Below are 72,089 nucleotides of genomic sequence, written 5' to 3'. Positions count from 1 at the left end.
GTTTAATACATAGATATATATTACTACTGTATATCCATATGATGTTATATTATATTTTATTTAAATTCACATTCCCAAATGTTAGGTCAATTTTTTTTGCCATTTGGCACGCTTACAAATCAATAGACTATTTCTGCTATGTGTCTAAGGCTTTAATGTGAACGTACTCTTCACAAGCGATACAGCAATGTTCTGCACTTTAGCTGCGAGATTGCTGGTGGTTCAAATGTAGTCTTTAACCGCCCAGTCTTTGGCAGCCTCTTTGCAAAGCGAGCATTACGTTGTGACAGGTTCATCCAGTAAGAGCCGACTAAAAACTAAGCTTTCTTACAGCTTGCTTTAAAAAAAACATTTTTCCCACTCTTAGGTTTTTAAAGTTACAGTGCAGTTTATAGTACAATAAACTCTTTAATGTGAAAAGATCTAGGAAGACTTGGTACCTTATGATACGACCCTTTAAAAGAGGGTTAACCATTCTGAATCCTCTTTTTTAAATCATCAGTAATTTCCTATTGCCTTCAAACACAAGAACCCCAGGGCCAGAGAATTCTCTTGGCACCACTATCTTGGCAGTACTGCCCACACACACACACAGATATCTTGCCATGTTGTCTTTGTAAAGTTATGCGCTCATCAGGGACACAATATCCTTATGCCACACAAAGACCGAAATAGCCCACTGGCATAACACTTCAGAGCTTGCTCATGGGAAGGTCAGTCATGTGTTGCTAATTTGGGCTTTTAATATGAGGCCTTGCTGATGATGCTATAGAGTAGGTTGGAGGACGTGTTACAAACTCAACATTTCCAACTCCGTTTGCAGCTTTCTAAAAAAATATGTTCAGGCATTAGCGTTGAGTTTGTTGAGAAGACAGTTGGTGAATGGTTAAAAATGAATGTCTCATGATGGATGAAAATGTGACACAGCCTCACATTTGTTCCGGCGAAACGAAACTGTACGCTCACACCTACATACATTCACATACTGAGAGTGAATCAGTGCATAGCTTTCACTGAATCGGTTGCTATGTGTACAAAGGTTTTAAATCAATAAGTCATTGGGGATTTACGGTGGGAACAGGTGTCTTTCTCAGTTTTACAGATTTCCTTGGCAGGATCAGTATACATTTCTGGATTACAGTAAATGCTGGCCCTTTTCTAATCCTGAAGCAATCAAAGGTATTTTGTTACAGCGGTAAAAGCTCATAAATCACCTCCTCTGAGCTTTGAAACGACATCCTTTGTGTTACAGTACCAGCCCTGATCTAAAGGCTACAATAGGTCTTGTGCTAAAGGGATATAAAATTTACATTTTTTAATTCTGTCATGAATTACTCAACTTGAGGTAGTTTCAAATCTGTACATTTCTTTGTTTTGTTAAACACTTTTAAAATTCAAATTCAACTTTCAAAAATGGGTTGTTTGAACTCCGTGTTGGGTCAAACATAAAAACATTCTGGGTTATTTCAACCCACAGTTGGGTCATATATGGACAAACCAAACTGTTGGGTTAAATTAACCCAGAATGTTTTTATGTTTAACCCAACACGGAGTTCAAACAACCCATTTTTGGATGAAACAACCTATCATAGGTTAAATTATAACCCAATGGTTGTGTTTTGACCAAACGTTGGGTTGAAATAATCCAACATTTCTTAGAGTGAAAGATCAGAATGTTAGCATGTTTGTTTTCGTAAATTCTTCTAAATATTTTATTTTGTGTTCAACAGAACTATGGTAGTCAATGGTGCCCCAGAAATCTCAGTTGTTAACATTCTTCAGAATATCTTTCTTCGTGTTCAACCAAACAAAGACATGTATACAGGTTTGGAACAACTTGAGAGTGAGTAATACATGACAGAATTTTCCTTTTTGGGTGAACTAACCCTTTAAACAAGTTCACACAATAGCACACGTGAGCTGCATTGGCCTGACATTGTGATTAAAATACACCATTAACTGAGCACAACTTCTTCATAAACCTTACAGTGTAAAGTAAATGCAGTCTTTCTGAACAATCAATTGGCCCTATCTTCATTCTCCAGCCCGCTCTCCTCTCACAGGCCCCTTTGTGTGTTTCCTATGATAGAGTTTTGTTTGAAAGCCGCCCAAATATAAAATATACAAAATTGGCTTTGCTTAAAGTATAAATATCAATATTAAAGCTAGATTAGGGAAGTCTATGAAAGAGAATTAAGCATACTCAACGATGTTCTGTGATTTTAAACAGATTGCTATAGTTTCATTAATCATGCTGAGCTGAATATTATTTGGGTTAAAAACAGCAAAGTGCAGGGGCAGCACATGCTTAGCAATAAATCTTACCCATAATGCATTTGGTTCAAATCCAAAAGCTGCCTTCATCGTTTCACATACAATCTGTTAACAGGCGTTATTTTTAAAAAGAAATGGCTGTCTGAGGCAGTTCGCGGTCTTTAACTAGAGAATGTGTTTATCTAAGACACTTAATGCTTTTTAAGTGCTGTGGGGGTCGGTTGAAATTTAGTATTTTAAAATTATGTGACAAAACAATTCTTATAAATTAAAAAAATATTTTAATTTGAAGGTGTATGTTTTAATGTTTGAAATTACTTTTGAAGACCAAAATATAACATAATAATTTCATTCTTTTCTTTTTTATATTAATACTTAAATGGATTACTTAGACCAAATAATATAAAATAAAAAAACATTACAAATGGAATTTCCTTCAATACTGTTTAAAAAGCTTCTCAGGTCGAGACCTCAAGGAGCTGGATGATAAAATGCCATGTGTAGAATTTTACTAATTTTATGGTGAAAGGCTAAAGGCAAACGTGGAACTTTGAATTTGTGATTTATAGTTTATTTTGGACGCTTTTTGTCACAACATAGTGTAATTCCCACAGTTACAGAGGGTGGTGTTATTTCATGGTAGTGGGTTCATTATTATTCTCAAATGTGGAAAAGAATGAATAAGGCATGGGTAAGTGATAATGAATTTTAGACCGGTAGTGTTTACATAGGCCTATATGTAAAGATAGTCTATTGTGCCCATAGATAGAATGTAAATACACAGAAAGATAGGCCATGGTTAACCCAATAAATTGGCAAAATAATCAATTTAATATTGAAATGTTAAATTGGTTATTATCAACACTATTTCAACATTTAGTCAATTATCTTTGCACTCTGGGAATGATGTAAATGATGTTTTTTATCATATAAGCAGGGTTTGCTACACTTTTTCTTTCAAATAATGTAATTCCTCTTTGTTATTTCTCCTTTTGTAATAGATTTTTATGGAATTTGAAGCAGATTGATGCAGAGTTTTAGGTTAAAGAAGAGATATAATTGAAATTTATTCCAAAAATCCGAGCCTTTCTATGCAGTTTATTTTCCAGATACATAGAGCTAATTGAAATGAAAAATGTGTCCGCTTGTACTGTACTGTATTCTGTAAACATTCACATCAGTTACAGGGCAGAAAAACAAGATAACACCACAGTCTGATGTCAATATAACTGCCTCTGGGCAACAACATGACCACTGATTCGCTCTTTAGTAACTATATTTACTAAACCGCATTTCTATCTTTTAACTTTTCAGTCGGGTCAAAGTTGATTTGCTGAATCTGCCTGTGCATAAATACAGAGAAACAGCTTTCTCTGCGTACAAAAAGATCACATTTTCTAGGCTGCTCCACATTGCAAACAACATTCAGAAGCTGTAAAGTGCATCATCTCATGTAGAACCCCAAACGTCTCTGTAAATATATGATAAAGCTTGCAACAACTATAATGATGGTTTTGAGTCAAAGTGGTCTGGAGTGCCTCTGGATAATAGCAGCCGATTGCATACTACTGGGAACAAAGACGATCGTTACGTTCTTTTCCTAGTCCAACTATATGTTATTTACAGACAATGGAGCAACTTTTAAAAGTAAACCTGCAATCCATAAACAACTTTTAATATGAAGAACAGCCAAGTTGACACTTCACGACTTAATACAGAAAGTTGATGAAGGAATGTAGTGGAACAATAGTTCGCTTAATGGAATTTATAAACAGCTTTCTGAACGCTAGAACAAACATTTAATCACATTCATAATCCTATTTTGCACATTAATAATTCTCGGTTTCATACACTTTGATAAGTGGATCTGTAGACAGCTATATTTGCATCATGATGAGGCAAAAGCTACATTGAGCACACCGGCCGTCTAAAATGGACTTTCATTTCGAGTCATTAGGCACAGTACAGTCATTGCATTCATTTGAGATCAATACACAAACCAGACCACAGGAACGCAGATTTATCCTGGGGTGGAAAACTCCCTGGCCGAACCATTTCGTTGATCCCTAGGGATTAATTAAGATGTTGCTAATTTCCTTTGCATCTCAACACCTTGTGTTTGCTGTTTAAGCATTCTGGAAGCTGTTATTCAACCACTTTATAAAACTTTCACGATTTAATGATTTATTCATTTGACGGAAGTGGCTTGGAAAAGTACAGTACACTTTCATAAATAATTGTGGTGGTTATTCCGGTAATTTTACATTCAGATCATCGAGAGAAAGTTCTGGATAATTCAACTTTGTGGAAACGGTTTATAAAAGTCCCTTTTCTGACCAAGAATAACAAAGCTCCTGTGCACAAAGACAGGTTTATATAGAAACGGTTTGCTGAGTCTGTTGTGAGGGAAATTGATTGGCCTACACAAAGCCCAGATCTGAACCCGCTGAATTCCTTTGGGATGAATTGGAACGTCAAGTGTGAGACAGACCATCGCCCAACATCAGTGTCTGACCTAACTGATGCTCTTGTGTCTGAACGGAGCAAATCCCTGGATCCATGTCACAAAATAGAGTAGAAAAGCTTTTAGAGAAGAATGAAAGCAAAGGCTGGGATTAATTATCAATAAACATTAATGTTTTGCATATCATTTATGTGTAAAGTTTCTAAAATTTAAACACAACTTTTTTGAAAATGCAGTAAATATATACATAAAGAGTTTGGTTCCAAAATATTTTTATTGTGTTAGTTAGCTGCATTTTTTGACTTATTATGGCTTAAAACCAATTGCAGTTTGATTTATATTAATTGGAATGCACAATAAAAAAACATGATTTTATGACATGAGTTATCTCATTTATATATCTGTGTGTGTGTGCATGTGTATAAAAAAAACTAATACAATATACATATATATATATATATATACACACACATACATTTTATTTTATTTTTACATTTCTTTAAGAAGTTAAAAAGGCCGTTTGTTTTAATTCATTTTAACTTGGGCTTTTAAATTATTAATGTTAATGTTAATTAATATCCTTGTGCTGAATTTAAGTTATTTTTATTTTGGCAGTGATGGTGCTTAGTTTGTGCTTGTTAAGCTGTCCCCAGGTGCCTTCTGAGTCTTGAATTTTAAATGAAAAAATGCATTGTGAGAGTCTTCTGCATACTTCATTGTCAAAGGTCCTTTCAGGGCGGCATAATGTGACACGGTCTGAACAGTCGTTCGACGGAGTACAGGAAAATGATTGTGGATGTGGCTTGCGTGTAACCAGCTTGTAACCATAATGACCTTGTTGTTCCTCATCGTGATTTCACAACGTGATATGATTAAAATGACATTATCTCCGATCTGCTTCTTTGAGATATGTTGTGATGTGTTGGCACTCTAAGACATTTTTCTCATGTATGGATTCCTGTGCCATAAAATTGTTGAATGGATTGGTTTTAAAAGTATTTAAAGTACAGTTAGAGATTATTGTTTGCATTCCAATTCTTTTTAATAGGCTGGAATAAATACACAACCTGCCTGCTACCCTTCATGGATACTCGGTTCTGCAAACGTTTTTAAGCTGGTCATTTGAGCTGTGTGAACCATTTGACGGATGGAATTAACTCCCGGCAGCGGACAGGGAAAGTTATTTTTTCCAAACATGTTTTGTTACCTTTTTAATGCACGACTACTTTTGAATGATGGTTTGCTCATATTAAAGTTTACTCATGGCATCTTCCTAACCGGCCAAACTTTGACCCCCTTACAGCATAAAAACCTTCAGGCATTTCTAAAGAGGTGACGTGACGTGTCTGATCTGTCAAAAATGCCATTAGTATGATGGTTAGGAAGAACTCCACTATTAAATAAAGGTGCATCATGATGCCATAGAATAACTTTTTTTGTCTAAATGGTTCCGTAAAGAACCTTTAACGTATGAAGAACCTTTCTGTTACACCGAGTCTACACCGCACGTGGCAAATCCAGTGCAGTAATTATAGCTTTGATTTTAGCTTCATTAAGTTGTAGTAATATTGTGAATTAGCTTTCATTTTTTAAATTTTTAGTTATTGTCTTAATTTTAGTTAAAGTTTGAGCCGTTTTTATATATTATTTTGTCATTTTATATTTATTAGTTTATTTTTAATGTTGCTTTATAAGATTAATTATTTTTTTAGTTTTTGTTTGCTATTATAATTTTACTGCTAGAAACTTCAGGTTATCTTTGAGGCAACATTCAAAATTAAGTTAAGTTTTCCAATAATTTTAAGGTCAATATTGTATTTGATTTCAACTGACGGGAATGTTTTCAGTTTTTAATTTTAGTAAAATAAAATAACCTTGATCCAGTGTTCGGAAAAAAGTTAAAGAACCTTTGACTAAATGCTTCTTTTGGAACCAAAAATTGGTTCTTCTATGGCATCACTGTGAAAATCTTCTAAGCACATTTATTTTGATGAGTGTATTGACTCCCTTTCACTAAGCCAAGCCCAGAACGTATGAATTAAATGTTCCACTTTTGGCCATACAGACTTATTGGCACAACATCCACAGATCTCTACTAAGAGTTGAATAATTGCTGAGCCAAAGCATTGCTCTCCATCACATTAAATATGAAGCAGAAATGTGAATGCTGAAAAGTCGAAATCTATGACTGCCATTTAAATACAAAGATTGTTTGTTTTCCCATCTAGCTCTGTAATTAATGTTACGCTCTGTGAATGTGTAATTGCTGTGATTTTCTCTTGCAGGGAGCAGAGAATACACCCTGACAACGACTGACACATGCCAGTTGAAAAAACATGGAGTTCTGTCACACAGCCACAGAAAATATAATATACTGAGAGTGATTTTTAATTCCATGTGTAATTTGTAGAGCATGCAGTTTGCTTGTGTGTTGTGAAAGGTTTGATTTGATGGAGCTGTATTGACTGCTAAATGAGCTGCTAAATTGCGTGCGGATTAGCCGTATTATCCAAAAGACTAGCAAGATATCTCAGGTATTGAACATAATGACTTACATGGTGCAATACATCTATAAATCTTGAAGAAATAATGAGGCGTATTCTTGTGCTGTATATTAATCTCATCGTAATCTGAATTATTTTACAAATCGTTTATATAGTTTACCAAAACATGTGAAACTTCTGCAATTTTTTGCTTATGTGTTTTCAAGCCTGTTCTGTATTTGTTTTTTCTGGGAAACTCAAAAATAGAAATGTCTGTCAAAATGTCACAAGAATAGATGTACATTTACAAACTTGTCAGTCCATGGGGATTTTTAGTTTCGAAAGACACTAAAGTTAAAATAAAGTTAATAACTTGATTAACGTCTTTTGGGAAAGTTCATTTGATTCGGACTGAATCTGGTTGAGTTCTTATTTAGCTCATTTTCTATTTCAATGGCCTGAACTTTCCAGCTTTATTTCTTTCTTTTTTTTCTTAAGTGCACAATATTGGGGTTCCACATATAATGGGAATGTAAATTGGCTGATAAAATCTGATATAAATTTTCTTAGCCAATATATATGGCTTATATGGCTATATGGAAATGTAATTATGTAATTTATTTATTTTTAATATGTAATTTTTGTTTTGCATCGATACATCTTATCGTTAGTTATCAGATTCCAGCATTGGTCCATATCGACAAAGACGGATTTGGCGACAATGTCCATATTGTATTATATTAGATAGTGTATATATATATATATATATATATATATATATATATGTTTTTATTTGCATTGATGCATCATATCTGATTGTGGTATTGATCCATAACAATAAATTAATAGGAACATCACTTTGAAATGTAATGTTCAATCATGAAGTCATGTAACGGGTATACAGTTTATACTGCTTAGTATGAGGTAAGTATGTAGTATTGAGTCTAGTTACCTAAACAGACTGAACAATTATAAGGCCCAACCTAAGATTATTTTCCATCTAACATTTTTCTTACCTTCTCCGCAGGTAATAAACCCGACAAATAGTCTCTTTAATCAGAAGACGGTGCATGACCTACTTCTGCGAGTGAATCCTTATTAAAGTTAGAGATGTGAACAGGAACCGGATCAAAACATCTAATGAGAAGCAGCGTTTGTTTATGCCGCCAATTGTTCTCCATCAATTCACCTGCAGTTTCTCCTGCCATTACAGGTCATTAATCTTCAGCAGGCAGCATGGTGATCTCGAGCTAAATATAGCCTGGAGTCTGTGGCTTGTGCAGAGTTTCTGAATGAGTGATCACTGCGAGAGCATCGTTCCTTCGGATTGCTCGAACCAGTGGATCAACACCTTATTTCATAGCACATAGGATGTGATCCTCTCATGGGGGTGATCAAATTAACATGGTTGGACGTGTGAATGCTTGGGACATGCTTTTTATGGCTATCTTCTAATAATAGTCAGGAACTAGTCTTTGGGAAGATCATCTCTTGTTTCTATCACAGTGGCTTGTGAATTTCTTCATCTTTGTACTGAATTCAATTATTTTATATAAGCGTCTGCACCATAAGACAAATGATCTAGTTAAATATCACTATTTTGTGGCTTTCATGGTAATATATAATGATAAGATTTCTTAGTTTCACCAGTAAATTAATATTCTTTGTGCACTCAAGTCAGCAACCGCACAGTAGTGACCTAGAAACCACATATTTAAATCTCTCATATGCTTTGTATTCTAAACTGAAAATGCCAGATTAGTGTGCATTTTATTAAAGTGATAGTTCACCCAAAAATGAAAATTGCGTCATCATTTACTAACCATCAAGTTGGTCCAAACCCTTGTACATTGCATTTTTCTGCTGAATACAAAGAAAGATTTTTTGGAAGAATGTTTGTAACCAGACCCTTCTGGGGCAGTATAGACTTTCATAGTCTTCCCAACCTTCCCCATACTTAAAAAATCTGCCCTCTCTCTCTCTTTATCTCTCTCTTTGTCGTTCTGTCAAGGTCACTCCTGTAGTTTGACACCTCTGAAGAGCTTCCCGTCAACCACATGCAGCCGTACACCGTATTAGACTACTGCCAGGCAGAAGCGACTAACATTACACTGAACAGGAAAACGTTTTTTTTTAAATGACAGAACAATAAATCGGGAATATACGGAGAGACCATTTCAAATTATGTTATTTAACAATTACCATTTTACATAATTAGTTCCTTTACTTTTAATAGTGTTTAGGTAAAATGATCATTCTTGTTTCATTCTGTTAACTTCTAACAATATTTCAATCAAATTTTAAATAAAATTTTTGTTTCTATTTTCACATTTATTTGCAGACAATGAAAACAGGAGAAACAGGTCGAAATAACAAAAAAGATGCCATGTATTTTTTCCGACCACAAATATTGCAAAGAAAATATTATAAGAAGTTTATATTCACTTCTAAGCAATACAACTGTAATATTTGTACATGTATTTAGAAAAAGGTTAAAAAAATAACCTCATGTGCCTTGTCATGTCGTCAGTCTTTCACGTTGCTGTAGGTTTGATTTTGTTGAAATTGAACGGACAATAAACATCCAGAAATGCTGATTACATGAAAAATGTCTCTTCATTTTTTTCACGGTTGTACAAAAGGATATGTAAACCAGAAAGATATAATTTAGAGAGACAGAGTAGGCGCCAGACCACGACTTACGGGAGGGCAAGTGGCTCCAAGTTGGGGCACACAATCAGCATCATCAATACAAAAAAAGTAAGCCTTCCACTACCACATCTGTGCATGTGCACACTCGTGCAGGATGCTATTTTCTGTAATAGTGAACAAGAATAAAACACATTAAACAATATTACCACACACAGTAACAAATAAAATAACATGTTGACAATTATAACCTACGCTGTGATATAATGCTCATTCGCACCAAGGTTTGCTAAAAGTAAATGAAACACATGTAACGTTACCTTTTAAAAAAGCTGAAGGCGCCGCGTGTGAACATCAAACCTCCTTAAAACTGTCTCCTTACATTCGGTTGTAAATTTTTACTTTTTTCAAAGCTGAACAAACTGAGCCTTCCTTTTATCAGAGCATCGAGCGTCTTTAACTTTTCTAATTGCTAGCGGCTTCCCCTCCACACGTATACGTACATTAATACGCTGCGTAATGACGCATCATCACAACAACCGGAGTAGACTCATCTTTTTTAACACAGTAAACAAATAGGCAACCATTGTCATTTCCACTTTGTTTAAAATTATTTAAAAGTTAAAACTTTTTAAAAATTATTTTCAGTATGTATTAAATTAATTAAAACTGTGCCTTGATGCCGGCCTTGGAGAGAGATCTGCATATTATTATATGGCACTGACTAAACTATAAACAAATAGTTTGCTCACGTTTTGTATTTTGTAATTTCTTTCCCCATTTCCACATATTACTTTTCTTCCTGAAATGCAAACGTGCTCTACATTTTATTGCACTTCAGTTGTCAGCATTCTGCATTAAACAGGTGCTTGCATCAGAAATTGTGATCAACTTATTAATCATGGAGCATTTTGTGGTTATTTAAGTATTTGAGGAAAAGGCCAATCCTGTACTTAATTCCTCAAGCTCACATCAAAAATCATTTTACACTCGATCAAGAGTGTCAGAAAGAGGACGAAACTCAAAGGTAGAGTTAAAGGTGACTTAAGTTTATTTTTAAGCAAACACAAGCTGGTCTGCTGATAGGCCAAACCCTCTTTCACACTTCATTAATCTACTCTCATATGCACATCCATCCTTGAAACCAATCTCAGGAGCAGATCAGAGAAAGGCGATTTCTTTGAAGGCCCGCGCACATTCTGAAAGTCAATGCTCAAATCTCTGTGCTCCAGTGCGGCTGAATTAAATTTCACAATCAGATATTTTTTATTTGAAATAAGCCTGTGCCCTCTTTAGATAAGAAGAGTTTCCTGACTTTCTATTTCATTTCTCATGTTAATAGAAGATTAAGTGTGTGTGTAGCATCTTGTGAAAAGTTTGTTGTATTTAAAAATATCAGTTACTTATTAAACAAGTCGGTCATGCGAATAAAGCTTTGAGAATGTTTATTAAATGTGGAGTAGTAACATACAATGATAAAGAAAGAAAACATTCAGTCTATAAGCAAAGTAAATCAAGTAAACCGAATCGGGTTTATTGATTGTCTTTAATATCTTAATGTTTGTAGAAGCTTCAAGGGAAATGAGTTGCAATTAGTTGATATGATATTTATGTTATTTGACATTATGTTGGTAAGCCATCACCAACCTTATGTAATGAACTCCAAATGGCTGACCTTTCTCTGTTTCATTTTTTGTGATTTCTCCAGCTGCACTGTGGTCAACAGAATCCCATTTTTCCGCTCATTTTTCTTTACCTTCCTCTTATGACCGGCTATCGACAAGCCCCAAGAGCCAATATTGCAGAGAATCCTTGTGTGTTTACTTCTCACACATCCCACAATGCAATGAAACGTCCGAGCTAAGAAAGGGAAGACCTGATGGAAAAAGACAAGATGCAGGTGTGCGATAGTTAAATTCCAGCCCTTCCTGGCTTGTGGCTTGAGCATTCAGCCGGTGGGTGTTGTACTGCATCGAAGAGCGAATGCTGTTCGGAAACGTGACCCTTCCATGTCGAAATGCGAACAAACAGAACACAATACCTCTGCATCTGACATGGCCCGGATTACATCAAGAACTTAATAGAGTCACTCATGTCTGCCAGAGGACAGTAAGCTGAATGCAATAGACGAATTTCAGAGCATATGATCCTGAAGGGCAGGAGACATTTAAATCTGGGCATATCGTTTTGTTTTCATAGTTGGCAGCGGAGCGTTTTAGCGTGTGTGTTGAAAGAGATGCCCTGGAAAGAATAGAGTGGTCTGTTTTACTGTCTCGTTCTCAAGGGACATCCTTAGCCCAGCGGTATTTGTCACACTTGCTTTGGGAGCACGAGACTTTAAAATATGGAGCCAGCTTCATTTGAAGGGTTTATCCTTCAGCTGAAGTTGAATCATTGTTGCTTGGGAACTGTAGCATTATTCAAAAACACCACTCTATTTTAGCATAAGTTTATAGGAAGTTTTGCTCAAAAAAGCCATGAATATATATGAAAATAAGAATAAAGTTTTACATTTAGATTCATGCATTTGGCCGCTACTTGTATCCATTGTCACTTACAGTGTATATAAGCGATTCATTTATTTATGTGTCCATTGGCGATCAAACCCATGACCATTGAGCGACTAATGCAATTTTCATTTTGCAAGTATCAGTTGAGCCACAGAAAAACTAAGTCTAATTATTTAATTGGTTTACAAAATAGAACAATTATATGCAATGAATTTTAAGATGTTTTTGGACACATTAAAGACACTTTGTTTACTCGTAGTATATAGGGAATGATGAAAGTTTTATTCAACTGAATGCAATTACCAAACTTTATGAAACATGTAGCGCTTCTCTTCTAAAGCGTTTAAGGCAAATCCCAGATCGTGCTTATTAATGACAATTATGTAAATTATGAAAACATTTCAGAAAAGAACTATTTCTAAAAGATTGGTACTGGTGGTACAGTACCATGATGCATGAACTAGTGCACGTATTTCATGCTTCCACTATATTGTGTTAGCTATGTGTATGTATTAGATATATTTGCATGGTTAGAACATACACACACTTCTCACCTGGGCAATGCCTTGTACCTTTTTTAGAAGAAATGAATGAAAGAAAATCAAGGACGTTAAAATGTAGACTGTCACTGTTGAGGTATATTGATGTGCTTTGGTATATAAATACTTACAGCTGCAGACATCCTATCAGATTTCACAGTCTGAGCTGGTTATTTTAGAATGAGTCTTTCTAGTCATTTCTTCTTCTCTGTCTGACCTTCATCTATCTCCTGCTGCAGGCATCTGATATTTTAGGTCATCACTATATAAACCGGAGTGGTGACATTATGAATCATATCCTCTGTGTAAGAGAGATGGCACTGTAATTCAGTGGGGAGGACACTCGCTGCACCCAGTTTAAACCCAAGTTGTTCTTCTCACAACCATCACAAGAACAAGAGCAATTAGGTTATGGGTTTACTTCTCATGGGACCTGTATACTAAATTAAAATAATATGTATGACTTGAATGCAGGTCGCTTTTTCTCTGACTTTCTTCCAGGATAAACATTTTAACATTACCATCAAAGAATGTAAAGATCATGAGATGAAAGCCAATATAAGAACGACTCTAACTTCGTCAAATTGCTGATAATTTTACGTGTGGAAAAGTCATCCATATCAGGCACCTTTTATCAACTTTTATATGCTGGATAAAATAATAATTGGAAATTTTATAATGAGTCTATAAGTCTGTTAGTATGTGAATGAAAGTTTGGGAGGGGGTGACTGACCAACTCTATACAATGAATAAACGAAGGACAAATGGGTTCATTCGACTGAATCCTGGAGATTATTCAGCTTTTTAATGGATTCAGGAATCAAATGAGCTGAGCTACAAGACAAAGACATTCAGGCTACATTGATTTGTAGATAGGCTCAATGAGGCCACAATGGTCACATCAAGCTGTTCTTTTTACACGTGTATTTATGGCTTTATAGCATCGGCTCTTTGTGTGTCAGTCATTGACCAGCCTCCATTCTCCTCCCACAATCTCACTCTCACCATGTGTTACTGATAGTCACTAATGGTGATAATTAGGCAGTTTGATATGTCTACCCGCTTGTAAAATCCAGCGAAATGTCTTAAAGCACTACTGTATAAACTGAAGGAACTGATGTGGCCATTCATCACGAAATGCAGTTCGGCAAGGGACAGAAAGACGCTTGAGTAATGATCATTGTTGAATTACCATACTTAATATATCAAATGAACACCGACAGCATGTCAAACTGAAAAATAAAATGTGATTTATTGTGCCTCAACACAAAAACAGGATGATATATTACAGATATTTCATGTGATTATCTGAAACACTGGAAATTAGGAACTGTAATTTGATTTTGGTTTATAAAACCAATAAAACAGATATGCAATGAAAACCTAAAACCGGTAATGTATTTTGATAACATTTATTAGGATAATTACGCACCTTTCTAGAAAAATTGATTCTGTAGACAAATGTTTTTGTATGTTGATCGCTAAACTGTATAAATGACTCGTCACCATTTTTCTAATAAAGCTTTGTTATTTTTTCATATATCGCCACAGCCAGAATTGTATCTATATTTATTTTTGTATGTGTCAGGTATAGCCAATTAATATGAAGGATAATGCTGTCAGTTATTATTGTTGGTAAATAAACTTTTCAGAGTTTTGAGAATGTTGTACATACAAGCAAAATTTACTTTAAAATGATCTATGTATTTAAATAACATTACGTAAATAAAAATTGACTAAGGTACTGTTTTCTAGTTAGTTTACAAATAAACATTACTATAAAGTTGTTTAAAGAACATTAATATAAAGTTTAAGTGTTTTTTCTAAAAACATTCCCATCTTGTCTTTTATTGCTCTGTGCCATATTCCTCAATTTGTTTATTGGAGACGTTAACAGTAGCAGTGTTCTGTCAAATGCCAAGGCACCATCGAAAAGCGATGCTGAATGTCAACGAAGCGTTTCATCTAAAGGCCAAGCATAAACGTACAGGCTCCTTAAACGTTTCGATTGTTAGAGACGCTTTGAAGGATGCTTTCCCTGCCTCCTGAGGGTTTCTAACCACATTAAGTCAAGCAGGGGATGGACTATCCTGTAATCTACAGCATTCATATTTATAAGGTCTATTAATAGTAATATATGCAAGATTAGGTTTATATTCTTCGCGGGACCCTGAAATGTAAATGTAATTCAGTCACCTCATCTGGATTATTGCAAAATGAAACCTGTCAGCTTGCACTAATAACGGGGGGAAGAAAGGAAAGAGCTTTAATAATTAACAGGGAAAGGTAACATCTACTCAACCTTCACTGATGTGACATACATGAATGAGTGATGAGCCTCTGCCTGTCTGTCCTTATCTGGAGGACAATTTTAATCACATCGGTTCATATATTGAGCTTCATAAAAACTTTTTGCTGTTTGCATTAGCGTCTCTGTCCCTCTGTCATTCCTCAATTGATGAAAAGGGACAGTTCATCCCAAAATCAAGATTTTGGTATAATTGACTGTGAGCTGTTTTAAGTATGTTCAGATGTATTTTCAGTGTTCATCAGTCAAAACCTTTTGATTGATGTCTTCAAATGACAGCTCAAAGATGAATAAATCATTTGTCATATTATGTCATATAGTTCGACCAAACACCAAAATTTTCTCATCATTTCCAGGATGTAACGATTCACTCTGAGCAGGTAGAAAATCGATTATAATATGTGACGATTCAAGCCGGTTCAGATGTTATTTGAATCGCAATACATGTTTTGAAAAGCAGGGGCCGCTGTGTTTACTGCAAACTTGGAAAAATATTTATTTAATGTGAAAAAAAATCAAAGAAAAGCCCAGACAAAGTCTTAGTTTTTCTATTTTAAAGATACTCTTGTAATATTCATTTCATACATTTTTTTCAATTGTAGTTTGGTTTTGTTGTTTGACATCATTTTATTACACAAAGAAATAAGCAGCGCTTCAGAAATAATAAAAGGGTGGTTGTTCATTTCTAATTTGTCTCAACTCATTTTGAAAAATGAATCGTATCGTGAATCGCATCACATCCTGAGCATACCTAGTTACATCCCTGGTTAATACAAAACCATATGACTCTTCTGCCAAACACAAAAATGGTTATCTATCTATGCAATGGAAGTCAATGCTATTCATAATATAAAATAACTTCTTTTGTATTCTGCAAAAGAAAGAAAGGCATACAGGTTTGAAACGACATGAGAGTGAGTAAATTATTACAGCAACATCTCTGATGTAAAAAGTGAGTGGGGACACCTGTGTGTATTGCAACTTTTTTTGCACAGAACAGAATAATCATTGCGATTTATTAAATTTCTGTCCTGAAAGGGATTTGTTGTTTGGATAAAAGCCTCTCTTCAATCCAAAAGCCAAGCGTTAGAATTCACTGTTGGTCATTTACATGGATAGCTATTAAAATAACTGTTAGATTTCTCGTTTTTAGGCCTCTCCAAAGGAAAATGGGACCCTGTTGTTGAGGCTTGTTGATGACAAAACAGAAACCATCAGCTTGCCAGCGATTCTCTTTATGTGCTCACGAGCGATAACGCGTGTAAGAGATTAAAATCTGTTTCAACTGTGTGGCGGACGTGAGTGATTTAATTTCAGGTATTATACAGCTGGAACACCACAATACAAAGTGCCAGGAAATCCAGCTATTATACTTAACATTCTCACATTTCAAACCAACTGTCACGCATTGTTTCAATACATGAAGTAATGTGCTATAGTGACAAAATTATGACAACAATTGTCAAATTAGTTCAAATTAGACTATAGCGTGTTCACAGTGTAATGGTTGCTAATGAAGGAAGTGAATGCGTCACTCCATAGTAAAATTTAAAGACATTTGTTTGATCATCTAAACCTTTATACCTTCATTTCAGCATTTTAATTGTAGACATTCAAACAGTCTATTCAAGTCATTAATAAGGTGACCGTTTGATTGCGAAAAGTACCATTTAGGTTGGTTTTTAGAACAGCGAGAATTGACTATTATAGTCGACATAATGGCTCTAGTGTTCTTTTGAATGCCGTTACACTGGCTGAAATTCCAGAAGCTTTAAAGGACCATTTGCATAATGCACACCTGCAGAAGCGTTTTAATGTGCTTCAAAGTGCTTACCACACCACAAACAGGGGCAACTTTCAAATTATGAAGGTTTTCCAAAGAACTTCAGATGAAAGTTTTCCCCTCCCATCTCAAAGCTGTGATTGCACCCGATCATTTATTAATACGAATTTCTCACAGCAACGCTCCTACTACGAGCGTGAGTTTGGGGTTTCATCGCATCTGATGGTTCAACATACAGACGCTTCTGTGCCCTTGAAGTACAGAAAATTATTTTTGTTAGTTTATTCAGAAGGATTGTCTCACAGATGTCTATCATAATGAGATGCCCATGTCTACGTGTTTTCTTCAGCAGAACACACAAGGGACTATTGCATTCTGTTTGTCTTTTGAAAGGCTCTCTCGCAAATAAGATAGATGCTTGTTTGTATTAGCGTAATAAAATAAACCAGTTCAGACCTGTATGTCTTTCTTTCTACGGCAGAACACAAAAGATGATATTTTGAAGAATGTTGGTGACAGGAAACCGTTGATCCCCTTTAACTTGCGTTGGTTTTATTTCCATACAATAGAAATGAAAGGGGACCAACGGTTTTTGTTTACCAACATTTAGTAAATGGCTTATTTTGTGTTATAAATTACAAGAAGGTGAGTATTTTTTTATCTCATTTGTACGTAGTTTTGGATAAAACCGTCTGCTAAATGACTAAATGTAAATGATGATCGAAATTTCTTTTTAAGGTGAACTACTCCTTTAATATTAACTTAAATGAATGGAGACTAGATTCATTCTATAACTTATAAAACTGAACTGGTAAATTGTAAACTGTACGCTACTGAATTTCATAAATAAATGCATTTCTACATAAACTGCAAGACTTTGCAGTTTTCAATTTATAATGCTGAGAAACCAATATAAGGGTGCAAAGACACAACAAAAAAGCAATGATCCAAAATTATGTGACACAGTTTGAAACCATCACAGTTTGAAGCCTAGTAATTTGGAAAGCGTATTAAAAGTGTTGATCGTACCCAAAATGGATGACTGCAACTTTGTGCTGAATTGTCACGTTTGCAGAAGGCATAACCTTATTTTTGCAGCGGCAGGTTTTAATTTAAAGTGAGGCGAGGGTGAAGCTTTGAACAGATTAAATAAGAGAATGGGCTGCCAGGGGTTTTTGGACAGATTGTGCTAAGACTTACCCAAACTCTCGCCCCAGCCTCAAGCATCACAACTTAATCTCAGAATTGGAAACACAGCTGCCTTTAGGTGTTTAGATCTTAATCCGACACGGCACATCATGGAATGACCTGAACTTGGCCCAGGACAGTCCGAGCCCTTTAGTCTTTCAGGAGAGAAAAACAAAAAGATATCATATCGTGTTAAGTCAGTGTTAGAGGGATGCAACCTTGAACATTTTATGCCTTATTTTTATTTAATGCAGCTTTCAGGAAAATGCAGGAAAAAGTGGCCCACGACTGTTTGCTTTCTTACTTTCTTCAAAAAATCTTCTTTGACGACTTTTGATTCTTTGAGAACAAAGAAATTTACAAAGAAATTGTCCTACTGTGGTAGTCAATTGTGCCAAGAACTGTTAGATTAAAAGCATTTTTTTTTTAAATATCTTTCTTTGTGTTCATCAGAAACATTTTATTTTTAATAATTTAAGTTATATTCAAGTCGATTTTTAACTGTAATTTACCTGTAAGTATCAGTACTTCAAGGTGTATTGTGTTAATACTTGGGACTACATTTGCCCTATTTTTAGTTGATAAAAATAAACTCTATAATATAATATATTTTTAGGTAAATATAATTTCCCCTTACGTTGAATAGGCCTATATAACTAGTTTACAACTTTCCGTTAGTATTCCTAAAACTACAAATTAACTTAAAGGGAAACTGATCATTTACAAGTTCAATACTTTAAAATATACGGTTAGTAAACTTCTAGTTTAAAATCTTTATACTGAAAATGTATGTGTAAACTGTATTTAGTTAAACTTCTCATCCAAGTGTCCTGTTAGTAGACTTCCTTTAACTATATATGTTCAGTCTACTTTATATTTAGTTCGCAGAAGTAAACTTAAGTATAATTTTGACTTTTTAATGTTAAGGTATTTCAAGTACACAGTTAAAAATCAAAACTTAGACACAGTATGCTTAAAGAGCAAAATAAAATAGCATGCTAAAAGTCGGTCACACTTCGGTATAGGGGCAATTCTCGCTATTAACAAACCATTAACTACGACTTTTTCCCCAATGAACTCTTAAATTGTTTCTTATTAATAAATTAGTTGTTAGGTTTAGGTATTGTGTAGGATTAGGGATGTTGAATATGGCCATGCAGAGTGTTGGTTATTCCCCTGCCATACCAATTAAATATGTTTTGTGACATATCCTTATAATGGATTTAATTAAAGATGTTAATAATGTAATGTTTCATCAACAGTTTTTTGTAATTAGAATGCAGTCTTTGTTGACACATCATCTTCATTCCTGTAGCTCAGTGGTTCTAAACCTTTTCATGGTCGTGCCCCCCCTCCTATAAACCCATTTAAAGAACTGGTGCCCCCCTCCTGTACATTGAGGATAAGATATTGTGTAAAATACGTTAGATATAGTTTATCTACTGTAGGCCTATATACAAACTATAAAGAAATCAATATTACCTGTATATGACAGATTGATCTCAAGAGATCAGATTACACATGTAACTACCCTGCTGATAAAAACAAAAGAAACCATCACAGAAATGAATGGTTTCCATTAAAATACCATTATGAAGCATTAGCTTTTTGCATTAAAGAAATTTTTTTTTTTAAGTTTTGGGCAGCATTCCAAAAGGATTTAATCTGCCAGAGCACTAGAACAGTGCGCGTTTCATTGATTTTAACAATTTCGGGAACCGCCGCGCCCCACCGGCAGTACCTCTGCTGCCCCCCCACCCCAAAGGCCATGGGTTTGATTCTAGGATAAAATATCATTAATAATCAAAACTGCACAATGAACACATTTGAGGTCATTAAGGGTAAAAGCATCAGCTGAATCTATGAATGTAAATCCTCAAGAAATGCTTTTATAGATTTTTCTGTAGGCAGTTCAAGCTTTCATTCGGCATGCTTCTCTGGTTGATTCACTAACACATGTAAGGTTGATATAACAGTGTACTCCTTACAGTAACAATCCCATTGATATCTCTGGTTTGAGTGGATTCATCACGCCCCGGCGACTAAAGACGAAGCATCTCAACAAAGACTCGTTCCTCCTCATCACACGCATATAGCTCGCAGATAACCCTGACCCTCAATAAATGCATCGCTCTCCTGTTGAGAGTCGAGTGTCGCTGAGAAGGAGCTGGTGGCTCATGATCGATAGCAGAAGTGGGAAAGGAGCTGTGCGCGGCTGCCTGTTTGAGCTTCGTCTCGGGCAGTTGCCATGACATTGATGGAAAGTCTGTGCTTTTGTAGTCACACTAATGAGTTGCGATGCGAGTCTACGGTTCTACCCGGGAATCGTATCTGGTTCTGAGGTAACGTGGAGAAATCTTCTGCGAGGGAGGCTTTGATGCAATACTTGGTTTGATAAGAGAGTTTGCTCTGAGTTTTGACATACATTCATGTTGCATGGCTTTAATAGGCAAGGAAGAAATCTTTCCAGTTGTGCCCTGTTATTTTTCTACTTCAGTCGCCAGAAACATTACCGTCGGAGAGACCAATTCTGCTGTGAAACAAACTTTGATCTACTGTAAATCTAATTCTGTGCTCAATAGTTTGCACTGGACACCGAAATACATCAACAATAAATAAAGGTTTTTGTCTTGTAAACATATCTGCATTTTTGTGTTTAGTATTTACGTTTTATGTGAATTTATCTGAATAAAAACATAGGACCCTGCCCAAAACACAATTGGAATTAATGTAAAATGGGAATTGTATTGGTTTAATGGAAACTATGATGGTGTCTACTGATATGTGATGGATTATATTGTGGGGTGGTAACTGTCAGATTAACCCTATTAGAATAATCTCCAAAACACACTACAAAGGGGATCATGTTTTTAATGGAGCAAACTATCATAATGCATGAAAGGAAACTATTAGAAGTTCTGTGATGGTATCTATTGTTTTTTGTTCGATTGTTTTATTGAATATTTTAAGTAAGATCACATGCCTATCAAGTGCATTGTCTACAGACACCACAATAAAATATTTTCACCCACACATTTTAGTGTTTAGTGCAATCTTATAAGAATTCCTTAAAGGAGTCATGAATTAAAATATATATATATTTTTATATAAGGGGAATCGTATTCACGCGAACTGAAAACACCGTTGTGATTACATCTGTTATTGACACCACTTGCGAATGTGGGGAGGTCATTTATAAATCATAGGAGGTCTTCAGATAATACTGATCCCATGCTAATGTGTAACCTTACGTTACGTTTCTAACCAAATTCACAGAAGGCTCCAACTACGCAAACTGCTATCCAATCAAAGCAGTGGGCGTGTACTTATAAAGTCTTCAATTAAACACTATGCGTTTGCAGAGCTGGCGTCAAAACCAGTATAGAAAATAGCCTATTACTTATTGATTTTGATGTTTTTGAATGTAAAAATCACGCGATAACTAGGCCTCATACAACAGTATAAAACAATAAATAAGCCAAATTCATGAGACCTTTAAGAGGTGGCTAATTTGTTTGAATTCGTACAATGTGAATCATACAAAAGCGTACGATTATTAGGAAAATAAGCAAAACTAAAGCCCCTAACCCAACCCCTGGACCTAATGTCATTGGAACACTCTTGAAGGGGAAGCCAAAAATTACAATTCGGCCATTAATTACTCACCTTGAAGTAGTTTAAAATCTGTAGGGACTTCATTTTTACCAAAACGCAAATGAAGGTAGTTTCTGACTCCTCCTTAGATTGCAACGCAACCAATCGTCAAAGCGCTAAGCGTGAAGACGTCGTAAAATTGTCCACGCGACTCTGAAGGGTTTAGTATAAATCAATGTAATGCTTTCTGTGTGCAAACAAACAAAACTACCGACTATTTTCCAAAACTTCCTGATTTGAGGGTTAGTTTCCAGAGCGCGTTCCCGAGAGCTGACTTGACTATTACGATCGACGCATACGCGTTCTGAGATAGAGCCTGTGTGATCAGAATGCGCATGCGTCGAGCGATACTGACACCGGATGCAATGTCATGTGGCTCGTGTGTTTTGTTGCGTTGCAAGCTATAGAGGAGTCGGAAAGCTTCCAAAACGAGCTTAATTTGCTCTGGGCGGAACGGAGGTCCTAGGGATGTAATAGTCAAGTCAGTAGTACGTTTTTCATAGTGTGTCATAGATAAAGATTCACCAGAAAATATTCCTCGCCTCCAGTGGTCCTGCCAATCACAGGCGTCAGGATTATGTGAGGATAATTGACGATGTCAATCAGGAATGACAGCAGTATGCTCCACTCAGACGCGCGTTGTGACATATAGGGCAGGTGCGCGTGGTTACTGTCTGACCTCTACAGTATCGAAAGCCAACAGTATCACAATTCGCGTGTTTTGGATCGTCGTATTAATATTAAAACGCCGATTTCTTTACACCGCAAGGCGTTAAATAAGCGCCGTCTGGTGGTCACTCAAAATGCAAACGTATTAGCTAATATACGTAGCCCCTCCTCTTCTGGGTTTGCGTGCTCTACGACAAGTCGGAGGCCCGTGTCATCTCAAATCCATATCCAGCTTAACCTTGTGGAACACCAAAAGACAGAAAGAAATTAAAGAAAAACCCTCGGAAAAGAAAATCACATAACTAAGGCAGAATGTTTCAGGAAGCTATGTGTAAAATATGAAATATGTCAAATTAAGTCAAGTCATCATTAAAGGTTTAGCACCAGACGGTGCTTCTTTAACGCCTGGCGGCGTAAAGAAATCGGCGTTTTAATATTAATACGGCGATCCAAAGCACGCGAATTGTGATACTGTAGGCTTTCGATACTGTCGAGACGATGATCACGTCTGATATTATCACGTGCAGAAATATTAGTGTGGTGCTGCGAGCTATCTCAAGACAATTTAAAACAGGAATATACGACTCACAGCTCTTCAAACGAGAGACCCCGGCAGTATAACCCTCAATATAACTGTCATCTCATAACAAAATATAATAAATGCACAGCATTAACTACACGGATCAATATCATTGTTCTCGTTTATCAAAGTCAACCCATAGGATTAGAAAATAATAAGTCGAGGACGTTGAAACGATGCTAAATTTAGCATTTCGTGTGTACCAGCCACATAGTCTATAAATATAGTCATGAGTAAAAGTTTGGCAAGAATGCTTGAGTTAAGCTACAGGATTATACAGTCATATAAATATGACTGTACAAGTTCAAAGTAATAACAGCATGTTTTTGTACAATTTCTGCAATGTTTATGCTACTGTATTGCCTAATAATTTAGAATCTCTGCAACATTTATGCAAAGCTTAATGACTTTCTTCAAAATATCTTCTTTTGTGCTCTGTGGAAGAAAGAAAGTTGGTAACCAAACAGCAATGGACCCTATTACTTATATTGCATGGACATAAAACCCATTTTTTTAAACACAAATGTTTATTAACGTTTTTCCAAATATCTTCTTTTGTGATATGCAAAAGAAAGAAAGAAAGTCGCACAGGTTTGAAAGGACACAAGGGTGAGGAAATAATGACAGAATTAACATTTTTGTGTGAACTATAATTTTATGAATGACAGCATAATACAAAACAATCTGTGGCAACAGTTTAAAAAATCGCTCTGCTCATTGGGAAACTACAGACCTGGCAACCCTGGACAGAAAAGGAACATCAAGCATGGCTGTATTCAAATTTAATCCTTATGTGTAAGTCTTTACTTAGCATCCGTAAGCACAAAACATAAGGATCATCATTAATAAGGTTATGTGGTTTTTAAAACAGCTAAAACAAATCTTCTTGACTATCAGACTTGATCATTTATTTTCCATTAACTTTTTGAACATACAAACTTTCTGGCGGCTGCATTCTTGTGTTGAGGTTCTGACACTGAATGTCTCACAGATTTAACACAGAGCCTGTGTGTTGGTGCTGAACGCCTCTTTGAAGCACAGGGCCCTCTCGGCTTTGAAGCTTCTCTTGTGTCTGCATCACCCGTCCCTTCCGCTCAAGAGAGAGTGAGAGAGAGAGCCATAGAGGGGAATGTGGTTAAATTACACTCTCCTTAAAGTGCAAATCAATGCTAATGGAGAGGAATCAGACCGCCTACAAGCATCCATTCTCATTAGTCTCCAGATATGACACAGCAGACAAAAACAAATCTACTTTCCTGGAGTATGCAAGTGGGGCTTTTCAGACATCTCAACCGAGACTTTGGGGGAAATCAACACATTGCAGCTTATGGATTTTTAATAATGTCAAGATGGAAATTGAAAAAAAGACTTCTCTGTCACAGTGTAAATATACAAATTATTGTGCGTGGATGTAGAAAAACCTTTAGCTGCACTGGTGAGGCAGTGACCCGTTTGAAGCTTACAAATATGGCCAAATACGTCCGAACTGCAAGCGATTGTTGACGTGACGTTAGGACTTTAAAAATATCTAGCCTAATGCATCTTTGAACGTGAGCAAATTCATTATAATTTGTTAAAATTTGTTAACCCGTTTTATAGATGCTAAAAAAGTATGAGGAGCTTACAGTGTTCAACAGACCTAGTTAAACTATGAAGTTAGAGAATTTAGACTTCTAAAATATGTTCGAGGACCACTCATTTACACATATTTAGACTCAACCATTGTATTTATGTGAAACAGAATTAACTTATAGTATCATTTTGTCACTATAGGCTCCTGAAATTACAATTCATGAAAACTGTACGCCTTCATTTTTGACTGCTCGTAAATGAGCAACATTTTAAATCCAAATCACACGATCCAAGATTCTCTGTATCCTTCAACAAGTTTTGGAACGGATCTGTTACTCAGATATGTAAATAACCTTGGCACATTAGACAGGGAGAAGGGGCAGTTTGGTTTGTGCCTCCCTGAAGGTGATTTTATTACAAAAATGTACTTAAAAAAATTGAGCACTATTCATTTTTAACACAAGCCCTACAGTCAGTTTGTAGTACTTGCATAAAATAAGGGACTTGCATTCATGAGGGACTCTTTATTGCTGGATTGGTTTCATACATTTTCATAAATAAAGTTAGCGATGCATTCATGTGCCTATAAGAAATCCTTGCGGACCTTACAAAAACCCAATTACAATATATTAAAGTGCTATGGTGTGAGTCTTTCCAAAACCATCACTTTACCATGCTTACAATATATTTTAGCAGGGGTGGGACTTCCAGCTGGGTAATTTGATTAGAAAGCCCATTCTATATTGTTATATATAGCTTGTTTGTTTTATAGGTTCTGGCATGTTTTATTAGAATGTTGGCATTCATAACGAGATGAAGGTGGACAGATTTATTCATATGTATTATATGTTCAGCGTTCATTCGGTGAATCAATAATTTGAGTGATTTTCTTTCTCTCCAGCAGCCAGAAGAGATTATGGGGTACTGGCGAAGTTGTAATGAAACGAACCGCTAAGAGTCGACACAACAGTCAAGGTTGTCTCATGTCAGAGACCCTGTATAAAATCTTTCTGACACAAACCTTGACAGAATCTCCAAGCTATAGACAGTGACTGAACCAAAATAAAGCTGTTTGTTTCTATGATGCGCTGAGAATATGTTGAGGTGTTTTGTAATGCTATGCTATATTTACTTACCAAAATATATTTTAGTATCAGACCAAAATGCAAAGGGCTCAAGGTATTATCAACATCGATTTCACTTAAAATACAGTAGATACAGATAGATAAATATGTTTAAAGAACATTTTGTTGTGAGGTTGATAGAAGGTTGAGCATCTCTTACTCGTTTTGCACATATAAATAGAAAAGAGTCCAATTTACATCCAACAAATATGTGCAAGATTTTTTCTTTGGTCTTTAACGGTAAAGTGCGTCTCAGAAGAACTGCGAAATAAATAAGATGAATCACAATGAAATGTTTTTTTTCCAGTTACAGCTTTTGAACCTCAGTCTACTGTTGAGACATCTGTTGAGTTTTAATCTCATCAGTAAGGAAAAATCTCTTTAAGCTTTTTTTTGGTGAAATCACATGACATCAAATGAAATCCTTTATTCCCCAGTTTGATCTCCTAGTATAACAGTGCTTACAGTACTAAATATAATATCTGTAATATTCGTATTCGTTTTCATTAAACTGTGACCGCTGCGCCAATGTCCGACAGGCTTTTCCTATGAATAACATTTATAGATTAACTTTCCGCTGAAGACTAGTTGCGAGTCTCTGCATGTTCACTCTTCCTCCACCTAATGAGCTGACACATGCGATTAAAGACTCTGGACTAATTGTGACCGAACAAGTGGAGTGAGGGTTGTTAAAATGCCATTGCCCTCCAGCTAAATCTGGATGGCAGAGACGCATGACTTGTGGGTCTATAAGACAATAAAGCTGACGTGGAACATACTGCTGTTAAAACGGCCAGGTGCTAACCATATGGGCTCATGTGCTTTCTAAAGCTACATAGCATTAGGAGCAGTGTTGGGTGTAACTAGTTACTAAGTAATTAGTAACTGTAATTTAATTACTTTTCCCTTGAAAATGTAAAGTAAGTGATTACTCATATGTTTTCTGTAATTTAAATACAGTTACTTTTGATGTAATTAAACTAAATACTTTGTGAAATATATGCGTGTGCAATAGTGTAATTGACATCAAAATTCAGAGTCTTACTTTAAAATCTGTGCTTTAATTTATAATTCTCACATTTGTAATACTTTGGTCAGTTAATAATATTATTTATTTTAATGAATGAAATAAGCCGTTTCATGTATATTCCTGAAACACTTAACTAATCAAGGTCGATGTAGGATATAGAAAGTAATAAGTAATGAGTAACTAAATACTTTTTGGACACAGTAATTTGGACAGTAATCTAATTACACTATTGAATATGTATTGAGTAACTAGTAATTAATTACTTTTTCAGAGTAACTTACCCAACACTGATTAGGAGTCAGTCCATGGGTCTCATTTATTAAACTTGCGTAAGCACATATTTGATCGTAAAGTGCGAGTATGCCAAAATCTACGGTAACGTTAATATTTATAAAGATGATCTTTGACGTGGGAAAGTGCTTAGCACCACGTCAGGGTCTGAGCAGACGTACGGATGTTAGCTTGTCCAAGTGCTGCAGGTTTTTGAAGTCATTCTTGCCGCTTTTATAGGATTTGGACGTTAACAGGTGCTCTTTCATATATAAATGAAATCATTTAGAAATAATTTAAAGGCGGAAATCTGAAACTGTTAAGTTGCACAGAATTTAGCGATCATTTGCGATTTATAGACTTCACATCTGATAGAGAGGCATACATGTGTATCTGTGCGTACGTTCGTTCTATGAAACACACATATGCAGACGTTTAAATTTAGGACTGTTTCTACGCAACATTAAAAGTGTCTAAAGGGTTTAAGATAGCATCTCCCACTCTCTTGGTCACATGACTTCTTCCTGTAAACATTTACCAGCACCAGTGATGGAAATGGCTGAGATTGACCAGTGGAACCCGAGTTATGGACATTCCGTATTTTAGTTACAGATGCAGAAAATCTCACTATTTTATGTATGAAATTTGTGTTCAGAGGTTATTAGATGGATTAGATGGAAATCCTTTTTGAAATTTTGAAATGGAACAATGTCCCACCTTGAAATTCACTTCCTGGACTCTGAAGATTAACATAAAGAAACTTACCCCACGTGTCAAAACATCTATATTCATCCAACAGATAGTTTACTTTTTACACTTTAAACGAGGGTCTCACTTTAGTTATCAATAACCTTTAATGTCAAATGTGTAGATTTTGTTTGAATGTTGACTTGGATGTTAACGCTTACACATATAATCAGTGTAATTCATGTAATCACATATAATTGTCTCACATAATTGTTCAGGAAGTCGTAAATCCGACATTCAGACTTCTTAAACTAAAACAAATGCTGTGTTGATTCAACCCATGGCTGGTTAATGTATGGACAAAACCTTGGACTAAATTAATATATTACTGCTATCCTTCTGAAACCATATTTTGTGATTTTTAGTCATAAATCATTATTATTAGTCAGCTTTTGTGTTTCTCACTGGGTTTTGCAAATATCTAAGCAATAAATAGTATGTGGAAGTGCTTGTCAACTTTGGACATCCAAGGTTTTGGTCATACAGTATATGGACAATTTTGAGGTTGGTTTTGTCCATATTTTACCAAACCATGTTTTTTAACAGTTTTTTTTGAGTGTAAGGAATAAATTCCCCCCAAAAATTGCCTCAGTGTTAACATGTCCTCAACACTAATGTTATTCATTGTCATATAAATCACCTTATAATGCAGATTCTTTAATAAATGATTCTAGTTCCTGATGCATTGATATTTTTAGTGTAAGGATAACCAGACCAAACATATGTGATTAGATTTACACAGTTCAACAGTCCTTTCAACTGTCATTGGTTATGCGCATTGAGGTAATTCATATTACATGATAATATTTACTGCATTATTTGGCGTGTGTTATGTGTCTGTAGAGGGAGAACACGATGTAAAAATTGGTGTTTAATAGCCCGCGTGATATGGGAATGTCTGGCAACCACAGCTGCCAATTGAAAAGGATTCATGAGTAAGGCTCTCAAATGTTGACCCACAAATCATTTAACACAGACACCTCCATTTGTTCAGCCTTTACAATGAAAAGGGGAAATAGTTAGATTTTTTTATTATTTTACACAACATAAGAACACAGCAGATGTTGTCTTTCTGTACATGGATTTTTTTGTGCCTTAAAACTAAGGCAAAATTAACATCACTGAAAAGAAAAGGTTTGATTTTAAAAAATATCAATTTAATAACAGGTCCCAGTACCGAGTCTTTATATACTTGTTTTAAAGTTTTCTATAATATGCAGGAAGTGTCATTTCCTTGAATAGAAAGGCTTTTTTGTGAAAACTCTCATGTTTATTTCCATCCTTAGACAAAGCTCACATCCAGTAGGAACCCCTGGCAAGAGGACACAGGAAGGCACCAATGTTTTCCTCTTACCATGATGCTCGGAGACTAGTGAAGGTGAGTCTCTTTGATGGTTGCTATGGGGGTGGTGGATCTCGATCCAAGCAGCTACCACCTTCAGAGGAAGGAGACCCTTGGAGAGGACTCCCTCAAGGCAAGCATCCGCATAATTCGTGGGCTTCCAGAAAACAAAAGAAATGTTGGCGAAAAATATGATTTGAAGATGGAAACGAAAAAAACGGTGCAAACCTCTGACTCGCGTACGTTCAGGCACATTCACTCGTGTATATACTTTGAGTGCCTATGCACGCACACACTCACGCGCAAACAACTGCACATACACAACATGAGAAATGTAGGCACATGGCCTTCAGAACAGAGTTGTACATTCACACCGTGCTTTCTAAAATCCACTCTGAACTGGACAATGTGGCTTTCTCACTGTCTACATCCGAGTTTGCCATCTGTGCCAGCATTCCGTTCATGGACATACTCCGCTTGCAAAACACGTCCCCCAGCTTCTGCGGACCGATATAGCAGTGATGTTTTGACAGGTTCTCGTTTAAAGAGTACCTGCGTTTGGCCCGCACTCCTTCCACAGGCAGTGTCATATACTTGGACGAGGGGCGTGCCCTCCGTAAGATCGGGGTGTCTTTGAAGTGAGAAGAGGGCGCGGGGGCAGGTAGGAGAGGCTGCTGCAGGGCGGTGGAGTTGTTGCGGTTGGTGTTTTGCGTCTCCGCATTGGGTAGCGCCTCCAACTTGGGCTCGGCGCTGGCCGTGGGAACGGGCTTTGGCGCCGGTTTGCGCTTTGGCTTGAGTGATCCTGAAGAGCCGGGCGTCGCCCAGCTTTGACTTACGAGGGAAGTGGTAGTGGAACAGTCCAGAACGGAGGTCTCTGAGGTGTGGGTTTGGGAATCCGGAGGCTGGCCAGAACTCTTTTGGTAACCTTCGCCTCCTTCCAAGCTCAAAGCACCTTGTTTGGACACGGAGGGGGTGACTGAACACCCCTGGGACTGCGACCCGTTGGTTTGGGAGTGGACGTCGATGACCGAGGTCCCCTTGCTAGCATCGCCGCTGTTGCACACCTTATAGCGGATCATGAGGATGATGATAAAAATCAGGACGGAGGCGACGATTATGCCCCCAATGATAATGATCATGGTGCCGCCCAGGAACTGGGACTGCATGAAGTGGCAGCGCAAATATTCAGACTCCGTAGTGAACTGCACGCAGCCCACAACCCGCGTGGCCGTCAGCGAGGTGATGCCGTCGTCGTAGATGGCCAGCACGCAGAGGTCGTACTGCGTCCCTGCAGCCAGGTTATTAACCAGGAAGTTTTTACTCGTTGGGGGAATCATTCTGTTGGGCAAAGGAAAGAAGGGTGTTAGAATAAAACATGACACGTTTCATTCATCCATCTTAGCAAACTCAAGAGTGAATCCAGTTCCTGCTAAATGTTAATTTACACCTTTGTCCTCACAGTGAATGTTATTTATCGCTTGGTGCTCTAGCCAAGAAAAGACATGACACCAGTTTCATTTCACTAAATTCACAAATATTAAATATTTTTAATTAATAATAATAAAAATAATATTCTGAACAAAAAATACATATTAATTATTTTTACAATTATACAATTATTTTTGTGAATACAATTTCTAATATTTATTTTTTATGAATAAATATTAAAAGTAACTTATAATAAAAAGCACACAATTGTGAAATTTGCAACCAGAAACATTGCAATCACATGTTCAAAATATTCAAACTCAAAATATTTTCAGATTTCATTGAAACGTGACATTTAAGACCTTTACACAGGTGAAAATGTAAATATTTTTGCTGCATTTTCTTTTATATGGCAAACTCAGACCTAAGGGAGAATGTATTATGCTATTCTGGGCAAACTGTGATATCAGCGCGATCTCTTATCGGTTTTATGTTTACCCTGCTGAAGGCATGTTTAATCACGTCATCTAAAGAGCGCGAGACCGAAGCGGCATTAAATCTGTATCTACAGGAAGTACCGCTGTACCTGCGGGTACCAAGGGTCCGCTATCGCTCTCCGAGTAGTTCATCGCAGACGTGAACAATAGCATCTCTTATCATTCTTCCTCATGTGCCCCACCTGCCTCTTTCACAGGCTGGCAAACATTCAGTGCATTCAGGCTTCTGAAAGAACTGCTCTGTGATTTCCTGTGCAAACCGACTGGATTTCGAGCACAAAGGCTCTCAGTAGAAATGGGCTCATGCTCTTCTGCCCCGGTTGGTCAGAGCGTTTCAGCGAAGTGGGTGATAGTGTGCGCCACCGTCCATACAAATGAATCAAGGGAGGTTTTTAATTGCGGGGTTGTATCACAAAGTGTGTTTAATGCTGTTAAGAGGTTAGTTGATTAGCTCGAGTTTCGCAAAACGGTTGAAAACATTAGAATTTTTTTTAAGTTATTCTGATCCTGTGTGCCGGAACATTAACAGGTGCGAGTGCTGAATTTAATGTTTTTACAAATGATGAACTGTACTGTTCTCGGTGGACTGAGTCTGAGAATTGTCTCTCATTTATAGAAGCTTTATAGTTAAATACAACATTTAATTAGCACCGGCTGCGATTCATTAACATCATGAATTGGTGTTAAGAGAAGAAAAGCTGTAGGGTTGGCGATGACAGACAGTCAGATAGATGAACGGTGGGACATTACCATTGTGACCTTAAAAAGGAATTTAAAGGGCTAGTTCATTTTTTAACATGAATATGACTGTGGAACACAAAAGAGATATTCTGAAAAATGTGTCTGTACAATGGTAGTCAATGGGGTCCAATGTTGTCTGTTTACCAACATTCTTCAAAATATCTTCTTTTGTGTTCTGCAGAAGATAGAAAGTCATACAGGAATGACATGAGGGTGAATAAATCATGACAGTATTTTCCTTAACATTCAAGTTATCTGTGGATACTGATAAACATAGCAAATTCTTCTCCGTTTGTGATGTCTATTAAATTCCGTTGTTGTAAATTTCACTAAAACTAGCCAGTTACCAAAAGTGTCGCCGAAACTGCCGGTGTAGTATATCAATTTGATAACAACATGGGGTATAAGACTCACTGGGCTCTTCTCTAGTAAAATAGGTCAATATCTATCTGTAGTCGTTCCGTGGGCTTCATTCTCATCATTTAAAAAAGGACTTCCCACACGATTTTCTCAGTACACAAATTACAAGGTAATGGCTTCACTGCACTACTGTGGGTTTGACTGAACTGAACACTCATGGGCAGTGTGTGCGTTATTGTGATTAGCGGCTCATTTACAGCGGCCCATTGAGATAAAGTAACCCAAAAAAACGACTCTCTCTTTGATTCCCTCAAGCGTGTCTGAATAGAACATAATTATGAGAATATATTAGGGCCAACAGAGAATATGAAAGGGAATAATGTTCGAGATAGCACTAAAACAGAGATCGGCTGACACGTGAAATGGTTCGGAATATTATCGCTGCTGTAAACTTAAGTAATTAGTTTATTGTACAGTTTTATGTGCTCCAACGAGACACTTTAGCTAATGCTAATCAGAGGTCTATAGATTTTATTCAGTCCTCAGGAAATGATATGATAGTAAATACCAAATGCTTAAAGCTTCAATAGAGCAAATGAACAAATAGACCAATGTTTTAAAAATTACTTTTAAAACCGAGGTGCGTAATTTCCAACACAATTTCATGGCAATTCAAATCTATTTCGCTTGGTGGATAATTCATAAAAGATTGCACAATATCCATTGTACATTTTAGTGCGATCTGCTTTGGCACCAGTGATGTTAGGTTTAGGCGTGAAGTGTCGTTAATACTTTTTTGTAAAACTCATTTTTGTTCAATTCATGTTTTATCAATTAATATGAAATCTCTAACTCAATCGATTACATTTTCCTGTGAGATCAGGTTGATTATTTTGGCACTTTCACACAAAATGAAATAAAGGATGATTTCAAAGTTGCTTTCTAAAGACACACCCCTCTTTAAATTGGTTGGAAAAACAGATAGCATCGCCCCAGACTTACATTTAAACCTATTGGATGTTGGTGTTTCAGGCTAGTCAGGATGCTCAAACAAATGTTTTGTAACACTAATTATACTAATTGTTAGCGTGCTGTTTACACTAATCGGATAGCAAACAACAGGTCAATTACATAACTGGCGCTGCATTTCAACCCGGGATGGGTTTCGTACCATAAAAAAAACTACATACTAGCTTCAACAAGACAATTTGAAGTCAGTGTACATGAACATTTTTAGTAAAAACCAAAAATAAATTGTATGGGTAAAAATTGTCGATTTTTAATTTATGCCCAAAAACATTAGGATATTAAATTAAGATCATGTTCCATGAATATATTTTGTAAATATCCTACCATAAATTAAATATATAATAACTTTAATTGAGTGAGTGGATGGCCTGCTACAGTGCCACTGAGTAACAACTTCAAAGGCCATTTTCTCAAAATTTCATTTTTTTGCACTTTTAAACGGTTGTATCTCTAGCAAATCATACATCAATTGAAATTGTATTTATTCAGTTTATGTAAAATCTCAATTTCTAAAGATTTACCCATAAGACTGGTTTTGTTGTCAAGAGTCAAAATTTGTAGAATACAGTAGTTTTTGTATACAAAAAGCACAGAAAAAATATTATATAAACGCAGCAACTTTTGGTATATTTCACACACAACAGTTTTTTTAAGTACCGCAGCATTACTTGCTTAAAAGAAAATTAGAAATGGATTTCTGTTCTCTGGTTTCACTTGAACTAAGAGCACGCAACTGATCCATCCCTACATTAAAACAACACACACACTGGTGATGGATGTGTGTGCTAATGGACTGTGCATAAGCTGTTTTTCAGGTTTGGCTTCTTTGTCACCTGTTTTTTGTAAATTCCATTTCACAAAGGGTTATGCATATCATCCAGGGATCCATTCAGTTAACAATTACAGAGAATTAGAAGATCACACACTATTTAATAACTGAAAATGTGCAACATAACTGTAATATCAGATGTGTCGGTTAAATTAAAAACAAGGAAGTTTACCTTAAACAATTCCTGAAGTTGTCACTGGGGCTGTACCCTTACAAAAGCTTCACTTTTGCACCCAACTATTGCATAGTGGTACCTTAAAATACATGTTCTACCAAATATATACATATGTATCTGTACTCAATGGTACAGGACCTTTTTAAAGAGTACCGTCCTTGTACTTTTTCTCTGAGAGTGTAGTTTTTGTGCACTTCTCAGAAAAACGTAGTTTAAACTAGTTGAGAACTAAACCTTGATTTCACTTAAAAGCATTTAGTCCCAAGTAGTATACTACATACTTAAGAAAATACATATGAACTATACTTATATACACTTCGCATATTCTAATTGACTTTATTTCAACAAAACACAAAAGATATTTTGAAGAATGTTAGTATCCCAAACAACGCCAAAACCTGTTGTCTTCCATTGTATAGACACAAAGCCAATGCAATGGGTACCGCCGTTGTTCAGTTACCAACATTCTTCAAAATATCTACTTTTGTGTTCTCCAGATAAAAGAAAGTCAAATAGGTTTGAGATGATGAGAGGGCGAGTAAATGGCGACAGAATTGTCATTTTTTGGGTGAACTAAATTCTATGTTCACGTAAAGTAAGAATTATTTTTCTCTAGCCTTCAACTTCCCAAAAAAGTGTGTTATTCTCACCTGTAAACAAGAGAATCATCATAAGTTCCGTTATACTGAATCTGAAACATGCGTATTCCAGGTATATTTCTCTGGAAGTTAAATTTGATGAGAGCGGTGGATGAAGTGGCTTCGGCGATAACCACCCTCTTATCCGGACTGGTCTTGGCATCGCCGGTGTGGTTACTGCCATTTGCTCCAGCCCTTGTAGAAGTTGAGATGTCCGAAGAGCCGGGGTCAGGCTCTTGGATGTTGTTGGTGCTGTTGCTAATGTGTGGAAGCTTGATAATGACCAGCTCCACTGTCTGATGGGCCTCCCCGGCGGGATTCGAAGAGATGCAAGTGAAAGAGCCAGTATCCTTTACCGTGCTTATCAGAATGTCCAGCGTGCCATTGTTGTAAACCAATGTACGTGACGAGTTCGAAATTAACTTCCCGTCAGGAGATATCCAGTGAATGACAGGTTCTGGGTCTCCCCTGGCTTTGCACTTCAACACCACTCTCTGGCCCTCCAGAACCCTCATCTCGTGGGAGCGGCGGGTGATGAGGGGCGGCTCACAAAGAAACTCCTCCTCCGGGATGGACCAGAAGTACCGCCCGGAGAGGTGCGAGGGCGTGGCACACGTCTCCAAGTCGTCCTCACGGTTAAGTCGCCTGAGCCATAGAAGCTCGCAGTTGCAGTGTAGAGGATTTCCTCCGAAGCTCAGGGCAAACATGGCAGAGCTCAGAAAACCTGACGTGGCAAGAATCTGCGCCCGCTGGAATAGAGGGTCTGGTGGGAGTTTCTGGAGCTTGTTGGAGGTCACGTCCAAGCGATTGAGCTTCTGCAAGAGGGAGAAGGTTCCCTCTGGAATGTAGTCGATCATGTTGTGGTCCAGGCTGAGAGTGTGCAGGCTGGTCATCCTCTGAATGGCCTCCCAGGGAATGGATTCCAGGTTGTTGTAGGATAAGTCCAGTTCTTCCAGGGCTAAAAGATCATTGAAGGCTCCCAAGTGAATGAGGGTCAGTTGGTTGTTGTTCAGAATCAGGTGATGTAGCTTGGACATGCCACTGAAGGTCTCGTTGGTTATTCGGGTCAACCGATTGTGATCGAGATGCAAGGCTCGTAGGTTTTCCAGGTCCGTGAACGCGTATGGGGTGATGAAGCTTATCGTATTCCTCGACAGAGTGAGATCTACCAGCTTGGTCATGTTGGCCAAGTCTTTTCGTTTTACACTGGTGACAAAGTTATCAGCTAGCCGTAGCTCCACGGTGTGCCTGTCAATGTTGGGTGGGACAAAGAGCAGCCCTTTTTTGGCACAGAGAGTTGCGAGGTTGGGGGACAGAACTTGACACACGCAGCGCTTCGGACAGATCTGGGCCTTCACTGCCATTCCAATAACCAACAGGCAGACAAGCAGCTTTTCCATTGTAAATCAGGTTCTTACACCTGGAAAAGAGAAAGGAAAATGGTGTGATTATAATACGATTGTGACTTTAAACAACAATTTTGATACAAACAGACTTCAGAAAGACAGCATTGATTTTATCATGAATTATCGAGGATAGTGCAGGATTATACAAACACATGTTGCACAGAATGCTAAAGCTATTCTGCCGTTATTTCAGGTGTTTTAAGGTGTTTATCCCGTATAGTACAAACAAACAAACAAAACCCCACAAAAGATGAAAAAATCTGCACTTTTGAAACACATCAGCAGCAGCATTCTAAGCATAAAACCAGTGTTGCCAGATCTCAAGAAAAACAACCAACCTGGTGAGATAAAAAACATCTCTACACGGGATTCGTCTCAACAAATATGAGTAGAGTAAATAAGTTGACACAATTTTCCTATTCTATTTGTCAGGGTATTAAAAAAATGGAAAATTATTTGAAGAAATGTTTTTATTCTAGCCCAATTTCAGCATAAAAAACTATATTAAACAAGAATAAAAAAATAATTTTAAACACACACATACCAATGAGAGAAAAGAAAAGTTAACTTACATATTTTTAAAAAGGCAAAAAAGTAATAATGATTTACATAATAATATAAAAAATATATAATACAAGTGATAGGGGGAAAAGGTTATTTGTTGGTCAAATTTCATGGCACCAATATGGACCAATCGTGTCAAGAAAAAACAAGCAAATTTTTAAAGTTGTTTATAAATATGGCCTAAGTTAGGCGCACACGGCAATACTGTTCAAAATAGAGCAAGTCTCCAAGGAGCATGCATTTATTTCAGGCGCAGCATAACACAAGACTAACAATCCTCATACCACACAGGAATCATTTCAACACCTCGGTTTATTAAAGCTCTACCAATTAAGCACAACACTAATGCATTCTACACTCAATGTGCTCATTTGGTTGGAGATTTCAAGGGTTTTAACATCTTCCTCTCGTCTCCTAGGGCTTCAACACATCTCTTAAAGGTGTGACTCATTTCTCCCACTGTAGAGTCCTTCACTTTGCATTAGAACTGTGTGGGTGTGCAGATGAGCTATTTCATAATGACTGTGTGTGTGAACGGGGAAGACTTTTGTGAGACCCTGACCGAGTGGGGGCGCTGGTAATATATTTAATTATATAATTGCACCGAGCTGAGTGTGTAATGACACAATACAGGGTCTAACAATCATAGCTCTCGTAGAGGCTACTGCATTAAAACTCTGCCATCATTAAATGCTAAAAGAATCTGACATCAGACTATAAAATCGTAAGAGGCAGTCTGAGTATCAAACGTGAAATTACAAGAGCATGAGACAGAACCTTCTGACTGACTATATCATCTTGTTGTTAAAGTCTTAAAGGGATAGTTCAACGTCAAAGGGATTGTCATCACTTGTCGTTTGAAACCTGTATGATTTTCTTTCTTCTGCGGAACACAAAAGAAGATACTTTGATAAAATGTTGGTAACCTAACAACTGCGGTACCCATTCACTTCTATTGTACAGACACAAAACCAATGCAATCAATGTTGTCGGTTATCGACATTCTTCCAAATATCTTCTTTCGTGTTCCGCAGAACTAGGTCAGTCATACAGGTTCGAAATTACAAGAGAATGAGTAAATGATGACAGAATTTTTTATTTTTGGGTGAACTATCTAACCTGTATGCTTCTCTTTCTTCAGTGAAACGCAAGAGGTTCAATTGTAACTACGAAAGAATGACCCAAAGGGGCTCTAAAACTCCAAAAAATTACACAGAGCAACAGCAAAATACCTGTAACAAATGCAAAACATTGAAAATGATCACAGCTTTAAGTGAAAAACAAATTTAAAAAGTCACTAACATTATCTCATCCAAGACGTTACAATACCTGCGTCTCATGAAATGATTGCATACAGTCACATCACATTAAATCACATAAACAAGATTTAATGGCTGTTTCAACTTATACATACTGCCAACTTTATGATACTTTTACGGTGCTTTTATGCGGTCACTTTTATACTCGCACATTTTTAGCCTCTGGTGAGCAATCAGTGACTGCCTATTTTTAGGTGAGCTACGCCTTTAAATAAGAAGGATGACTCTAAGGCTTTCCTGTAGCTCAGTGGTAAGAGCATTGTGTTAATAACGCAAGGTTGTGGTTTCGATCCCCGGGGATTGCACATACCTACGTATTAATGTATAGGATAATGCAATGTAAGTCAATAGCGTCTGCCAAATACATAAATGTGAATGTAAATGACACATTCTGTGATATTAACCTTAGCACATGTGCGATAAAAATAACACAAGTAAAACAAGTGTAATTCTGCCACCCAATGCAGAGCACATGCAAAGATCATGTTCTTTCCCACACTGTAAGTCTTTACTATTGATTTTCATTCCACCCTGTGGATAGAATTAAGCACCAGGATTTGAGTGAGATGGGCGAGAGAGGAAAGGCAAAGTGAGTAATAAGATACTGTGCATATGAACAGTATGTTGAGTGTGTGATTCATGGCAGTGGATCTGATTCATAAGCACTGAATCCATGGAAGAACAAGTCATACTTTTTCATTATTTATCATAGGACAAATTGAGGTCATGTGGATGACAAAATAGAGTCAAACCATTTAAAACAGGTTTTCAATTTTCAAAGCAGCTGTTCACTTGAGGTGACAATTTTACCAGTATTAACTGTAACAGTGTCAATCTCACCACGTATTTCACTTGTAATGTGACTAGAAGCTGTATTTTATTTCACTTCTCATCCCTACCGAACCGCTTACAACGTTTTTCTAATTTGTTTTTGTCTACCGTTCCAAGCTCCAAATGTACTAAAAACTACGGATTCGTCAACCTCTTTGTCCTTTACGCATTCAGTTGCAATAATTAACACATTAGCACTTTCCAATTATTTTACAGACTTACATCTGCATATTTCTTACTTCATTAAAGGGATCCTCCACCCAAAAATGAAAATTCTGTCATCATTTATTCACCCTCAAATTTTCCAAACCTGTATAAATTTCTTTGTCCGGTTGAACAAAAAGAAAGAGATATTTGGAAGAATGTTAGCAACTGATATTTTTGGGACATCATACCATAGTAGGACAATTAAGAAGAATTTAGGAAAGCAAACAGTTCCAGGGCACCATTGACTACCATTTTAATGTTTCCTACTATTGTAGTCATTGATGTACCAGAAATGTAAGTAGCTGCATTTTTTCCAAATATCTTTCAATATGTTCAACAAAACAAAACAAATGTATACAAGTTTGCAACAACTTGGGGACAGAATCATGAATCATGACAGAATTTTCAATTTTGAGTGGAGTTTCCCTTTAAGAGTATTCAATTTGCATGTTTTTTAGGCCTCTTGAACAAGTCACAAAACTGATTCTTTCTTAATTGTTACTCCTGTTCTGAATAACACAAATCTCTAAATGAAAGATGTGATCTCAATAAAAGCTGATCACCAGTCACTAGTTTGCAATTAGCAGGAATCACACACCTCCTAACCTTCAACTGTTTAACTTCTCTACCTTTTATACAACGATGTTACTACGTGCCCCAAACAAGGAAAATATTCTAACTAAAGTAAATGACGTGTCAGTTATTAGCTGCTCGTGTTGCAATGCATTACGGCTATTTGTTTTTTCTCTCATCCAGGAATGTAACACCATTAGCTAGATGCTTTTATGAGCTGTGCAGAATAAATGTTACACGTGCACAATCCTCACTCGAATCAGAAGACCACAGCAAACCACTCCCGTCCGGTTAGATAAAACAATAATGCATTTACATACACCCGAAGGGCCCTATCATGCACCCGGAGCAAGTGTTTTTGCTAGTTTCAGCTCGACGCAGTTCTCATTTTCCTGTCCTGCACTGCGTTGTTTAAATAGAAAATGCATTTGCGCTCATTTGTGCGCCCATGGGCGCGTGTTGGTCTAAAAAAGAGGTGTTTTCAGTAGGATTGTTGGCACGTTGCTATTTTGAGGAACTAAAATTATACTGCCAATAGACCAACTCAAACCTGGTCTAAAGTCAATGGCGCAATATTTTGGGTTATTTAAAGAATGCGCCTCTGGGCGGGTCCACAACTCGCATTCACTTTATTTGTCACACAGAGGGAAGCGCAGCAGCACACAAACATGGCAAATATAGAAATAATTGGAGTCCAATGTAAAAGATGATTATTGTGGACATAAAGATGAAAATCCGGCTTGTCTTGTAGACGCCTTTCCTCTCTGGAGAAGCGTCCGCTCTTTGCAAAGTCCGCCGTGTAAATAGCGAATCCTCCATGGTGCGAGCGCAACTGGCTCTTTAAGGGAATAAGAGATGAGACTCTGATTGGTTTACTGCACGTTACGGCCCAAAAACACTCATTAAAAGTAACCGTTTCCCCGTCGTTTAACTAGCAAAAGTGGATTCGGACACATCCTGAGTGCACTTGGGCCTGCGTTTTAGACCATGCGCTTAGATTTTGAAAATAGGGCCCGAAGTGTCCTTGCACATTTCACATTACATGCATAAATATTCCGTCTTCACCACCTCGTGGGATTTTCAGAGTTGCACATTTTAGAGGGTTGTGCTTTCAAAGCAACTTTGAATAAATGCACAATTTAGTTAAAGACAATTGACTATAGTAAATATCAAAGAGATGATGCATGCACAATAAACACTCATGAGATGCATGAGGAGGACTGTCATTTATTTTGACAGCTAGAAATGCCCTTGCACATATGAAACATGGAACAACAGGACGTCGTTCAAGTTTGTGTTCACATCCACACTTACACAATCAACTAAAAAAAAAACATATACCCACTACAGTTGCATTGCTATAGAAATTCACAAGTTGAAATGCGGCATGATGTAAAATCCCATATCTGCTCCATTAAGAATAAGAAAAGGGATACACTGCAGACGTCAGTGTAAATATGTTCAGCCGTAAAAGTCTTAAGAGGGAGGCTGACTTTCCCAGAGGACGTGGATTCAAACTTCAACAAGAGAAAAATGAAGCTGTATGTTTTCCTGGCGCTGAGGGATGGCAGCAGCATTTTTCAGACTGCTTATTCAAGATTAATCATTGCCTAATGGCAAAATAGAGTACTAAAATCTCCATAAAAGAGAGAAAGGTACAGACTGAGAGAGATGGATTGAGATACACAGAGGAAAAAATCATCAAAACATCCGCTGTGGTTGCCTAGAGCAATGACCACCCACAGCATTACTGCCAGTGAAACACACAATACAGCATCCATACTAAACATCTCTCTCCTCATTTTCACATCCCTTCCTTCACTCTGGCCAGCTGGCTTTGCTGCCTGCCCTACATGATTTGCTTTCCCCTCATACAGGGAAGAGAAATCACACATTAGATCTCTTTATTACGTCGATTCTATCTCCTTGACAGCAATGAGAGCAAATGAAGAATGAAGATTGCAGTCATCTCACATTACAGCTTTCTAGTTTCAGAAAATATCTCAACAATGTCACAAACTGTGTCCTGCTCCTCCAGCCCACGAGGGGGTCTTTAATATTCTGTTGTTTTCTCTAATGTCTCATTTAGAGTTTCAGATCAGAACTCAACAAAGCAAGATTCATTTGCTGAGTCTGGATATGCACAATTTCTTAACAAATTAAGTAGATGCATGCTATCCACTTGTATATACTCTTACTGTGCGTATTTGAGGAAAAACGTCCTTAAATATTTCATTTGAAACATAAGTTAGAATCTCCAGAGCCACGATCTGTGTTGCAGTGCGTCCCTCGTTTTTGCTTTGTCTCTCTTGTGATCCCTGCAGTTGTATGAAAAGATGTCAAAATAAAGCAATATTGTACACCTCGACCTGCTCCGCCAACTTTTCCCAATTTTCTAGAGTTACGCTTTAGGGGAGCAGAGTGCAGCAATCATGGTAAATCTGCGCTCCGGTGAGATAACCTATTGTTCACCTCTGATCAAACAGGAAGAAACCGCGTGAGCGTGTCACACGCAGACGCAACTGCTAGAGACAGAGAGAGAGCGGGTCACTTAATTGGATGGGAAAATGAATTCCGCCCAGCATGCGATGGGATGAATTTTAATAAAGCGTGTGAAGCTTGTGACACAGGACAGATCCTATCGGGGAATCTCATTTCTCCGTTGGTTTGTGTGTAATCCCTGAGTAATTAGGGAATTAGACACAAAGAAGACGCGTCTCTGCCCACTGACCCTTGAAATGCCGCTCTGCCTGTTTATAAATAGGAGACGATACCATCAGACAATATGCTCAAGCATTTTTTGGTATGTGGTCTCATAGAGGAACTAGATTTTTGAAGTTTCTGGAGGAAAGGCGATGCTTGCGGATGTTCTACTCACCGATACATAGATATGAAGCTGTGGGTCATTGCCAGGTCATTACTAGAGGGTTGCCCACTGGTCCAAATCAAAAAAGGCCAACCTTCAGTCTCTATGATATTCTGGTCTTTTGATCTTTCAGTGTTTTTTAAATAAACATTTAAATTTTTCTTCCACTAATTAATTAATAAGACAATAAACAGTGGACGTGCATGAAAACCTGAACAACTTTACCGTGGAAGAAGATGCACTGTAAAAATGGTACAATTCTGGCAGGCGAGACACTTTTTTTTAAAGAATACTTACTTACATCAATTTTACACCTGACTTGGAAATTTGCAGTGTTTTTTTTATTTGACTTTTTTTGTAATGTGAAAATTCTGTAAAATCAGGGCTGATTAATGATTAATCCCGATTAATCGCATCCAGAATAAAAGTAAAAAATTTGTGTTGACATAATATGTCTGTGCCCTCTGCATATTAATTTGTATAATAAAAACATACAGTAGATGTACAGTATAGGAAACATCTGCATGTATTAATATTAACAGTATATATATATTGAATTATGTATACATATTTATTAAATTTAATATTTTTCTAGTGTTACCAAATGTTTTTATAAATACATAATTAACATTCACAGTGCACAGACATATATTGTGTGAACTCAAATTTTTATTCTGGAAATTAATATTTTACATTGAATATTTATTACAAGTATAAAATACTTTTTGATAAATTATCAAATATATTAATACTACTATTAATAACATCCATAATAAATTGTCTGTCCTGTATAAACAGTATAACCTATTTAATGTCTTTATATCTTCAAATTTGGATTATCCATTCACATTTGCTGAAAAGTATACTTTACCCAAAACATTTATTCACCCACAAGTTGTTACAAACCTGTGTTAATTACTTCGTTCTGCTGAACACAAAAGAAAGATATTTGGAAGAATGTTACCAATTTTCAATTCCTGAATAGAATTTTCATCTTTGGGTGAACTATGCTTTTAATAATAGAAGTTTTCTAATAAAAGAGCATACAAATACACTTGTTGTGTTATAAATAAATTATTGAGAAATCTTTGATTATGTGTCTAGTTTTAAACGAAACCCCACATCTTAACGTTTACAGAACATGCAGCCATTTATTTTGTACTTCATTCATATGATTCACAGTTTGAAGATTCCACACGAATGTGACTTAACGTGTCACTCTGGTATATGTTAATAAGGTCTCTGTCAGGTTTCCCGTGTCTGATAACTGAAGCTCGGTGGGAGTTGTAATGTTCAAGCTGTCTGCTGGAGGTCCGACCCAGAGCATCCTTATACACACAAACACACCCACAGCTCGAGCCCAATTGCGGTGCCTCTCTAGCCTCTCGCTGCCCCCCATGGCCTGTCTCTCACAGCTTGTTAGAAGATCCTTCACCCCCCCTTGAGTTTCCGCCCACCTTGGCCACTGATCACATCCAGCAGCATCAACTGAAGCCAGGCGAGGAAAGAGCGCCCTGCGGGTGAGGATGGTCACAGAGGCCTCCAGATATTTCCGCTGGACCGCCCTCATGACCCTGCTGATCTGAAACAGAGCAGCAGAACTCCTTTAATATCCAACAGAGCATCTGTAGCACTGTGGCTGGGAAGTGAGCGTTTATTTATAGCACCTTTTCACAATAAGGAACGTTCCAAAGATGCTAACAAATCTCCTAGTATTCACATCACAGGTGACAGAAGAAACTCCCTGAGATGTTTATGGAGATGAGATAAAGAAACATTGGGTGGTACCAGGACTCAGTTGGGGAAGTTTCACCATCCTTGGGCTGCCACGTATTTCATCTGTTGCAACACGCAGTCTCGGCGTGAGTCCTTGGTCTGACCGTTAAAGTCAAATTTTCCAATTCACATCTGTTTTATCCGTTCCATCGATAAGCCTGCGACGTGAAACTATGGACCAACACAATAGCAAACAACGTGAAAAGCCTTTGTAAAGAAAGCTTCCAAACAGAACAGCCCGTCCCAAACACGACCTGTCCTTCAGGCCGAGATTAAGGGCTGAGACCTTTATTTTATTTACCTAATCTGTCCGTCAGATCCGCAACAGCAGGGTCTAGCAGGCTGCGTATCTCTCTTTCTCAGAACTAAGAGTAATTGATCCAAATGTGTTTTTTAGGGGGATGCTTGAGATAGAGTTATCTCCTTTTAAACCCCAGGATCTCGTCTGATTGGCAAGTCTGTTTAATGGTATAATGCACAGCGGCTTAAATTTCCATCTATCATTATCTACCATCCAGTGATTTTATGTAAGCGTTTCTGCTAATGTTATATAAATGACTAATACGCCAACAGCGTTCACAGAAATCCCGATTGAGAATGGCTTGTGTCATAACCTCTGCGAAATCTGTCAGCAGCTGTATATCAAATCCATAACTACTGAGAACTGAATCGGGCTCACTGTCAATGAACCGAAAGGCTTTTAATGTAAAACATCACAATTATCCGGAATATTTAATTTGTCTTGCTGAGTAGTAAGAGAAGAACAACATGAAACGAACAAAAATATATATATATATAGTATATTACCTAATGAATACATACAGACTAGACAGACATCATGTAAACGCAAAATTAGAGTACAAAAAAAGTGTAAAAAGTGTCTGTATGAGTTGAGATTGACCGCAATGCTTCGTGATCTGCACAGAAGGGTGTGTTTGTTTGCTTGGTGTTTCGCTTGAATGTATTTGCCGTTAAAGTCTCTTTCGAGTATGTAAAGTAAAGCAAGCATCTTATCTCTGAGCCGAGAGCCGGCGTTCACAGCTGGAAGAGCTGGGCTTTATGAAGATCAATAGTTCTCTCTCTCTCTCTCTCTGGCTTTGTAAGGTCTCCGAGTGCGAGGAAACAAAACACACCCAGTGAGGTGATTAACTCATGCATGAAGTTCACAGCACCCGTTCAGCCAAGCTTTATTGGATTAAAAGAAAATACCGGTGGAAAGCAGAAGGATGAGTATGGGATAACTGTTGGTTCACCTGAAAGGAGAATTTAAATATGAGGGAATCGCCTTGTAACGGTCATAACATTTCACCCAATGTCTTTGTGAGTGTCCCTGCGGGTAACCGGCACTAGAAGCGCTCCAGAAGCTGAAAAAATATAACAAGTTAAAGGTTACGATTTGGTGCTTTACGGTGTTTTTTTTAAAGAGGGATATCAAAATAAGCATCAAAGCAGAACGGAATGTGAATGACAGCACTTGCTATGTAATATTATGAAATTACCCAAGAAGTTTTCTGTGTCAGCATCAGATGTCGTAATCCAACACGTCTCACGGAATTCAAGACATCGTCAGGTTACCTATTGATTTGTGTTCACGGACACGAATTTCGCCCTTTTTTCGTGTCATTCAGCACAACTTTCAATCTAACGTATTTTAATTTGCGGTATCTTTCATTTGTATAAATATACAAATCAGTGCCTACACTCTCATTCGTACGTTTCATTATTATGATTTGTGATTTGGGGTTAGGGAAGGCCTTCGTTGCTTTGCCACTTCGTGAAACTCGTGTTTTAAGCTAAATTTGTCTTTTTGGCTCGAATTTGAGGGTTTGGGACAAGGTAAGGTGTTGGTTAAAATGTCCTACAATGTACGGCTATGATTTCAGGTTATAAATATAAATGTACATACACACGCATTAAAGTCGTGAGGGACATGAAAAAAGAAGAAATCCATGTCCATGAACAAGAATCAATAGATTCCCACTTTCATGCCCATGCCATGAACCGCCGTGAGACTTGGTTGCATAATATCAGTCCATTCACTGACCGCCTAATGCATTTTATACAAGAAGGCACAACTAAAGAATTGAGTACATTTTTAAGATGTGAAATCAATTAAATATGCTGTTAAATGGAGTAAACTTAAGTAAAAAATAGGTAAATCCGAGTAACTCAAATATTTCTGTTAGAATTTACCGAAAGTATTAAGGGTATAGTAAAAATATAATTTGTTATTCAAATACTTATTTATTTTCATTGAATAAACCTAAATGATTCACATTCACGCATTTGCCAGATTTTTTATCCAAAGTGACTTCCATTGCATTGTATTATACATTTGTATCTGACTATGAGCAATCACCTAAAATCGAACCAATGACCTTTGAGTTGCTAGCGCAATTGCTCTATCCACTGAGCCACAGAAAAGCTTTTAGGCCTTTATTTTGAGAAATTAACTGTTGGAATTTTAATCAGTTTTAATGACCCATTTTAAAAAAATCACTCAAATGATGAGGAAATATTTTACAAAATTAATATATACTTTTCTATTTTTGTGATATTTACTAAGCCACTGGATTATTTTTTTAAGACTCCTGTTTTTTTATCAAAAATTTTGGTATAGCTGAATTTAAATTTGTATACCCCTAAATGTGAATGCGAACTGTGGTTATTATTACTTATGTATTTCGAATAGATGTGTGTGAGAAGGAGGATCTTGGCCAACATCATTTGAATTTGTGCCAAAAGTGAAAAGGTTGGTTTGTGAGACAAGGCAGAACTAGAGTTTCATTCATTCTCCTGTTAAGAATCGTCTTGTTATTGCAAAGGTTCTTCATGCTAATTCCAACCGGACCCATAAGAGCGTGCTCGATGTGTACACAACTCCATACAGACTAACTAATATATGCAGTGAAATGAGTTCAACCGAATTTCAAATAATATGCAATAATACAGAAATCAATTACCATCCAAACAGCAACCAAAACAAATGGAGAGAAAGGAGGTGTGTTATCCAATCCAATCTGACCATTCATTTTAAAGTTCCTTTGGGAATACATGAATTGCACTGCTGAGCATGCAAAGATGCAGGTGTTGACTCAGATACACAAGTACAGCACATACACGCATGTACACACTTTCCTATGATGCATTTGTGTTTATTCTCTAAATCCTCTTTTCTCACAAATGCTGTCCACTCGGGTGAGAGGACAACTTTAAAGATTAACCCTGAATGTCACGGTACAGTTGATCACCGCCATCTGTGCGAGTGCCTGCAGTATGTACACAGCTTGAAGCGTTGGGCTTAACGTGCAACCTTCAGCTATCCGCACCGCCCGTGAATGCAGACATTAAAACCTGGAACAGATGGACCCGCCACAGCCCAGTTAAAAAGACCACACATATATACCCCAAAAAACTCAGATCTCCGTGATTCTGAGAAACGGACAAAAATACCATTTAAAGCACAAAATTGCGACAATGTACAAAAGAAACAACATCTTATTATTACTACCTTTTTGGGTTTAGTAACTTTTTTTGCAAGTGTAAATCACAAAACCCCATGATATGACCGGCTGAAATCCTCATTTGTCTTTAAAAGTGTATAACAGGCTTTCAATTTCTATGCATGACTCAGATCTTTAGATGTCTCCTCGTTTTCTCTGAAGAAGCAAGAACACACAGTGTGTGACAAAATGAACAAACATCTTCTGGAAGCATGACTTGCAGCAGCGTGTGTTTCGCTCTGTAGAAGAGCTCTGATCTCATTTGCCTCCTGGTATTGATTTTGCATTTAAGGATTAATGCAGAGTCTAATGGACAATCAGTGAGAATAGCAAGCCGCCTCCCTCTCAGCCTGCCCGGCATCAGAAGGTTGGGACGGACTGGATCTATAATCAATTTGTTTTGCAGCATCGCTTGCTGTTGTTTTTGGCAAATTGTTGACTTGTCTTTATTGCTTAGGGGTTGAAGTTTTCGAGATTGCTCCTCGAGCACGTAATTTCCCACCGAATTGGTGGTAGAAAGCATCATATTCTCACAAAATATCAGCGCTGCTCATTTATTAAAGCAATAGTTCTAAGAAAAGCAAACATTTTATGTTTGCTCATAATCACACCGTCCTCCGATAAAATTCTTGCAGTTCGGATGAGATGCAGTCCTTCAGTGGGGATCATGTGACAGCCAGTCTGTGAGGTTTGAAGTCTTCTTGTATGAGTCTGTATTAAGAAGTCTGTATTGTTATACATTACTACAACTAAGATTCCACCGTGGCATGACATTTAGCTGGGATCATGTTCATACAGCCAGCAACAATGGCGAAAGACTTTTAAAAGCCACATAATGCGCTGCCAGTTAAACTCAATGGTTTGGTTGTCGGACAAAATGGCGAATAGCAAAAGCAGCGCACAATATCAGCGTTATGATTGGTCCGGTGCACTGTAGATCAAACTCCATGCGAAGGGTCAACTGTCTGAGGTTCTGTTTCCACACATTAAAATATATATTTTACAGATATAATTGTATTTTAGCAGGCTCAAAAAAAGGAACTGTTGTGTTAATAAATAATTCAAAAGACCTGTCCTCTACTTTTCTGGATAAGAAGGCATAAAAATGGCTTTGTGTGAGAAAAATATCAAATCGTTTATGACCATTTGTCCTTTACACTGTAGCTCGTACATTTTTTAAACTGCAATCCATAACTTTTGTCTCTATATCATCTGTTTGAAATTCAACATTTTAAGTATACGTACTTGGTTTGAACATGGGATGAAGTCAAATGAAATAAAACTGACATTTCCCACAAAATCTTATGCGACAGCTCAACTTATAGGTTATTATTTTAAGCTTACCGTTGTGAATCGGTGTAAGAGACACTTTTCCAAATCGAATGTCATATTCAATGCTTTTTATGGTAGTCGAACGGCCCTTTTTCATTCCTTTTTGGAGTCTGCTGAAACGCAGTAAATCACCTCCCACTTTTGTTGTAGGAAAAACAAGCCTTGCCTTTATAAAAACAGACAAAAAAGAAATGAATATGAGGTTGGAATAGCATGAGGATAAGTTGACTAAACGATAGACACAAAAACGGTAAACCTTCCTTTTTCGAAGAGTTTGGTAATTTTCTCATTCTCATTTTCTCTGATAAACCCAGCGATATAAAAAGCATCCTGAAAAAATGACGCCATGTGCAAATTGAAGCCAATGTTTTTGTCCACGCAGCATGCACTTGTCAGTACCGCATTGGGGGCTTTTAGATGTTTTTTTTTCACCCAGGTCTGGTTGAGCAGGCTGTCTCAGCTCCTCTGGGTTCTCCAGCACCTGTGCCAGCTGCACCTGGGGTCTCGCAGATGGAGTTCCACCTCACCCCCCTGCCTCTCACCTTTCCTCCCATCTCCCGCTGGGGTCTTATCTTCGCCGCTCTACAGCTTGAATCTAAACCGTGATGCCCGTGGCTACGTCTGGCTCACCGGTCTCGAACGTTACAGATTGTTTTCCTTCTAGTTCCTCTTCAGCACTGTTTGGCTGCAAGGCACTAGGTGGAGGTCTCTCTGATCATTGACGCTCGGATTGAGTCCGCTATCTCGCTTTAAAGCTGCCAGTAGTGTACATGCGTGCATGCATTTACACACACAGACATTGCTGCCGACTCTAGCAACGGTGCAGCTAAGGTCAAGCTCTATCCTGCGATCCAAAGCAAATGATGCACATCCCATTATTCATAGAAGTAGGTCACAGTTTATATACTGCAGTCTCACACACAACATTCACAGGATGTCCAGGGCGTAGAGAGAAAGTAATGTGAAAAAAATAAAAAACGCAGATGGCCTTAGTATCGTTCAAAGGTTAAGGGTCAGTTGACTGAAATTCTTTTCATGATCTTAAAAAAATGAAAAAAGGAACATTGCTAAATATTTGAAATCATATGCTCCAACATATTTAATTCTTTCATCACAAAACAAAAACTTTATTTAAAAATCTTTTGGTGACACTTTCCTTGAAGCATGCATGTGTAATGCATTACAAAGAGATATTAAAGGGTAAAATGCATTATAATTTTTCATAATGTCTGTTTTAATGCTCTATATGCAGTTGTAAAGAATTATAACCAATTTAAATTGTGTAGTGTAACAATGAATTGGTAAGTGTTATATGCAATAACAATTATTTGTAAGATATTACAATACATTAACAGGTGCATCACAATGCTTTAAAACTACTTTTACAGTGCATTATACATACATGCTTCAAGGAAAGTGTTACCAATCTTTTAAATGAAATAATGTAGAAAAAAGCATCCGATAAGAGATCAGAATAAATGTGAACTCCTTCAACATTGCTTCAAAAACTGCTTGGAAAAATGTCAATAGTCCATTTTCGCAAATTATAGGTAAAAGATGATGAAGATGCCAAAATGTACTAGTTTTTTTTGTCACAACATAACTATTATAGGCTATTTAAAGGTACATGGTAAACTGTTAAAAAGTTGCGTATGTGTACTTCTGGTCTCTCCGAAAAGATTGAGGGTTCTTGTGAGGTCAGGTCTCCACAGTGTTGCTGTCAATTATGTCACGATGTCTGTCTTGGTGAACAAAGACTGGCTGGTCCTGTTGTGAGCGCCACACAGCAACCGAGGGGTCATTCAGATCACTTCCTAAAGCCCATTAGATGCACTTACCCAAAGCAAATACACTGTATGATTGTCCACCTTTCAGTGTTTTGTTGGGCCTGAAAGCCCTCATACGTTCACAAAGCATCTCTCCATAGAAACACAACTGCTAAGCTCTCTTAAAAGAGGGCAGAGAATCTCCAACAACAGCAAGAACGAGTCCTCCCCCACCTGCTTTATTCTGCCATTTTCTTCCAACTGAGGGTTTCTGCAGCGGTCTGGATTCATCCAGCAAACGGTTACGGCCAATTTAGAAGCAGCAAAAATGCGGTAGCTAATTACACCGCTATGTAAAAAGAGATTTGTTGCATGCGTGTGTGGCTTCAATAAATGCCAACCGTAGGATCTCAGAACACATCTGAAATGGCAACCGTAGGGGGGAAAGGGCACACCAAGCTCAAAAATCATAGGTTGTATTGATCAGGCTCATAGCACATACATCCAAGCACAGAGTTCTAAGAGTCATATTTTTGATGTCGCAAAGGCCATTCTGTCACGAAGTGGCGCCCATGATTAATATTGAAACTGTACCAGACGCGTTCTTCACACTTAACTTCCCTGAAAATATATGAAAAGATTTCAAATGTAATGGCGCTTTATCTATCTCAAATGCAGTATACATTTGGGTGTCTTTCCATGGGAATATTATCAAATATATAAACATCTGTGAATGAGGAATTGATATTAAATTGTTTTTTATTGATGTTGTTAACCATTTTAAAGTGTATACTTTTAGTAAAAGTATGTTTTTGGTAACACTTTATGATAATGTTGTATTTTTCAACATTAATGCATTAGCTAACATTATACAAAAATACAAATCTGTTTAACCTTAGTTAATATTAAAGGGGCAATGCAACGGTGCTACATGCATTCTTACTTATTTACAATGTTAACCGTGCTGTCTTTTCATGTTGACATGGTCAACTTTTCCAAAAACGGGTTGGAGGTATTTTGTAAAAGTTCTGTGCTCGATACACAGATCGTTTGAAACTGAGGAAAATTAGTCATATGTTTGTGTTTTGTGGGCAATCGGCGCATACATGCATAATGTAAACAACACAAACTTATAGTGAATCATTAGTTATGGAGGGATAATGTATTGCGATCATGTATTGTGTGCTCATGATATAGTTCCTCCCCCGCACACCCCCAGGAGGTCGTATTTTTCCGAAATACTCAAACAGCTGTCTTTTATAAATCTGATCAAACTAAATACTCTTCAGAGATCATAGTATCAGTACTACTCTATATATACGCAAGTTTAATATGAGATTGGCAGAAACTGGGTGTGTTAAGGCAGCTTTAATTTCAAAATTTAATCAAAAGTTGTTAACATTAGTTAAAACGAACTTACATGAACAATTGTATTGACATGAAATAACATCAACAAAGATTGATAAATGCTGAAAACTATATTGCTCATTAATAGTTTATTGTGTCCTGAAACTACAGGAGTCGTGACAAAAAATGCAAAATAAATTGAACTATTAGATATTGGTATCTCCCTTTACCTATAGAATCAGCAAAAAAACTGTCTAAGGCCAAAAAAGTGTTAAGCTAAACATGAAAAAAATATTGCAAAACTCTCACCCCATTGTCTGGATGTGCCTCCTACCTATGCAATGTTACCTTGGTCACGCATAATAACCCATCGGTCAGGAAAACATCGCATCACAAAACATCACAAGCACTCTAGATTCAAATAATTATGCATACAGCACATGAGGGACAGGACTAAAGGCTTCAGAAGATTTCACAAGACATTGTGTCTCAGCATAAAAAACCCTGTATCATCAATATACTGCAGCATCCTAATGATTTGCTTCCTCTGAAGGTCAAGATGACAAGCCACAAATTAGGGGTGATCGAGCCAACAAAGCACAATATGGAGAGAGAACGGAGATGAATGCGCACCAGGTTTATCCAATAGATGCAGGGGATCATTACAGGCTCATTAGAGTTTAATGAGACTGATGATTTGGCCTGTTCTCGTGCAGTACAAATCACCTGGGGGGAGGAGAGATGACATACTGTTTCTGATCTAGTTATTATAACAATGAGAACAAAACTGTAGAAACTGTAACTAGACAAATTTAAAAAACTTTCTTTGGGGGATGTTTTCAAATGGAAAAATAGTTAATAAAGAGAAAAAATGGGGAGTTTTGAAACCGCTAAAATATATATATGTGCTCCGAGATATATACATTTATAATTTTCTTCACCCTTTACTCATGTTTTTGTCTGTAACAAGACACTTCTTGTGTTTGCCTCCCTATGATTACTCTTTTGTAAATCAATTAGTTTGGATAAAGCCTAAAATGGCAAAATGTAACGAAATATAGCTCACATGTCTCCTATGGTGCGACAAAGCAAAAATGTAGGAAGGAAGATAAATCTATCTTATGCTGTTTTATATTATAAAACACATCTCTTCCGTCAGCACCTGAACCATCATTTCTGATTTCTATATCTTTTCTACAATATCTAATAAAAAAAAGGATGCTTAGATAAACTAAACTCGGCACTGTACACTGTAGTAGGCTTTGTGATAGATGTTTTTATTGCTCTTATGCTTTTTGTTGTCCTAATGTTTGACCCAATTGCTTACATTGTTTACCCAACTTGTAAGTCGCTTTGGATAAAAGCGTCTGCTAAATGACTAAAAGTAAATATACCATAAATATTAATAACAGTTTATTTTCAAAAATTAGCTGTCTGACCGAACACTTTTACATTGGTCAGCTACTCATAGATCACACACAAAAAAATAGTTTGCATTTCCCATACTGTAATAATGTAAAGTAAAACATATTCACCTGTCAAAATATTTGTTTTGTTACGAACAGCAAACATTAAACTTCAGTAAGACAAAAATGTGTCTTATATGTTATGTAATAAAAACATTGAAAATACATTGTAAATCAACTACATTTACATTTAGGCATTTGGCAGACGCTTTTATCCAAAGCGACTTACATTGCATTATCCTATACATTTGTTTCCAAGTATGTGCAATCCCCTGGGATCGAACCAACAACCTTGCGTTGTTAAACGTAATGCTCTTCTTCTGTCTTGCTTCTGTCAAAAGCAAAAATGTAAATGACTGTATATGGGTCAAAGACGAAAAAGGGTTTAAGCATAAAAACAATACTTGTTATACCCCTTAAAGTTTTTGTTGTTATTAATGAATTTTTTTTTTGCATTTTTTTTTCTGAGTCAAAAATAAATATCAGACATTTTTCCCTGATGTACAGAAGACACCCATTTAAATGTTATTCAGTGTTACAATCTTGTCAGGCATATTAACAACAAAAATCAATTCAATAAATATATTAAAAGACTAATTACGTTCACCCCAAATGCTAATTAGTTGTAATTTTACCTTTACCTATGCATTTGCCACTATCCAAGGTTTTGTACATTTGTCAAAAATATTTTTTACTAATTTAAAGCACAAGTAATTGTAATATGCTCCCTTATTCTTTTAAATATTTTAATATGTACAAGTCAGAAAAAGCATGTTGTTTGAAGTTGTACATAATATTGTGTTAAACTGAATGACGATGTAACTTTATTGCAACCAAACTTTGACATTTTATTATCCAAAAACGTACTAAAAGCAGACATTTTACGTTCATTTTATGTGCTTTCTATAGACATAAAATCACTTTTGTAAATTTCTTTTGACGGTGACATCTTAACGTCTTTGACTCATATGCAGTACATGTCTCCTATTACAGTAATTAGTGAGAAATATTAACATCAATTATAAAGACTAAATATGTATGTGCTTGAAAAAAATGTTAAAATGCAAAAAACAAACATATTGAAAATAAACAGCAGAAGTCAACAGCATGTTTCCGCTTTACGCGTTTGCATTTGTTATTAGTGAAACGTCTCAAGTAGGCAGACGAACTGAGATTTTCAAGACAGTTACCACAGTAACCAAGGCAGTAACCAAGAAGAGCAAATCCTTGGTTCAGTAATCCAGTTCAGTAAGTTTATTGCTGAGATAAATGTTTTTTATGCTGCCATTATGACATAATCCTGCCTTCATGTTACACTCGACGAAGTCACTGCCGTGTAACCGGAATCAGTGAAATGGAGGTATTCAAGCATGTCTCTGTTTTTTACATTTCCATAAAATGGCCAAGTTACATAACAGTGGACAGCTAGAGCTGCATTTACAAAAATAACAGCGCTTCCAAAAATGACAGCAAAATTATAGTGTTCAAGTTTCAAGTGCATGATAGAAGAGCTGAAAAAGTAATTCTGTATGTTAATCAAGACCGTGGCTACAATATGAAATAATCATCAGCCTGACTCATGAATATTAATGAGATGATGTTACAGATGCTGTGTAGTTTGTAACTAAGTTGCAGAAAAGCAGGTAAATGTGTGCTAGCCATATTACTGCTTACCGCCTGCTTGGTCTTAAAACTTTACTTTAATAGCTATTATGTTTGTCCTTCTCATCTGGTCAGGCAAAACAATTCTCATAAAATATAAAAAACGATCGCACCTAAAATGTACAGTTCAAACAGAACAAAAATATAAACAACCTACACAACCGAAATTGCCTACAAAAGTGAGGCAATTATTTGAAACGGCCGGGGCTAAAAAAGAAATCGCAGCATAAAAATATAAGCACAAAATTAAATTCTTCACATGAGCTATGCGATGGGCATAACAGAGAAAGTGGTGAGCAGAAAGAAAGAGATCAAGCGGAGAACCTGGAGCTTTACAACACAGTGCCAGTGGAAACCGAGATCAAAGCTATGATAATGCTGTTAAACAGCACAGAGAAATGCGACCATCACATTTGATCTCACGATCTGTCAGATACCGGCAGCCAATGGTAAATACTTCATTGTCTTACTGCCATGTTGCACCCCAACATTACATATGTGTTAGGAACATAGGTAAACGTTTCAAAGTTTCTCGACATCTTAAGGGTCTTTTTCATCCATGTGAATATATAAAGCAAACGCTATTCAACGCACGGAACACTCACAACCAGGGGCGTCTCAAGTGGGGGGATAGGGTGACTAAGTACACAGGGCCCTGGCATGTGAGGGGCCTTGAAGTTCCTGAAATTATATTTATTCTTATATTACAATTGTGCGCCTATAAGTCTGTGAAACTAAGTTCTCTGCTAATTTTGAGAAGCTTCAGCAGACGTCTGTCATGTCTCACACAAGCACAGCGCGCATGCAACAGTGAACTGAATGATAGGCTTTATGAGTGAAGTGGAATGGATTCCCATCCCTGCTGAAGGCATTCTGTTCACTCCGCTGGAGATCTGTGTAGTCCGCTCCAGGTTTTCTATTTTCCGCTCACAGTCTGTGGTCACTGACCCTGCTCACAGCAGATGATGGATAGTCTCATCGACAGGTAGATGAAGTACAAAACACTGCACAGTTAGTGCTTGATCTGATAAAAGTAGTATTTGGGTAGTTTGTTTTTATTATTTGTGTCGGAAATGTATTGTTTTTGTTTCTGATGCAGTGGATTTTCGGAAGCCTCCTTAAATGATTGAAATCGATCTCGGTGGTCTAAATTAACAACATATTCACTGTTCTTACCTTAACAAAAATAAGGCAGCAGACTGTGAGAGTTATTTTCAGCAGACAAACCAAAACATAGTTGGAATTGAATATAGCCTACAGAGCAGCCTGTTAACTTTAACACAATCAATTGAAAACAATGTACACCGGACTACGGAGCGCAGAGAGGGACAAACATCTCGTGCTTTTTGTTTTTATCTGCGTATTGAGGTCAACTTTGGACATGTACGACGTTGAGGCAGTTTTTCGGACATATTCATTTTATCCCTAATAATATGTTAACTTTCAATCAAAATAGTAACATGCTAAAGTTAAAAAGGTCAATAAATATGTAAGTAATAAAAAGATGTGCTAGTGTATTTGGGCCTTTATATGTTTAATAAAAATAAGAGGGGAGCGATTTTTTCTTCACATACTCGACGTGGCGTTAAACTTTGTAAGAAATATTAATTGTCAATCTCAGTTACAGTCATGAAGTGGCATTATTACTACCATTTCTGAAGTACTAGTACTAGATTTTTTACTGATATAGTTGTGTAATGTTTTGGACTTCACTGCACAATGAAACACAACTTAAATTACAACACATTTACATTCATTCATTTGGCAGACGCTTTTATCCAAAGCAACTAACAAGTAGGAGAACATATATACATTTTGTCAACACGCTAAACAGTGCAGTTAGTTTACAAGGCCATGCTACTAGGAGGATTAAAGCTGGAGTAAGCAAAGGGAACAACACATTTTATTTTTTTGCACAGACAGTCAGTCAGACTATTATTGGTTAGTCAAATAAAAATGTTTTGAGCTTTTTTTTGAAAGTTGTGAAGGATGCTGCAGTCAAATATAGTAAAACTGTCCATTCATGTTAAAGAGAATACTGAGGTGATCTATTTTGATTAAAGTATATCACAATTTATACAGAAATGAGATGCATTGCCTTTGCACAGAGCCCAAGATTCTGTTCAATACCCCTGCTCAAGGCACAACCACTGTGATTTGTACTGTGAGATCTGTGCAAAATAAACAATAGATCTCATCCTCAACCTCATGTGTGAAAGTAATCACAATGTTTCAAGAATGAATTACTACTTTTCTATCATTTGTTCAGTTACCGGAGGTTAAATATTTGCTTCGTGCAGCCTTGGACCGCTCACATCATATGCTCTGCAACAAAAACGTACGTCCATCAGACAGGAAAAAAATGAAATTTCTGGAAGTCAGAATGTCCACGAGGTACTTCACACATTTTTATTTATTCTGAGCTTTGAAATTACTTTTGCACACAACGGTCTACCAATGGAGCTACATGAACCCCAAAGAAAATATATTTGGCTCTAGACACCAATTCATGAGGACATCCTTAAGCTAGATTGTACTGAACAGCATTTTTATGATAAATCTCCACCTCTTACTTTATGACATTTGTAATAAACATTTCACATTGATTTTTTTGGTGTAGATTGTTCAACCTTACTTAAAAGCTTGTGGAATAACTAAATACTGTAAACAAACCGGTTAGTTACATGTCACACACCTACCAATACTGGACAGTGCTTTCCCAGAAAAAGCTGCACTTTATTTCTACTGTCAAAAGTCTTTGTGAGAGCAACCATCTTTCAGTCTAATCAATTGCTATAAACGATCAACATGCCGACTGATAAAGCAGGCATTTCATCTAAAAGTGTTTTAATTCACATCTGTCTGGTTGGTTGGAAATTCACCATGTTCCCAAAGCACTCACAAAGAGCCTCTTTAGAAGGTCTCGATTCGGAACTGGGCCGAATGAGGTTATCGAATCCCCCAAATTCCGCACCTCTGATGAGAATGTATACTACAACAGTTAGATATGGTTCATGAGAATTCTCAAATGAAAAAATAACAAACATGTGTACAGAATGACTCTCAAAATCCCTGTTTCCATCCCCAACAGTGTTCCTCTCACCAGTGTTTGCTTTTAATTCACAGAGGAGAGAATCTTCCTTATTAGCTAGTAAATACTCCTATCTACACATTCATCTGAGATTCATTCTACAAGCAACAGTGTAGAGCAGTGTTCCTGGCGCTCGCAAGAGGGACAAAACAAACTTTGAAAAAAAGATTTTTTTAGATTTCTAAATGTGTGTTAAGATACTTTTACAATTAATTTACAACTTTCTAGTTACGCCAAGCATGTTTTATTCGGTGGGAGATCTAGGCTGGGGAACCCTTAGATGCTTGTAAGGGAACAATGGGGGTCTTGAATGTCAAAAAGCTTGAAAATCACTTATGTAATTTGCACGATATACAGCTTTAATCATTTAACGGGCGCTATGCAGCCTTGCTCATAACCAGCGATTTTATCCTCTAATAGAGCCAGACTGACCTCTCACCGCGCTTTGATTGACACATCGTAGGGTCTCTAAATCCTCACAGGTGCTCTTTGTACTCTGTGGCATCTCTCGAGACATTGAATGGCACCTCTGGAGTGACAGAAGGCTTTTGCTCAGCTCATGAGTATGTCTGCTCTGGGACATAAACTCTCTGTGACAGCCTCTATTCAGCCTCCCAGGTGTCTCTCCTAAAACAACTATTCAGCCCTTCAGCTCCTTAATGAGAATCAACAATGCATCAACAATTTTCTGAATTCAGTCTCCCTGTTTTTCACTAAATTCATCTCATTTCCATATGATGCCAGTCGATGAAATTTGTTTTCTTTACCATTACCTGAACTTTTGGATATTATAGTTTGTCTCCTAACTCCTGAAGACCTACTTTAAGGTCTATTACATACATAACTATATCTTTAGAGGTGTATAAAGACATTACATAATGAAGAGTTGGTTTATGACCTTAGAATGAGCCATTAAAATCTACATGTGTCCCCTTGCATGGAAATCGCCATGTTGTTTCTACAGTAGCCCTAACCGGACATATGTCAGTCTATGAACAAATTTTCAATAAAAAAGGGAAATAAACATGCGTTATGGATGTGACAAAAAAGGACACGTTTTTTGGGAGACGACAAACTTTGTGGGACTTTTGTGAAATAAAATGCACAATCCTAAAGCAATAATACCCAATGAATGGAAAAGGGATGCCTCTTTATAGAACATAAAATAGTTTTATTTAAATTTTAATTGTCCATTCATGAGGAATATTTAGCGTTATCAATGTGACAATCCTGAAAATGGTACTTACCTGACTATTGAAAATCGTGCATTAAAATAAAACAAATGCTTTACAAAATTGAAGAGGATCACACATGGGTATTTGAACCACCAAATGTTAATATTTGTGCTGTAAGTAAAAACCGTTGGTAAAAAAAACATTTTCATTTTTTCATGGTAAGGTTGACATTTTCATGGGATTGCCCCTCCACAGATCTCATCCGGCAAAGAAGAGAAAACGCAACGACATCTTAGCCGCCATAGTGCTTTAAAAGGCAGGGGTGCAGCCGTTGGTTGCAATTCACAACATCACCACTAGATGACGTTACATTTCATACACTAGACCTTTTAAAGTGTTAGTAAAGAATCAAGCATCAAGTACAGTCATGATGACCATTTTGATCATGTTCAACTTGTTGCTTGACCCTTAGAATCCAAAAGTCCTTAATTTTTACAAAATGAGATTGTCAGGCTTCAATGTGAAGACAAAGTTATTGCTGGCTTCAGAAGACTCAAACGCACATACAGTAGAATACTATAAACTGTTATTATATGAAAAATATATATACATGTCACCATGAGTTATAACACCAATTAACAACTTTTCGTTCTCCAGGGAGCAAAATTTAACCCCACAGCAACATCTAGACTCCTGCCAATCACACTTGTGCATTAAGGGACTGATTTTATTTGATCGTGAAATTCAGCTCATTCGATGGAGCAAATAACTAACTGCTTCCTTTCATCTCGGCTCAGAGGGATTTCGAGACCCTCAACAAAGCAGAGCTGATTTTGCAAATGTTAATCCTTGTGCGGGATACGTGAAAATCCAACCGGCCAAATTAGCCACCCCCAGATATTTACCGACCTAAATCGAACGGATGTTAACTTACATTATTCCTTTGTAATTTAAGGAACGCTGCTCGGGTGGTCCTTCCACAAATTTATTTTTTAGATAAATAAATAAAACTCGCTGAACCGCAGAGGTCACAAAAATAGTACCATCGGCCCCATTAAATCGGGGCCAGGAATAGTTTGCGGTGTGTGATAAATCATTGGATAATGAGAGACCGGGAGGCGATGCATCTGTATTCCGCCCAGATGTTGGAAGCCTCCTGTCTGCTTTGAACCTCTCTTGGTGTTAGAATGAGAGAGAGAGAGACTGCATTGAGCCATTATAGCCCGGCCTTTCCTTCAGAATACAGATGTGCGTACGACCATCATTTCAGTCCATCATTTAGCATCAATGTTCAAGAGTCAGAGGCCAGAGGAGATAATCATCCACGCAATAAACGCACCCACTGAATCCTTATTTTCATCAGATGCCCCGATTGAAGTGCAATTAGGGTCTCGTGCCGTAGGACACATCCCCCAAACTGCATATAGTCTGTCCTTGCATACGCCGATGGATTAGCACGCATTTCCATTACCAGAAACCGGCGCAGGGATTCAGCGGGAGCTTTAATGTGCTCTTTACCACTTAAGAAAATATATCACGCACGCAAGCTGGAATTGGCCCATTTTATAGCTGCGGCAGATTCTTTTACGACTCAATATCTGCTTACTTTAGTAAGATCTGCTTACTGCCAGCCCAGGCAGCCAGGCCAGCGCAGGGGTGAAGGTTTGTAGCCGGGGAAGCGTATCAGATGCTGGAGATCAGATTAGGAGCGCTTTACTCCTCCATATCGGTTTATCGGAGTTACAGTAATGTGCACTGTGCTGTTGTTTTTATATGGTTCTCCAAGTACGTTTGTGTATACATGCCTTTACCGTATATTAAAACTACCTTGTTCGGGTTCTCCCGAGTCCCATTACGAAGAAAAAGCTTCAGCCTGTGAGCATAGGAAATATTTAAATCTAAAAACGCACAAGAGATCTGTACTTTCAATGTTTCTATGTCACATATAGATGCTTTGACATCTAAATAGCATATGGGGGGCCGTTGACATATATCAACCAAGATTCGTAGTTCTTGCCTGTACAAAGCCTGCAATGCTGCAATGGTACTATTCGTAGTACTTCGATCTTATAGCCGTTCAAAAAAGTGAACGATATTTTGGCCTAGTTACGAGTGAGAATAAATGGCAATGTGCATAAACTGTTACGAGAGGCAGATACACATTGAAACAGAGTATTGCATTTGGTCCCATGCAAAGAGCTTAGGCTTTGGTTACACTGCTGGCACCGCAATCTAATTCGTCATATGATTCTGCACTTGCATTTGATATATAATCGTGTGCGTGAACATACCCATGCAAGCATGATTGCGAACCAGATCATATCCGTCCATGTTAAAGATGCTTCTTCCTGTATGTCTGTAATCTGATCAGATCAGACCAATCAACCAACACAACGCTTTCTTTCTTTCTTTCCCAGCACAGAACAAATATATATTGCATTCTAACCTTGTAAATACAAGCCTAAACAGATTATTCAGGGGATTGGTGTCGTTGAAAGGCCTCATAATAGAGATTTGACAAGATGCTGAGAATGTTCAATCTAAAGGCGTTGCGACTTAAATGCAAGGGATGATTTAAAAAGATAGCTTTGGTGAGTTAAATCTTATTAGCCCTGATATGGATACAATAGGCTTTGCTTCACACACATGACATGCACACACATATTAAAGGGATAGTTCACCCAAAATCTAAATTCTGTCATCATGTGTTTACCCTCGTTTAAATCCTGTATTTGACTCTTTCTTGTGTGAAACACAAAAGAAGATATTTTGAGAAATGTCTCTTTGTTTCCACATAATTGAAGTCAAAAGGGGCCAGTGGTGTTTGGTTATCAATGCTCTTCAAAATATTGTCTTGTGTGTTCTGCAAAAGAAAGAAAGTGATACATGTTTTTGATTTCAAATGGAGGACAATGTATTTTGTCCAGAAGAGTATCGATAATGCTATTACAATGTTATCAGATTAGACGACTCATCTGGAGTCACTTCGTCTTCCTTTAAATGAGTTATACTATATTTTTTACACGTGATGGTCTCTAATTCATATGAATTTTTCACGTTCTAGTGACTCAACCACATCTACCACCAACTCAATGCTCCAAATTAACCCAGAACACAGGAGAAAACATCCACTGGCCAGTACATACACATAACTGATGACATCACAGCCTCATTGGCGTTTTCACGCAGAATCTTTTTTGCAGCTGCCACTTTCTCTTGCTTGAAGCAGCAGGGTGGCGAGATCAAAACCAGGCGACAGTGCTTTAGTGACAGCTCATTATCACAGACAAACACCCCCCAAAGTGACTCCCGCTTCAACCTCTGCCATTTTCCCTCTCCACCTCTGCCGTCACCCTGACGACAGACGCACCATCGTGCACGCCTGCTCTCCTGAAAGCACCACTCAGAATGCTTGGAGATGATCGCGACCTTCCCGTGGTTCTGTTGTGATTGTGTCGCTTCGATGTCTGGCTGTTTTCACTGGAATTGTTTCAGTTTCGCACGCTTGCCAATATTTTCTGTCGCCTGCCCAAAAGCTTTTTGCATCCCGGGGACTCAGTCCTCTGTGACTCCAAAAATAGCTTCTAGAAGTTTCAAGTGGTGTCTAACAGCATCTGCAGACCTCAGAAAAAGAAGGGGACTCTAAAGTGTAACATTTGTCCAAATAACTTTAGTAATATCGATTTTTTTATGTAAAGGATTGCAAAGATTCTGAGCGGATGTATATTCTAAGTTATAGTTATCAGGTACATGTGGGAGTTGGGCTTAGGCCTGATATACATCTTCAAGTCTAAACTATTCTGACATTTAAACATGGGGTATTGGGGTCGGAGCTGTATCGTGTATAATTCATCTGTTTCCTTTGAATGAACTCGGGGGGATTGGACAAACCAGGCACGCTGCACAAATCACGCACGGAAAACAACATGGACGATGGACTGAAAGATTTGCTTTAACCTTGTAGTCCATGACATCAAACACATCCACATAAAATACAGGAATAAATAAATGATTATTCCTTACATGATCTTAGACATACCAAAGCTTTCATGCTCTCATGATCTATTTTTAAACAAGACAGGGAAAGGGGAAAAACAGAGATGATGTGATGGCAACGTCTCCAGACACATTCGGTCTCCCCATCTCAGCAGAGTTAACATGTCCCCTAATTACTCAAAGTGTGCACAAAGTCAAAACCCATTGAGCCGTATCGGTCAAGACACAACTGTGCACACTGTTTTCTGGTAACACGCCACCACAAATAAGTAATGCAGCATCTGTCCAGCCTCCTTGTGTCAATTCCTTATTTAAACAGACAATCACACAAGCTGTTGTGCACTTACTGACTTCTTGGCTCCATCTCTTATCATGAGTCTGAGCTCAGCGAGAGTAATTAAACAAACCTGAAGGACTTTCTGGCATTCTGGCACCACATCCAACAGTACGCTTAGTTCACAGGAACTGTCCGTGGTGCTTCATTACTGCTGCCAATTTTAACGTAATGTACAATTTGTGTAACATAACAGAAATTGCTTGTTCTCATAACGAAAGCATATTGAAATGGATTCTTTCAAGCAATTGTATGTGTTTAAATAATACACTTTCAGGTTACCTGGAAATCAAACCCATAACCTTTGCACTGCAAGCACAATGCTCTAACAACTGAGCTACAGAGACTCAAGAGCAATATGAATATCTCCCTCCTCATAAACTGTCTTGTCAGCAGGCTAAAACAGTAGTTTCCCACACCTCTATTCAGGAATACACTGCATGGCCGTCTGGACTGCTGAGGCATAAATTGAATTATAGCACCACCAGCCAGTGAAAGAGGAGCTGCAGTCAGACACTCATCTACTCTATGAGAGCTATGAGCATTTGGAGAAAACCATGCAATTAAACCACATCACACATCATCCCTTATGCCTGTTAGACTTTTTTATTTATGAACTAACAAGATAATGGCACATCTTATTAAGTAATTCAAAACGAGTAAGACATTACAAATGGAGCACTGCATATAATTTGACTTATGTTTGAATAAGTATTGTTCTGCATTGTAATGATGTACTTGAATAGAATACAGCATATAATAAGACAAGTTAATGAAATAAAAAAATATTTAAATGTTAAAGACAGGGCAGTGTGTGAGAGTGCATGTTAAGAGTGCCTGTTAGGTTTTCTTCTTCATAATATATCTAGGCTATTGCTATTTTTGTAAAATAAAAGATGATACAAATTATACTCATATATTATACTCACTATACTCTTTTTATTACTTTCAATGCTCTCCCATTCTACATTACCCAAGACGCTTTAAATTCATTATTAATTAAAATAGTCTGGAGAGCATGCAAGGCAAAAGACAACAGTTTATTTACTAAGATACAAACGACTACGAGCTATAAAAAACATTTCAGAGAAAATTAGAAAGCAAATTTCCGGTCCTAAGAAATGTTTTGTTCAAGAGCAAAGGAAAAAAGAAAAAAATCACTTTAATCTAGAAAATGATATAAAACTGAGTGCTCATATAACAGGGATACGCCTCCAGTATCATCGATTGGATCTCTACCAATGAGAAGGCTATTACTTCATTGCCTTTCCAGTCGATATTTTACCTGATGACATAGAGAACGTTGCTCTTAATGTCCCCATCACTTAGAAAATAACCGATTAGTGATGTATGTGCATAAAACCACGTTTATTTTATCTAGTCTATCAAGTCACCACGAGACACAAAAGTGTGTCTGCGTTAACGGCCCCTCTACCGCCCAACCACACACACAGAGACATACACACACGCACACAAACCCATCAATCCCATTATTGAAATATGCAACCACTTAACCAAAAGCAAATCATGCATATATATTTTAAACATGGGGTTGATGTTCTACGACATGCCAATTAAGTAAGGGGTGACCATCAAAGAGCACTATATTCCACCAATTTGCCATTTCTAATTTTTTGAATTACTTTGGATATAGAGCCAAGAAAACAAGTCCCTTTACAGTAGATACATAAAATTGACCTTGATTATGCTTGAAAACCATATGCTTCCTATTTACCACAGACACGACAAAAAGATACATTTTAACTCTTGGCACCAATTCGTCAAGGCAGTCGAGAGGGAAAGCGCAATGTGACAAGCCATTCAATATTCAGACAGAAAAGTTTACCTTGCAGACGGAACGCCAGTTCTGCTTAAAGCACCGAGGTCAGAGGAATCGTATCTTCTCACTTGTCATATTTTCCCATGTTGAGGTTCTGTTGTGCTCCATTGGACTCAGACAAAATTCTCTCGAAGCAAATCAGCGCTTGATTTGAAGGCATCCGATTTCAGAAAGCCCATATCCAAAACCACGAGGTTTGTATCTGGCCACAAGCTTTAAAATCCAATGGTTTCCGTTTTGATGCAATGGGTAGATATCCCAAAAAGCCTGCTGTGACGGACAGTCAAATTCCTGCGCAACGTGCCCCGACGCCCCTCAAGAAAGCCGAGTACTTGTTTTCCCTCTATGAAGCGCTAAAGCCCGTTCCATTCTCGTCCCGCCCGTCGACGCACCTCGCTCGGACGCGAGCTTTCGTCCGCATTAAACCCGGCTGCGCTCGAGAACTCGGATCAAATCTCAGCACGAAGACCTTGGCGCCGCCGCACCTTTACGCGTAGTTATCCGCGCTCTGCCTTCTCCGCTCCGGGTTAATCCACACAGTCACTGATCCACACAGGCTGCCCTCCATCCAAAAGATGCCAAAAGTGTCGCTCCTTTATGCTCTTAACAAAATCAATGATAGAAAAACTCTAAATTTCTCCAGCAACGCGGATTTTAGTCACACGGGACGTTTTGCATTATAGAAAGCTCTTTTTAACTGCCCATAAGGTGCGTGGACGAAGCAAATTCCTCATCAGCCCTCATAAAGCCCATCGCCCCGTAACATCTAGCCGATAAACCAAACTAGTTTTGCACTAGCTGGGATCATCCGTACAACGTCTGTTCTCTCTCCCCTGCTGTTTGGAAAGGGGGGAACGCGCAGGAAGTCATCACGGATTGGCTCAGACTGTACGCTCGCAATACTCGATACGTGTGTCACTCTGCGCTTTTCAGTGGGATGTGCTGTTCATGTAGCGCTCCAAGACGAAAAGGACGCTGTCCAACGAAAAGGCAACGAACAGCGAGGACACGGTTTTGTCCACGGTATCTGAGTTCAGTTTAACGCAATGCATTCTCTACCCCAGCCCTCGGTTCACGGAGACCAGATGGTCAGGATTAAGCACAAACGTTTTGTCGCCTGTGCACAGGAATGTTATTGTGTCGATTAGAAGCATTGGGCATACTGAAAGCAAGTTAAGCAAGTAAACAGAACTGAGCTTTAAATGTTTTTTTTCAATATCGTTTGAAGCGCTCCTCATAAAATATCGCGTCAACGCACGATTGCTGTTCAGCGGGACAGTCGATCGATACCGATAAAAGCGTCGTGTTTACCTTTGCGTCAAGAGTCAACTGTTTACATAACGCCTGACATTTCAGTTGTCGATACAGATGCAATTCTCGCGTGTTATGCCGTTATGTTACCCACAGTGCTTTCAAAGCCTATGGCGTTATCATCAAAATGTATATTGCAACGTTACTACTGCAATTTCTCCTGTAGTTAAAATATGTTTAGATGAGTGTAACTGCCACGACACATGCAGATACCGTCCACAAACCACATAATGTGATTATTTTGTTGTTTAGTGTTTAGTAACAATCGAGTGGAAATTCAGCACCTCGGACAGCGCAAACACACGCGAGTCACATCCCTTCAAGTTAGAGAAAAGCCACATAAATGATCAGAGGGGTTTCAGGTGGGATTTTCCAAGGTTTTGACACGAAAACTACACATGTGTTTTTCACATGTGACATTCATGTGGCTTCTCTGTAAGCAACTGAACTGAGCATATTGAACTGGACCGCATGGGTTGTTATCTCTTAGACCATACATTGCTTGCCACTGATTTAGATTCTAAGTTTCTGTGTGGGGTCAGTATGATCATGTTAAATATAATAAACAACAATAGTATAATGTAATGTAATTTGAGACATTCATTAGTTTTGTTCAGTAGCCTAGGATATCACAGGTTTAGTAATATAATCATTTTTGAAAGTGCATTACAATGGCGGTGTCCAGAAAATATGATGAGAGAATAGTCATGTATATAAATATGTAATCATGGACCACCACCATATTGATAAAAAACTAGATAGATAACTAGATTAGAGACCTTTTATTTGACACTGCACACAGATTTTTGAAAATGTAATCACATGTGATGCTTTGTTGGCCAATGAATCATACATGGTCCACCCACTAACACAGAGCCAACATAAATGTATTACCACCATTTGTATGTGCTTGATTAGTGTTTAACGGTTCTTTGACTTGGTTTGCATTGCTGGTTGATTTCAAAAGAGCAATTCGCTGTTGTTTTGAGTTTGCTCCTTATAAAGACCAGTCCCTTCCATGTAATATACAGTACGTCCATTTAGAACGTATCATTAAAATGGTTTTATGTGCCGGATCAATTTAGAAGCACAGCATGCGTGCACGAGGTCTGTTATGAGGGGGTGCTGTTGCACTGAGCACTATATTGCTCTGGATTATTCCATTCAACACTTGCTGAACATTTTATGCTTTCTCTCAGGGTGAATTACAAAATGGCCCTGAAATGTCCTTATTTGTGCGTTCATATTGCCACTCATCCAGCGTAAACACATCCACTCAGCATTAACTAGCCCATCAATGTTTGGCCTACGAAACAAAATACCCCCTTGCTGATCATCTGGCTATCAAGCTCTTGTTTAGCAGTTAGTAATTACATTATTTCACTCCAAAAAGCTGTCATAAGCATAGATTGTTGTTAGCAAGACCGTGTTGGTAGAGAAAGATAATTTAATTCGGGAAACATTAGAGAACTATGTAGCTGATGGATTTTTTTGTCATGAAACTGACATGAAACAACCCAAATGCAGACAGCTCTCCACAAAAACACTTTATTGAAATGAGGACAAAACATAACTCAAAATCCCTCGAAGGGGGAAACGAGAACCAGATGATAAAACAACTAACTAAACTAAACTTGACTTTACTTGACTTGACATGACTTGACATGACTTGACATGACTTGACATGACTTGATTTAAATAAAACTTAACTTTAGTAGACCGGGATATTGGCGACAGGGACGAGTTAGACAAACAAAAGATCCAGCGCAGGACAGCAAATGCAAGGGCATTAAATAGGAGAGAAACAAAAGAGGCACAATGACGGCAACAGGTGAAGGGTGTGAACTGATAACGGGATAATGAATATGGAAACAAGGGGGCGGTGCTAAGACGCAAGACAGGAGAGCACATGGCACAAAGAATGAAACAATGGCCTTGTGCCTCCAAACACAAATACAAGACATGGGACTGACATGATCCTGCCACTCCAAACTAGAAAAACAACCATAAGAAGGGCAGTAAAATGAGATTTTTTAGTTTGTACTTAAATAGAATTGAATATAAAGAATTTTGCCAAACTGATCCGATTAAACTGTTAGTAAGTGGGTAACTGTGTCAACCTGTCAATTAATATAACATTTGCAAAAGAAAGTCTTTTATCAGTTAATTATCACTTTTCTCTTCATAGAATCTCTATACTAGTGAAAAATTCCCACAAGTGCATATTGCCTGATAAAACTCCACGTTTTCACTTGACTATTTAATTAACACAGACAAACTCATGTTGAAAAATCTTTTTATTTCTTGAACATTTTGTAAGATAGCTCTTGGTATATATTAATTATTTGATTTCCCTTGAAGCGTGTCTCCTTTCCAATGTCTAATATGTTAATTAAGGTTAATTTGTACAGAAACAGGTGTGAGGTGTCCCCCATGTGTGACCTGGAGTCTTTGGTGCTATATCTCATTCCTTCATCAGAGGGAAGGAACACCTTTGGTGTAGCCCCTGAGAGACATACGCTCAGGCAGCTGATCCGAGTCACTGTTCTTCTGTGACTGCTTTTCTTGTAATCACGCCATGCGTTTTCAATCTTCTGTCTTTACAAAGGAAGGGATGCTAATAACCGTGATGGAGTCTAACTAGCTGTAATTTTATGCAGGATGAATAGGCTGAAAAAAGAGTTCTCTATTTCTGTGTTCATGTGTCAAGGAAACTCGTCCAGATTAAAGGAATAGGTCACTGAAGATGAAAAGAGTCTTTTTTACTCACCCATGTGCTGTTGTTCTCATCAGAAAACCTTAACGGAGAGCGTAGATGCAGTTATGTTACATACAATGATAGATCAAAGTGAAAATAGCTGTCAAAACCACCATTAAAGGGGTAGCTCACCCCAAAATGAAATTGAGCATCGGTGGACCCATTGATTTGCATTGGTTATGTGTCCATACAATAGAAGTGAATGGATTCCGGCGTTGTTCGGTTACCAACATCCTTCAAAACATTTTCTTTCCTGTTCTGGAAAATAAAGAAAGTCGTACAGGTTTGAAATGACAAGAGGGTGAGTAAATGACGACAGAAGACCAACATGTTGTTCGCATGACATACTGTCTATATTGAAAGTCTTCTGAAGACATAAAAATGCTCCAACGAGATTGGGAGAAATCACAGCCGTCAAAACGTGGTATTGATGTAAATGAGATTTTAGAGCATTGTCATATATGAAGACAGCATTTGATCTATGATATTTACACAAATTTCTTGCATGACTTCAGATGACTTGGAATACAGTGCCAATCTAAACAACCTTACTGTGATTTGTGTCCATTTGGACAGCTTGCAAATACAGCGTGTGGTTGTAGAACCCCATTTGGGTGTGAAAATAGCAACAAAAATGACATTTTTGTGCGAAAGAATTATGTTCGTTTTCACGTTAGGCTGTCAGGAAATGGTCGGCGTATAAAATTACAGAAGGGTCAGAGGTGTCATTATACTACTAAAGCTACAGCTCAAGGGTTGACGTGGAATTATGCGTCATGTGGGATTGTGTGTGTGTGTTCAGGTTCAGCGTGTCTGACAGGTCATGTGCCGTCTGATCGAGGGTGCTATTTGTTCAAAGTGACACAGAAACCATTTCGTTCCATTTCCTCCATGTGCACGAAAATTCCTCTGCCCACCTGCTGGTAACCCAAGCTGTAGAGATCATCCAGGCAGAAACCTTCCACGAGTCACATTATCCTCCACTCCTCTGCACAGCCACTGACCAGGACAGACCTGGGGATTGATTTCTTCTGGCTGTGTTATGCTGATTGTGCTTTCAAACTTTGGCCTACGCGTCTAATTACCGGCCACAAGTGGTGTATGATGGCAGGTATCTGCATATTGATGAGTAAGCAAAGATGAAATACAACAATACACAAACATTCTGCCAACACTGTCGGTAATTTGAAAGGAAGCCAAACCATGATGGGATTTTATTAAGAGAGTGTGGAGTAGACATCACTTTAGGATTGAACGACAAATAAAGGCCAAATTGTTTGGAATAGACGATTGATTCTGTACTCATCATTAGATTGCTGTAAATTTAAAAACGTAGAGATTAAAACGTTTTTTAATCCGAGCCAATTAACAATTAAATCTGAAGAGACAATGCATACTTTACATATAGGACCCAATTTTTTTTCTACAATAATTTAACCAACCATACAAAATTACCAGACATTAGATGTGCATTTTGGGTATTTAAAAATATTAATATTTGTCCCTGTGAGAATTCAAATACTTAGCATAATGTCACAGAATAACAATGATACAAGTCTATCTCCTGTCTTTGTGAAACAGCAACTTCACAAAAACGCTGTGATCTTGTTTTGGCAGCTTAATGTGCGAGTTCTAGAGAGAATAAACAACAACAACTTCAGGTGTCGTGGACAACCTAAAATAAAAACATTTCCTCAGAGAAAACGAATTGGAAGATGCTCAACTTGCGACAAATCGCATCCCTTTAAACCATGTATTATGTTGCAGTTCCTAATAAGATTATTTGCCAACTCTCAAGTAGTTCCTTATGAACCTCAATCAGAGTAGATGGCAAGTGTAATTCGAAGTATATAAAAAAAGGTTGTTAGGTACAATCAGTTAATTCTCTCACAGCCTCATTTTCATTTGTGTCAAATTAAATATGGCACACACCTTACATTTATGGGGTACAGTTGCATTCGGTGCTTAGGCAGAGTTAATTGTGGAACCTGTGTAAATATGCGCTTATCCAGAGACAGTATTAGCGTATAAAGCAATCACGCTGCATTGGCAACACTACAGGGGGTGGGGGATGAAATAATGG

General features: G+C 37.5%; 1 protein-coding gene across 1 annotated transcript; it reads right to left on the bottom strand.

The window, feature by feature from the left end:
• Positions 1–28,985: 28,985 nt before the first annotated feature.
• Positions 28,986–66,827, bottom strand: lrfn5a (leucine rich repeat and fibronectin type III domain containing 5a). Its single transcript, XM_056767857.1, has 3 exons — positions 65,944–66,827; positions 34,896–36,303; positions 28,986–30,524 (listed from the first exon to the last, which is right to left on the bottom strand). The coding sequence occupies exons 2-3, from the start codon at positions 36,281–36,283 to the stop codon at positions 29,555–29,557; spliced, it is 2,358 nt and encodes a 785-aa protein (XP_056623835.1). The 5' UTR covers positions 36,284–36,303; positions 65,944–66,827; the 3' UTR covers positions 28,986–29,554.
• Positions 66,828–72,089: the final 5,262 nt, after the last annotated feature.

Source organism: Triplophysa dalaica, chromosome 15 (assembly GCF_015846415.1).
Source record: "Triplophysa dalaica isolate WHDGS20190420 chromosome 15, ASM1584641v1, whole genome shotgun sequence".
In the NCBI taxonomy this organism is placed as follows: domain Eukaryota; kingdom Metazoa; phylum Chordata; class Actinopteri; order Cypriniformes; family Nemacheilidae; genus Triplophysa; species Triplophysa dalaica.
The sequence above is the reverse complement of the archived record's forward strand: the minus strand, read 5'-3'. Positions and strand labels throughout refer to the sequence as shown.

What these genes read in the sequence shown, in the direction of transcription:
- lrfn5a (XM_056767857.1), bottom strand. Translation starts at nt 36,283, where the DNA reads ATGGAAAAGCTGCTTGTCTGCCTGTTGGTTATTGGAATGGCAGTGAAG. An exon ending in GATGATTCTCTTGTTTACAG is followed by an intron (nt 30,525 to 34,895) that starts GTGAGAATAACA and finishes TTTGCCCAACAG; the next exon opens with AATGATTCCCCCAACGAGTA.